Genomic DNA, 72,089 nt, shown 5'->3' on the forward strand with positions numbered 1-72,089 from the left:
GCCCAGCTCAGCTTAACTGAAATAACGAACTAAGCTTTTCCTGTGGTGCCCTAACAGAATTTTAGAAAAGCCTTTTAACAGAGAAGAAATAAACCGATTTTTCTCCATAAAACAGATTTATTTTTGTACTGATTTAAATCTTTTAAGAGCACTTTTGAAAGCTTTTCAAAAACCATTTAACCACATCATGTGCTTGATCTAGGCTTGGTTAGGCATCTAGGATAGATCATGTAGCAAAAGGCAACCTTACACAAATACAAGCCTACATACAAGATCATCTAAACCTGTTACAAACTTTACAACAAACTAGCTATTTTCTACATCAAAAACACACAACACTAGGTAGAGAAGAGGCTTCATCCATCTTCAACACACACAACCCGCTAGGGTCCACGAAGCCACCACAGAAAGAAAGAACCAAGACAGGAGGCGGGCCTACGAGACAAAGAGAACCCAGCCTAGGGGTCGATCAGAAGGAAGGAGAGAGGGAAATAGACCTCTAAGGCATAACTTTGTGGTGGAACTTAAAGACCTCATCGTTGTGCCCAACATAGCTGACAGGTTGAGGCCACCGGTGAAGTCTGACAAGGTACTGGGACCTCACAAGGAATCATGGTGCGAATTTCACGAAGCATTCAGACACCATATTAACAACTGCTTAGCGTTGGGCTATCAGTTGGATGAGCTTGTGAAGAATGGTTTCTTGAAAGATTATCTCGCTGGGTCCACTGCGATCACAGCCACGACGACACCAGAGGAAGGTCAAGCGCATGAAATCCCAACTCACGGAGAAGTGCACACCATCTCTGGCGGCTTTTCCGGAGGAGGACCCACTGCCTCTCAACGTAAGAAATATGTGAGGTCAGTAAGTTCGGTTCCAGAGGAATTTCCAGACAACCCGTGGGAGTCAGACCTCGTTTTCACAAGGGCTGACCTGCGGGATGTCGTCCCACACGATAATGACCCAGTGGTCATTTCAAGAGTCACAGCGGGAAGGAAGGTACATAGGGTCCTCGTCGATCAAGGCAGTTCTGCAGACGTCATGTTTTGGTCGACCTTCAATAAGCTACAGTTGTCCCCCGACCTTTTGAGACCCTATATTGGATGCTTGTATGGGTTTGCAGATAACCCAGTAGAGGTACGTGGCTACTTGGAACTGAGGACAACGTTCACTGATGGAGCGGCGTCGCGCACCGAGAGCATCCGGTACTTGGTGGTCAACGCCAACTCAACTTACAACATTTTGTTAGGCAAACCTGCCTTGAACAGATTAAGGGCGGTGTCCTCCACGCGCCACATGAAGATGAAGCTACCAGATCTTAGTGGCAAGGTGATCGTGATCAAGTCAGATCAAGAAGAGGCCCGTAAGTGCTATGAAAATAGCCTAAAGACAAAGAGAGGCGTGGTCATGGTGATTGAGCGACCATTCGTTTCAGATTCGCAAATGGAGTTAGAGTCATTAGAAGAGGCGACGCCCGCGAAGTCCACGCTGGTCGAAGCCACCTTAGAGGCGACGCCTATAGAAGATGCACATACAGAAGGAAGAAACGGCGATGCCTCGCCGATGGAAGGAGTACACGGAGAGGCCTCGCCCGCAGAAGAAGAGCCAGAGGAGGCGATGCCCGATGCACCCGTTGGGGCGACGCCTATGGAAGAGGACTCCACGAATGAGTCTCTTGCAAAGAATGTGCAGAATGAGCGACCCCGACCAGAAGATAACATAGTAGAAAGGCATATAGGGGGTAAGGTGTTCAAATTAGGACGCTTGCTGAGCCGAGGAGAACAAGAAGGTAGCCGCAGTAATCTCGCGCCACCTAGATACTTTCGCGTGGACTGCGGCGGACATGCCAGATATCGACCCAGACTTTTTGTGCCACCATCTTACCATGGACGCCAAGGTTCGCCCTGTGAGACAAAGAAGGAGGAAGTTCAACGAAGAACGATGCCTCGTCGTGAAGGAAGAGACGCAGAAGCTGCTCAGCGTTGGACACATCAGGGAGATACAATACCCTGAGTGGTTAGCCAACGTAGTTCTAGTGAAGAAGGCGAATGGGAAGTGGAGGATGTGCGTTGACTTCACAGATCTGAACAAGGCATGCCCCAAAAGATTCGTACCCACTGCCCAACATCGACGCATTAGTGGATAACGCCTCGGGTTGTAAGATGCTGAGTTTCTTGGATGCATTCTCAGGTTACAATTAGATCAAGATGCATCCCAGGGATGAGAGCAAAATGGCATTCATGATGGAGACGTGCAGTTATTGCTACAAGGTGATGCCGTTTGGGCTGAAGAATGCAGGCGCCACCTACCAGAGGCTGATGGACAAGATCCTTGCACCCATGCTGGGAAGGAAGGTGCAGGCCTACGTAGATCACATGGTCGTGACTTCAGAAGAGAGAGGGCAGCACGCAGCTGATCTGGAAGAGCTGTTTGCTACCATATCAAAGTATCGCCTCAAATTAAACCCAGAAAAGTGTGTTTTTGGCGTGGAAGCAGGGAAGTTCTTGGGGTTCATGCTCACTGAAAAGGGAATAGAGGCGAACCCCGATAAGTGTGCAGCTATTATAGCCATGAGGAGCCCTACATCAGTTAAAGAAGTTTAGCAATTGACTGGAAGGATGGCAGCTTTGTCTAGGTTTGCGTCTGCTGGAGGAGAGAAAGGTCACCCTTATTTCCAATGCTTAAAGAGGAATAGCCGTTTTGCATGGACGGATGAGTGCGAAGCAGCGTTCCTCAAGCTGAAAGAATACCTAGCGACGCCACCAGTGCTTTGCAAGCCACAGGTAGGCATTCCCCTCCGATTATACTTTGCGGTAACAGAATGGGCCATTAGTTCTGTGCTGGTCCAGGAACAAGACCAAGTGCAGAAGCTCATTTACTTCGTAAGTAAGGCCTTGCAAGGCCCATAATTGAGGTACCAGTCATTAGAGAAGGCAGCACTAACAGTGGTGTTCTCAGCCCAAAGGCTCCGCCACTATTTCCACAGCTTCACGGTGGTGGTGATGACAAACCTCCCCATCCAAAAGGTACTTCAAAAGCTAGATGTAGCAGGGAGGATGGTTCGCTGGGCGGTAGAGCTGTCAGAGTTTGATATCCAGTATGAAGCCAGGGGGTCCATCAAAGGGCAAGTCTACGCTGACTTCGTGGCAGAACTTTCACCAGGAGGAGACCCTCAAGAGGTGGAGTTAGGGTCACAGTGGATGCTCTCAGTGGATGGATCTTCCAACCAGCAAGGGAGTGGCGCTGGAATAATCTTAGAGGGGCCTAATGGAGTGCTAATCGAGCAAGCCTTACGCTTCGCCTTTAAAGCGAGCAACAACCAGGCGGAGTACGAGGCGTTGATTGCTGGGATGCTGTTGGCTAAAGAAATGGGTGCTCAGAGCCTCCTGGCGAAGAGTGACTCACAGTTGGTCACAGGGCAAGTGACAGGTGAGTATCAGGAAAAGGACCCACAGATGGCCGCCTACCTAAGGTACGTCGAGGTGTTGAAAAGAGCTTTCGCTGCGTTTGAGCTGGAGCAGAGTGCCAGAGCTGACCTGCTTGCCAAGCTGGCCAGCTCAGGCAAGGGGGGAAGGCAGAGGACTGTAATACAAGAGACCCTCAAAACGCCGTGAAAGTTTGTTGCAGACAACAGGGTGGACGTTCTTCACGTTAGTACAACAAGAGGAAAACCAAGGAGTCATCGCTCTTAGAGTCAAGATACGGCGAGGGCACCCTGCATCAGTACCTACACAACCTTGTCGGAAGAAGAGAAGGATGAACAGGTATGCGCCTTGGAGGAAGGCGACACTTGGATGACCCCTTATAGGCGATACCTTGCGGATGGGATCCTCCCAGCGGAACCAGAAGAAGGCAAGAAGGTCAAGAGGAACGCCGCAAGGTACACCTAAGTGGACGGGATACTATTCAGACATGGGTTTACGCACCCTATCCTGACATGCGTGAGTGGCGACGAATGCACTAGGATAATGGCTGAACTCCACGAAGGTATTTGTGGGAGCCACGTGGGAGGAAGATCCTTGGCATCCAAGGTAGTACGTGTGGGTTTTTACTGGCCAAGGGTAAGAGAAGACTGCGTTCGATACGCCCAGCGTTGCAAGCAGTGTCAGATGCACGCTGATTAGCACAAGGCGCCGCCAGAAGAGCTGAGATCCATACACAGCCCATGGCCTTTCCATACTTGGGGTATTGATATCCTAGGTCCGTTCCTATTGGCGATAAGGCAGATGAAGTATTTAATCGTTGCCATCGAATACTTCACCAAGTGGATAGAAGCTGAACCAGTGGCACAGATCACTGCGCACAAGGTACAACACTTTGTTTGGAAGAACAGATAATGACACCCAGTTCGCGAGCCAACAGTTGGGGAAGCTATGTACAGAAGTAGGAATCAAGCAGGTGTTCGCATCAGTTGAACACCCCCAGACGAACGGGCAGATCGAGTCAGCGAATAGAGTTTTGTTGAGAGGTTTGAAATGCAGATTAGAGAAAGCTAAAGAGGCGTGGGCAGAAGAAGTACCAAGGATCGTGTGGGCTTACCACACCACGCCTCAATCTTCTACCATGGAGACGCCTTTCAGCCTAGTGTATGGGTCGGATGCCATGATCCCAGTGGAGATCTAGAGAGCTCGCCCCGTTTCCTAAGTTTCGTGGCAGAAGAGTCCAACGAAGAAAGGAAGGTGAACCTAGATCTGATAGACGAAGCTAGAGAAGAGACAAAAATCAAAGCCGAGGCCGTGAAAAGAAGAGTGGAGCGTCAGTACAACTCTAAGGTGAAGCTGCGACAGTTCCAGGTTGGTGACCTGGTCATGAGGAAGGCTCACCCGTACGAGTTAGAAAACAAGTTGTCTCCCAAGTGGACTGGACCGTTCAGAGTAACCAAAGCTAAGGGGAATGGTTCGTATAAGTTAGAGACTCTAGAAGGAGGCCCCATCCCATGTAGTTGGAATGCGGCAAATTTAAAGTTTTATTTCAGTTGAAAAATTTTGTAAAGGGGACACTCTTTTTCCCTCCCAGGGGTTTTTTAACGAGGTCACCCGAATAAAGAAAAAGAAGTTTAAGATATTTTTGCCTTAGTTTTTCCCTTCATGTAAGATCAAAAAAACAAAGACAAAGATAAGGTGTCGCCAAGATGAGGTGTCACCAAAATAAGGTGTCGCCAAGGTGAGGCGTCGCCTATATAAGGTGTCGCCTACATAAGGTGTCACCAAGATAAGGCGTCACCAAGATGAGGCATCGTTGAGGTGAGGCGTCGCGAAGATGAGGCGTCGCCAAGATAACGTGTCGCCAGAAGTAGGCATCACCAGATAAAGAGGCGGAGGTCAAACACAAAGCAAGATAACAGGTATGTGGAGTATAAGTTAAAAACCCGAAGCCTAGTCCTTGAGCAGGGGTTAAGGGATTCCTTCGGGACGCCCCCTCCTCAAGTATGAATAGCTAGCCCCGGTACCAGATATCAGTGAAAGTTAAAAATCCGGGCGCCTAGTCTTTGAGCGGGGGTTAAAGGATTCCTTCGGGACGCCCCCTCCTCAAGTAAGAATAGCTAGCCCCGATTCCAGATGTCAGTATAAGTTAAAAATCCGGGTGCTTAGTCCTTGAGCAGGGGTTAAGGGATTCCTTCGGGACGCCCCCTCTTCGAGTATGAATAGCTAGCCCCGGTACCAGATGTCAGGGTAAGTTAAAACTCGGGTATCTAGCCCCTGAGCAGGGGTTAAGGGATTCCTTCGGGACGCCCCCTCCTCGAGTATGAATAGCTAGCCCCGGTGTCTGGTGTTTTAGACACCCTGAGGACGATACGGTGCTGCTGTAATAGGTCCCTCTTTAGGCGTGGACACCAAACGCAAAGAGACAAAGGTTGAGTTGCCCTGGTGTTTTAGACACTCCATGGATGATACGGTGCTATTATATAGGCCTCTCTATGGACGTGGGCACCATAGCGCGATTTTTCCCAAGCGCTTGGACACGCCGAGGACACCCAGAGCAGGTCCCTCCTCGAGCATGGACACCCAGTACAGATAAAGATAAGCCTTCCTCGCCCTTGAGCGATAGCAGGGCCAGGAAAGAGATGAGAGCGAGACCTTTGGTAGTAAGTGCCTAAGGACTCGAAACAGGTAAGGTAGAGAGCGAGCTGAAAACTTCCACAATCTCAAAAGTTCAGAGAAAATCAAAGAGCGAGGAGAAGAAGAAACGTGAAAGCACAAGTGCCAGAGGCCAGAAAATACATGAAGTTAATTCCCCCGTTGCCTTGTGGGGCAATAACGGGGCAAACGACGTCTTCATAAGGAAGGCTCCTCGCAGATACGAAGGCCAAGCGAGGTCTTGAACGAAAGGGCCAAGAGAAGGATGTACCTCACACCTTAAGAAGAAAAGAACAAGAGGGGGAGACACGTGCTACCTAAAGAGTTAAAGGCGAAGCGACAAAGAAAACGCCTCGAAGGCCAGTACCAGCTAAAGCCTTTGTTGAAGGAAAGAAAACAGAAACAAATAAAGCGCAAGCAGAATTAAAAGCAGATAACATTCGAGCAAGTTCAAAAGTTAATAATTACAAGCAAGGTTCGTGATAATTACAAGTTAAGCATAGAGTAGCTATCAAATAATGTTGTTAAGGCATGGAGTATAAGCTATTCATCGGGACCCTCCAAAGGTACAATTTCCCCATCAACCACCTCGTTCAGAGGGCTGCACTTGGAGACATCGATGCCTGGGTTGGCGCAAGCCGCTTGAACTAGAGCCTCTGCAAACCCTTCAGCGAAACTGGAGGCAGACTCCCCTATCAGTTTTTCCTCCGCAACCTTGAAGTTGGCGGCTTGAGTGGTCAATTCTTGGTCTTTGGAGGCCAAAGTAACTGTCAACTCTTGGACCTTGGCTTGGAGGGTGGCGTTCTCACTGACCAATCGGGAGCACTCACCAGTCTTTTCCTCGAGCGCAGCTTCAGTCTTCCCCAGTGTTTGCTCCCGATCAACACACTAGTTTTCAAGTTTTTTCTGCTGCGCGCGGAGGTCTTGGCCGCCTCTTCAAGATCAGCAATCTTCACTCGAAGAGGCACCACCTGGTTAAGGAGCTCAGCGTTGGCCTGAGACGCCTCGTGTAACCGTTTATTGGCCTCCTCCTTCGCCTTTTGTGCCACCCTCAGGGAGGTCTTGTATGCGTCCTCCTGACGCCCCCAATGGGTGGCCAGCCTCTCTTTCTCCTCCTTCAGGGAGGCGACTTCCTTTTCCAGTGCTTGAAAGGCGGAGGATTGGACAGCCTTAGCTCTGGCCTACATATGCCAGGAATGGGCGCAAGACATGAAGGTGCCCATATAGTAATATAGACTTTCCCTCTGGGGGCCTTCAGCTTGGTCACGGGGGACGCTCTGCCCAAGAAACCCCTCAATGAATCTTGCATGGGAAGAGGGAGTTCTGGGGCAGGTGGAGGAACGCCTGTGGGCTCAGTTTCAACTCCTCCCTCCAGATTCATTGGTTGAGGAGGAGAGGTGGCGCTCGGAGGGTCCTCCCTCAAAGACTCAGCCCCATGGGTGGAAGAGGTAGCAGAAGTGACTGTCTGAGGGGCATGTTGAGTTCTTTGTCGCTTGAAGACTTGCCCCTCAGCGGAGTCTTCATCATCAGAAACTACCTCCACTACCCTCTTTCCCTTGTCAAGGGGGGCTGAAGAAGCACCAGCCTCGGCCAGCGCAAGAGGCATGGCCGCAATAGGTGGTGGCGAGCTCGGAGGTGGATTGGTAGAAGGTTGGACTGAGGGGGTTGATGGTGTTGTGGCAGATTGAGTTTGAAGGTTGGGAGAAGATGCGAGGGGCAGCAGAAGTTGAGAGGGGGGACGCCGAAGCCCCGTCTTTGGACTTCAGCGCCTGAGCCAACCGCAACCTTCCTTGCCTATCCATCTTAGAATCTGTACCAAGAAGACAAATATAGTAAAGTTAGGCATAAGCTAAGTTACTACACAAAGAGGAACAATAAATCATGCATCAAGCAAGAGTCCAGCAGAAACAGAGAATGGGAGGTTATAAGGGGAAGCTTTCGTACTTATGTATGTTGCTAGAGCCTCAGCATTGTACTCTAGGCTTATCAAGGAGGCGGTGTCGAAGCCCCCTGCACTAGTCAGGATCTGACAAGCCTCTCAATCATTCGAGGGCAATTCGTCCAGCGATTTGGGCTTCACGGTCTTCACCTCTTTCACCCAGTACAGGGGAAAGCCGTCAAGGGCGGAGGGGACGAGATCGGAGCAACAAACCTTGAAGAATTTGCCTTTCCAACCCTTGAAGGATTGCTGGAATAGGGTTAGGAGGACCCTCCCAGGGATGTTGCTGAGACTCACCCAGAGGCTTTTCCCTTGTTTCTTCACTTCGAAGAAGTGAAGGAAGATATCTACAGAAGGTGTGCACCCAAAGAACCCGCACAGTATGTCGAAGGCCTTGACAAAGGCCCAGCCGTTGGGATGCAGCTGGGCTGGGGCAATGTTGATCTCTGTTAGCAATTCCCTCTCAAACCTAGAGAAGGGCAAGCGCACACCTATACGCTTGAAGAACACTTGATAGAAGTAGAAGAAGGGGACCCCGTTGTTGGCCCGCTCATCCCCGCACACAGGCTCCCCTAAGGTGCAAGGGAGCACTGCGATGTTGTCATCATGCCTTTTCGTGAAGGCACGATGGTCGTAGGTGCTTGGCTCTCCTACATGATCCCTCCAAACTTTTGTGGAGACCAAGCTCGAGTGCTCATCGAGCAGTTCGTCCGGAGCCCATGAGTAAAGGGCCCTATGGTTGACTCTGGGGGGTGGAGGGTTGGCCGTCATTTTGGTACGTGCCATTGACGAAGAAACTAAAGAATGAAGAAGAGAAAAGGGTTCAGCAAGTAAGGTCAGGAAGAAAAGGGGAGAGAAACCCTAAGAAAGCCCCTACCCACGTGAGAAGTTCAGGGAGGAAGGAACAGGGAAATGGAAAAGGGAATACAAGAGATGCAGAAACGTAAACAGACCCAGGCAGATACGAGATTAATGCAGTAATAGGCGAGAATAAGCAAGAGAGAAAAATCATACCTTTGAGTGTTTTAGTTGGTAAAAGGCGAGAATGCGTAGAGAGAAAGCAGAAATCGCAGAGGAAACTTTGAGAAAATGAACAGTGCAAAGAATACGAAGGGTGATGGAACAGTGCCTTGAGCGCGAAAATTCGAAGGGTTATAACGTTAACTTGGAAGCGCAAATGACGCTCGTCCTCAGCCGTTGGATCGCGCCACGTGTCAAAGGATTAAAGCGCAACTTAAGCTGTCACATCTTCAGCGCAGAAAACGTTGCGTCAGACTCTCAGAGAGTGTCAAGTCAACTGCTCAAAGGGAAAGTCACGTCAGCAAGAGTGCCACGTGGATGATAGGGTGAGGCCTTAGTCTTTTTACTGAAACAATTGTCAGCTCAAGACTGGGGGGCTTGTGTACCATCCCGTCCCCAGGCGTTGACCAAAAGTCAAAGTCAACGTATGGTGGGACCCCTCGAGGGGTCCAAGGAAGAAAGTCAACAGATTGACCACTTGAGGCATCGCCAAGTTAAGGCATCGCCAGTAGAAGGCGTCACCTAAGGAAGGCGTCGCCAGGTTAAGGCATCGCCAAACTAAGACATCACAAGGAGGCTTCGGGCCTCGACAGTTCAGAACAGTAACAAAGGAAGGAGGAAGGTGGCTTCAAGGCCATATGTTCTAGAACCAGTGGGGAGTAACCTGACTTGTGAAGTACCCACGCCACCTCTGGGAGACCCCTGGGACAGATACGACCTATGAGAGGGCCACGCCTAGGGGCGAACCATGTGCGTGGTACGAGAAGAAGGTAGATACACTCCCAGGGCGAGTGACTAGAAGTTGGGGTGCATGAGTTGGCACCCAGAAAATCACCCCCTTGTGCCAAATGCACTTCAAGAAAGGAGAGTTTGCACGATGGATTAACCCTAAGTTGGGTTACGGCGCTGTAGGGCCCTCCACAAAGAGTCGCGATCAAGTCAGAAGAACACGTGGCAATAAGCACTGAAAACATCAAGGCTTTCCTAAAAGTTCGCTAAGGTACGCGTTAATTCAGTTAAGATTTGAACGTTCCAAGGAATATTTTTATACGCTTTCAATGCGCTTTAACGCGTTTTAAATGCGAGAGGTGTATAAAAAAGGACCTTGGGACGATTGAAGGGGGATCCGAGTTTTGACCTAATTCTCGCATTTTTACACAGAGCACAAACCCTAGTTGTTTTCGCTACGCACCCACTGTGTGCACAAGACGATTAGGGCAACACAGTTTTAGTCACTCAGTTACTTCTGACCACCTTCAGAGCATTCGTTTACGGTGTTCCGATACGAAGGTGCGTCACCTTTGATGTTTCTCGCTAGCTGACTTGATCGTCGGAGTGCAAACGGCCGCGAGGGCGCCCCTTTGTTCACTTCTTTTCAGGTACTCACAGACGGAGCAGAACGAAGGTGCCCTAGCTCGTGAGGACAAGCCACACATAAAGACAACCCAGGTCAACCGGCGGAACAATAACTTAATACATCAATGACTAATTAATTAATAATTAATAATAAACAATAAAAAATATATACAATATATACAAAATCAAATTAATATATATATATATTGGTAATTCTTATAGCGTTGAGCATATTTAGAAATGCCAACACATTATTAATATGTCAGATAATAAATGAAAAATTAAAAGCAGTATGTATACATATTGCAAATTTTGGAAACAAACACTAAATGCAAAAAAATAAAATGAAATAATTAAACATAATCATAATAAAATAAAAATAAAGAGTAAACCAAATAAACTGTTTTTGTTTCCAACAAAGTGGAAACTTGATGCTTCCCAACAAAGGAACAAAACAATACTTGCAAAATAAAATAACTAAAAAAAAACTAATATAGTTCAAAATAATAAATGATTATCCTAAAAGCTTAAAAAATTTAATAATACACTAAATCTTTTGTAGTGACTCATCATCAGTAGTAGAACCCTGATATCAGAAGAGGGCTTCTTGTTATGACATTCAAATATAATATTTTCATCGTCACGGATAGAATGAAGACGACAAAATTGTTTCCACCCGCTACCAAGTGTAACACTTCTGGAAGGAAACCTGGACTTGAAAACGTTGCATTCCACATCTTGTAGTGATCCATGAAGAGTAACCTTCTTGAACTTCCCTCTACGAAGATATTCAACAAAAGGAGAATGCAAATCCTTCAACAATAACCAAATTATTAGTTAATAAAACAAATAGAAGGATTTTGAAAAACTTATAAATTTTATTTATTTATTTTTTTAAGTAGGAAATAAATAAAAGGACCAAGAATAGTAAGAAAATATAATGAGAGTATTGTCAGACAAAGAAACTATTCTCATTTTACAGATGAATAGATTGCAAAAAATATGAGAACGGAAGAAAACGAAAGCGAATATTTGCACAAACAAAGAAAATGTTAAATAATAGTAATAGTAATAATGGACATTTTATATGAATCAGAAAGGTAATTAATGATCTTGGAATTGTAAATTTTGAAAATATGAAAGAATAAATAAAAATAATTAATAAATAAATAATAATAAAAATAAAAATAAATAATAAAACGAAAGCTAATAATACACAAACACAATTACCTCTTAAACCTTTTCAAACTTGAATCAAAAGCACAAAATTGGATACCTACAGATGAACAAATTGCAAAAAATATGAGATGAACAGAAGAAAATGAAAGCGAAATATTTGCTCAAACAAAGAAAATGTTAAATAATAGTAATATTAATAGTAATAATGGACATTTTATATGAATTAGAAAGATAATTAATGATATTGAAATTGTAAATTTTGAAAATCTGAAAGAATAAATAAAAATAATTAATAATAAGAAATAATAATAAGAAGAAGAAATAATAATAATAATAATAATAATCATAATAATAAAACAAAAAGTCAATCATACACTAACACAATAATCTCTTAAAGCTTTTCAAACTTGAATCAAATGCTAAATAATAGTAATAATGGACATTTTATATGAATTAGAAAGGTAATTAATGATGTTGAAATTGTAAATTTTGAAAATCTGAAAAATTAAATATTTGAATAATAATAATAATAATAATAATATTGAAATTGAAAATAAGTGTGCAGCAGAAGTCAGAAAAAGAAGATATGAATCAGAAAGGTAATTAATGATCTTGGAATTGTAAATTTTGAAAATATGAAAGAATAAATAATAATAATTAATAATAATAAATAATATTTAATAATAATAACAATAATAAATAATAATAAAATGAAAGTTAATAATACACAAACACAATTACCTCTTAAACATTTTCAAACTTGAATCAAATGCTAAATAATAGTAATAATGAACATTTTATATGAATCAGAAAGGTAATTAATGATCTTGAATTGTAAATTTTGAATATTAATATTAATATTAATATTAATATTAATATGGATACATTATAAAATATTAATATTAATAATATAGAATCATAATAACCATTCCCAAATTTTAAAGACAAAATTGAATTTGAAATTTGAAATATAATATAATGCGAATAATATTAACGTAAAAGTTTTTATGGAGAATACATAATTGAAGAATAACATTTTATGAAGTTTAAATAAAATTATAATGCGAATAATAAAATTAAATACATTAAATATAATTATAAACACTAAATTGAAGAATAACTTTTTATGAAGTTTAATTTGTTTATGCCAACACATTATTATAAAAAAAATAACACACATTTCATGTCTCTTTTCAAAGTAAACTATAAAGTAACAGATTGAAATAAAAAATACAAAATAACATTCCATAATAATATTTAATATGAAATTACATAACTATACCATGTATGTAAACAAAACTTGATAATTAAACTAAAGTAAACAGAATTAATTTTTTCTAGTGAACATTACAACAATTTGAAAATTACATAACTCTATAATACAAATTGAATCTCTATAATCAGAACATTGTCGTTTGCAAATTAAATTCAGAAGAACATTGACTTTTCACAGCACTAACAACACCATCATATGAATTGGGGTTACTCCACTATCAAAGATCAATTTGTCGCATTCACAAAATGCATGGATCTGACAAAATTCCCTCCATCCAGAACCAAATTTAACAGAAGCTTTCAGAAATTTTGCAATTTACTTCACTATTACGTCGATGAAGGACAATATACTTTAATCTGCTTTCCTAAATGTAATTGGCAAAAGCAAAAGGAAGATCCTAAAAGCAAATAAACACATGTATAAATACATAATGAAGTAATATGAAGTAAGAAAAAAAATTCAAAATTATGCAATTAAAAATTACCAGATGAATGGAATGATACAAATAATGTGATAGTACTATAGTGAAATGAACATAAGAACCCTCAATGAGAGGACCACGATTTTGGAGATGATCATAAAATTTGTCTACGGATGAAGAAGTCGATTCTGCCTTAAACAAAGTAAACTTAAAAGAGTTATTTCTAACATAATCAAAAATATTGGACATAATAAAATAGATAAAATAATAACAACTTGAAAATGTGATGCCATTTTACTGAGCCCTGAGAGTGTTTTTTCAAAAGAAAGAATTGAAACAAAAGACAAATGTCTCAGAAAACGTATAAAGAAAAGCATTAAGGATGAAAAGCAAACATCTTTAAGAAAAGAACTTGAACATTCACTTCAGATTAAAAAATAGAAGTGTAAAAAATAACTACGTTAAAAACGTATAAAAACAAACATTAAGCATGAAAAGCAAACATATTTAACAAAAGAACTTCAACATATGTATTGGAATGAAAAATAGGTGGAAAAAGGTGAAAAAAAAGTTTAAAAAGAAAGTTTAACAAAAAGGAGATGTCTTTGAGAGGAAGTCCAAACCCTAAGTACCGAAAAAAATTATCTTCATTAAAAGCAAACATCTTTAACAAAACAACTTCACCATTGGTTTCAGAATGAAATATAGATGGAAAAAAAGGTGTATAAAAGTTTAAAAAGAAAATTTAACAACAAAAAGGAGATGTCTTTGAGAGGAAGTCCAAACCCTAAGTAGCCAAAAAAAAAAGTCTCCATTAACGATTAAACCAACAAAAAAATCAATAATGAAAACAACCATGCGGACAGATGAAGGAAAAAATTTCACCTTGGTGCTTGAACATACGATGGATATGAAGGAGAATCCATTCCACTACCGGTTGTTGCACAGACTGAAATATAGATGGAAAAAAGGTGTAAAAAAGTTTAAAAAGAAAGTTTAACAATAAAAAGGAGATGTCTTTGAGTGGAAGTCCAAACCCTAAGTAGCCAAAAAAAATTCTCCATTAACGATTAAATCAGCAAAAAAATCAATAATGAAAACAACCATGCAGACAGAAGAAGAAAAATATTTCACCTTGGTGCTTGAACATACGATGGATATGAAGGAAATCCATTCCACTACCGGTTGTTGCACAGAAAAAAGAAAAAGGCGAAATGTGAGAAAAAGCATAGAGCAAATCCAGAGAAGAAGAAATCCAAGAAAGGGCGAAATGTGCCCAGAGAAGAAGAAACCCAAGAAATGAAAATACTTGAGAGAAACGAATAGGCAACGAAATAAAGGCAGAATAGAAAAGAGAGAGTAAAAGAGAGGAGAGAATGAGAGAAACCAAAATAAAAGAAAGAGAAAGGCGTAAATGAGAGGAAAGAGGGAAATGTGGGTGATAATAAAATGAGAGTTTTGTTACACGTGTAAGTTCTACAACGTACCACTTGTCACTCCTAGAATGAGTTTGAGATTTCTATTTTTAGTTAAAATTTGAAATCTTTTCTTTTTGAAATTTGTTTAGAACTTACCCTGGAAGTGCCTTCTATTTGTATTATAGATTTATATGACCTTAAACAAAAGAGGGAGTGAATTGTTTATGAAAGATTTTCGCAAACTTTGAAGGTATAATGAAGTTCAATACAGAATCACAGATATAGAAATCCATAAAGCAATCAATCAAAAAAAATTTAAGTTGATTATCAGAAAATCAACCGGTTGTTTTTACGATTCAACCGATTGTTTTTATCAACAGAGTTAAAAACAACTTAAAAGCATAATTTAAATGAGTTCAGGGTAAGAGAAAAACACACAAGCAATTTATGTTGGTTCACTTTTATCCCAAAAGCTACATCTAGTCCTCAGAAACCACTGGTATCTACTATGCAATCAAAATCCAGAAGTGACCTTGAACACCTCAAGTCACACACTTCCTTTGGCACACAAACACCACAGAAATCAAAACACCCTCTGATTCTGCACTTACACACCAATATTCAAAAATACAAGAGATACAGAAAGGATTACACCTGATGAAGATCAAATCAAAAGATTATAGCAATCTTATTCCACTTCTTTGAGAAAGCCCAAAAGCTTGAATGCAAATCTTTGAAAACTCAAATATGTTTTCACACTTTCAAAAATGTCTCAAAACTGTTATCAAAATTTTAGAGTGTATAACAACCTTTTTAAATACTCCTAAAGTTTCACTGCCTCACCATGGACCCCAAGGTCAGGCCCGTCCGCCAGAGAAGAAGGAAGTTCAACGAAGAGAGGCGGTAGGTCATCAAGGGAGAAACAAAGAAGTTGTTAAGTGTCGACCACATCAGAGAGATTCAATACCCAGAATGGTTGGCAAATGTGGTCTTGGTAAAGAAGGCCAACGGGAAGTGGAGGATGTGTGTGGACTTCACCGACCTCAACAAGGCATGCCCGAAGGACTCGTACCCCTTGCCAAGCATCGACGCCTTGGTGGACAGTGCCTCGGGCTGCAGGATGTTTAGCTTCTTAGACGCTTTCTCTGGGTACAACCAGATTAAGATGCACCCAGGGACGAGTGCAAGACAACATTCATGACCGAGCTATCTTGTTACTACTACACGGTGATGCCCTTTGGGCTGAAGAATGCGAGCGCCACCTACCAGAGGTTGATGAGTAGGGTCCTTGCACCCATGATAGGTCGGAATGTGTAGGGCTATGTGGATGATATGGTGATGACCTCGCAGGTGAGGGATCAGCATGTGACTGACCTAGAAGAGCTATTTGCAACAATAGCCAAGTACCGGTTGAAGCTGAACCCTGAGAAGTGCGAGTTTGGGGTGGAAGCGGGTAAGTTCTTGGGTTTCCTACTCACCGAGCGTGGGATAGAGGCGAACCTGGAGAAGTGTGCAACAATCCTTGCCATGAGGAGCCCGATCTCGGTGAAGGAGGTGCAGCAGTTGACAAGGCGGATGGGTGCCCTGTCCAGGTTTGTATCAGTTGGAGGGGACAAGGGTCACCCCTACTTCCAGTGTTTAAGGAGGAATAGCTAGTTCGTGTGGACCAAGTACAGAAACCAATATACTTTGTGAGCAAAGTATTGCAAGGGCCGGAGGTGAGATACCAAGCCCTAGAGAAGGCGGCCCGGCGGCCCTGGCCGTGGTGTTCTCGGCTAGGAGGCTTCATCATTACTTCCAAAGTTTCACAGTGGTGGTGATGACGGACTTACCTATCCGAAAGGTGCTGCAGAAGCCGAACGTGGCAGGAAGGATGGTACGTTGGGCAGTGGAGCTCTCGGAGTTCGACATTCAGTACGAACCCCGAGGCCCCATCAAAGGCTAGGTGTATGCAGATTTTGTGCTAGAGCTCTCCCCGACAGATGCACAACAAGAGGAGGAGGCCAGCTTCAGATGGCTGCTCTCAGTGGATAGGTCATCCAAGCAGCAAGGCGACAAAGCTGGCGTGATCTTGGAAGGACCGAACGGGTTGTTGATTGAGCAGGCCCTAAGGTTCGCTTTCAAGGCCAGCAACAATCAGGCGGAGTATGAAGCCCTCATAGCCGGGATGCTCTTAGCTAAAGAGATGGGAGCGCATAACTTATTGGCAAAGAGCGATTCCCTTTTAGTCACAAGTCAGGTGACCGGGGAATATCAAGCCAAAGATCCACATATGGTCGCGTACTTGGGGTACGTCCAGATTTTGAAGGGCTCGTTCGCAGTGTTTGAGCTAGTGCACGTCCCAAGAGAGCAGAATGTCTGAGCTGACTTGCTGGCCAAGCTCGCCAATTCGGGCAAGGGGGGAAGGCAGAGGACGGTCATACAGGAAACCCTCAAGGCACCGCAAACTTTTGTTGTTGATAATAGGGTGGGTGTTCATCATATCAGTACGGCTAGTGGAAGGACGAGGAGTCATCGGTCGTTGACTCAAGAGACGTTGGGAACGCCAGTGTAGGCGCTTACCCGGCCTTGGAGGGGGAGCCAATGCAGATATGCATAGTTGAGGAGGGGAACACATGGATGACACCCTATAGGCGCTATCTAGCTGATGGGGTGCTTCCATTGGAGCTCGCTGAAGCCAAAAAGATAAAGAGGAACTCCGCCAAATACACCTTTATTGATGGGAAGCTGTTCAGACATGGGTTCACCCACCCGATTCTGGTGTGTGTGAGTGGAGACCAGTGTACACGAATAATGGCAGAACTCCACGAGGGGATTTGTGGTAGCCATGTTGGAGGTCAGTCCTTGGCATCGAAGGTTGTTCATGCAGGCTATTACTGGCCAATAATGAGAAAAGATTGCACAAGGTACGCCCTGCAGTGCAAACAGTGTCAACAGCACGCCGACTGGCACAAGACGCCGCCAGAAGAGCTGAGGTCGATTTACAGCCCGTGGTCGTTTCACATGTGAGGAATCGACATTTTGGGGCCCTTTCCTTTGGCGGTAAGACAGATGAAGTACCTTGTGGTAGCCATAGAGTACTTCACGAAGTGGATAGAGGTTGAGCCAGTAGCACAAATCACAGCTCACAAGATCCAACACTTCGTGTGGAAGAATATAGTGTTCCATTTTAGCGTACCGAGGCGTCTAGTTTCTGACAATGGCACACAGTTCGCGAGCCAACAACTGGGCAAGCTATGCACATAGGTTGTAATAAAGCAGGTGTTCGCATCAGTTGAGCACCCCCAGACAAATAGGCAGGTCGAGTATGCCAACAGAGTCCTACTCAGAGTTCTGAAGAGAAGGCTTGAGAAGGCCAAAGGGACTTGGGCAGAGGAGGTTCATAGAATAGTGTGGGCTTACCATACCACGCCTCAGTCCACCACCAGAGAGACACCCTTCAGCTTGGTGTACGGGTCAGAAGCAATAATTCTGGTAGAGATCCAGGAGAGCTCGCCACGATTTCAGAACTTCGTAGCTGAGGAGTCCAACGAAGAGAGAAAGGTGAACCTGGATCTACTGGATGAGGTCAGAGAGGATGCAAGAATTAAAGCTGAAGGGTTAAAGAGAAGGGTGGAGTACAAGCACAGCTCAAAAATAAGGCCTCAGTAGTTCCAGATCGCTGACCTAGTAATGCGCAAAGCCCACCCATATTAGCTAGAAAACAAGTTGTCCCCCAAGTGGACTGGCCCTTTCAGGGTGACGGAGCTCCAGGGAAACGGGGTGTACAGACTCGAGACTTTGGAGGGAGGCGCAATTCCTCGTACATGGAATGCGGCCAATCCCAAGTTTTATTTCAATTGAACTCTAGCATTGTACACAGTTTCAAGGGGACACTCTTTTTCCCTTTTAAGGGTTTTTTAACGAGGTCACCAATAAAATTACGATTGAAGTATACGCATTCTCGTATTTTTTGTGCAATACAGGGACGAACCTGTCGTTTTGGTGTTTAGACACCTCGAGAGGGAGTGGCAGTTTCCTTTAGGACGCCTCCCCCTCGAGTGTGGGCGCCAAGTGCGAACAGCAGGGTTCAGTCAGAAATGAACCTGTCGTTTTGGTGTTTAGACACCTCGAGAGGGAGTGGCAGCTTCATTTAGGATGCGTCCCCCTCGAGCGTGGGCGCCAAATGCGAACAGCAAGGTTCAGTCAATAACAAACCTGTCGTCTTGGTGTTTAGACACCTCGAGAGGGAGTGGCAGCTTCCTTTGGGACGCCTCCCCCTCGAGTGTGGGCGCCAAGTATGAACAACAAGGTTCGACCAGTTTGAGTCCTCCTTTGCCTCTGAGCAAAGACGGGGCCAGATGAACGCCTTGGGGCTAGAAACCTTGAGAAGGAGTGGCCCCACCCGCGTAGAACGCCTCCTCTCAAGAATGAATGTCAAGGCTAAGTGAAAGGACTCCCAGTTAAGTCCTCTGTTTCCTTAGGGGCAAAGATGAGGACAGTCAATATATCTTCCCTAACCTTAAAAGCAGGGTAAGGATCAGTAAAAGAGTTTCCCTTGTCTAAACAAAGTTAAGGCAATGCCAGTTAAAGGTTCATGCATGCTCGCCTCCAACACAGGTGGTCAAGCAATCAAAGCAAAGAGAAAGGAATGGGGAGGGAGCGTGTTACCTAAGGTTCAGAATCTTTCAAGGTCATCGTATGTTAAAGTTACTAGCGTTGAAGTGTTGTTAGTAAGTTAACAGTTAAAGGCAGAATGAGACAACAAAACAAGTAAGAGAAGTACAAGTTGTATTAAATTACAAGTTTTGGAGGACATAGTTCAAAGCCAAAGTTACAAGCTCCTTTTAAGGGCACCTAGACACGATCTGCCCATCAACGACGTGGTTCGACGTTGCAAAGGGGGAGACATCCATCTCAGGATGCTTGCAAGCAACCTGAGCAAGGGCGTCCTCGAACCCCGCTGCGTATGCGTCAGCTGCATCGCCGATGAGCTCCGCCTTGGCTCTCCCGAAGGCTTCAGCTTGGGTAGTCAGTTCTGCCTTGGCCCTCTCAAGGGCTTCAGTTTGTGCGGTGAGCTCAGCCTCCACCTTCCCCAGCTTCACCTCCTGCTCCGTGGCCCGTTCTTCGAGTTTGACCATCCTAGCTTTGTTGGCCACGACTTCCTCCTCGAGTCCCACCACCTGGGTACGTAGTGGCACAACCCGGGACAACAGGGTGGTGTACTCTTGGCTCTTGCCAAAAAGCTTCTTGTTGGTCTCTAGCTCAGTCTGGCGAAGGGCACTTATTTCCTGATTCAGCGCGATCTCACGGTTAAGGAAGACCTGAGCCTGTTGGGCCAGTTGTTCCTTCACCAGAGCCAGTTCTTCAGCCAAATCTAGCTGCTCCTTTGCTTTTGACTCCGCCTCATGGGAGAAGCCGTCAGCTTGGGCAAAGAATTCGCCAAGGCTGAGAGTTAGGCTCTCCTGCACAGCCTTTTCGTTGGAACTTCCCATGGCCCCTTTCTGGTAGCCTTTGAGGATTTGTTGAAGGACTAGGGGAAGCTCAGGGGCAAGGGCAGGCTCAGGGACGCTCTCACCACCACCCTCGAGCGTGAAAAGGCGTTGGGTGGGTGATCCCTGAGCGAGGCAGGGCGCCTAGTAGAGGAAGAGTGTGAAGTGACCGCTACCGCCACTCTGCGCCTTTTGAAGACAAAGCCGTTTGTAGTGTCTGCGTCGTCATCAGACACAATCTCCACCATCCTCTTGCCTTTCTCAAGGGGGGCTGGAGTAGGAGAAGCCCCAACGGCAGCCAGAGGCACAACGTCAAGAGGAGTCGAGAAGGGGGTAGGGAAAGGAGTGGCTGGTGCGATGTTTGGAACAGAAAGGGCTGGGGCACCAACACCAGTGATCGCCTCTTCACAAAGAGCTAAGACCTCAGCTAGCCTTGCTCGCTTCTCTTCGTTCAGCACCATGCCTACACCCAGAACAAGGAGAGGTGAGAACTTGGCAAGACAAAGTTAAGTAAGAAATCAACAGGCATAAGTAAGAGTAAAGCAGAGTAGAGTTAAGAGAAGGGTCATAAACAAGTTTCTATACCGATGTAGCCAGCAAGTCCTGATGGGCTATACTCATTCTTGATAAGCTCAGTGGTGTTGAAGACTGCTCCAAGGCTAGCCAGCACTTGGCATACCTCACGATCAGCAAAGGATAGCTCATTGAGATTTTTAGCCTTCTTGAGGGTCAATTTCCCCACCTAGTACAAGGGGAACCCATCCAGGCAGGTGCGGTCGTGCTCAAAGCAGCACACCCTGAAGAATTTCCCCTTGAAACCCTTGTAAGATTGCTGAAACAGGGTGATGATGACTCTTCCTGTCACCCCGCTGAAGCTTACCCAGAGGTTCTTCCCAGGGTTCTTGGTTTCGAAGAAATGAAGAAAGACATCTACAGTGGGTGGATGGCCAAAATGGTTACAAAGGATGGAGAAGGCCCTCACAAAGGCCCAGCTATTGGGATGCAGCTAGGCAGGGGCAACGTTCACTTCAGTTAGCAGCTCCCTCTCGAAGCTGGTAAAAGGGAGGCGTTGCCTAATGCGCTTAAAGACCGTTTGGTAAAAGAAGAAGAAAGGTTCTCCCTCGTTGGCGCGGTTGTCTACGCACACAGGTTCGCCCTTTGCGCAGGGACGAACCGAGATATAAGCATCGCTCTCTATCCCAAATGCCCTACCCAGGAACTCGGGCTTGCTGTCTAGGTGTGCCCTCCAGTCCGCAATGGAGGTGAGGGAGGAGGTTTTGGCAAGGAGTTCAGCAGACACCCAGGGATACATGCTCTTGTAGTTGACGCTGGGGGGAGGGTTGGAAGTGATTTTCGTTGCCATGATGAAGGAAGCTAGGAAAAAAGCAAGGAAAAGAAGAAAGCAAAGGTTCAACATGGGAGGCTATGGTGTAAAACTCAAGGATGGAAAAACCCATAAACCTTATGATCATAAGAAAACCAGAAAAATAGAGGAACGAAGAACAGATGTAGAGGAAACCCAAAGTGCGTTAGTTTAAACAGACCCAAGAAGTTATCAATGCATGAAATAAAAAATAAAGAGCAATCAATAGAGAAAAATCATACCTTTGAGTGATTGATGAGCGAAAGTTTTGATTTTTGCAAAAGACGAAACGGGAGAACTCGAAGAAGAAGATGAAGGGTGCAAGAGGAGTTTCAAGTGATGGAACAGTACCTAAAGCACGCGTTTTTGAAACACTTAACATAAACTTGGAAAGCGCAAGTGACGTTAAGTCCCAACCATTTGATTAAGACACGTGTGCGCTGATTAAGGCAAGAACAGGAAAGCATCACTTCGGTGCACTGTGCACGTCCTGTCACATGCAGCCACTTAGGTCGGCAGGGCGAGACCATAGTCTCTTCGCTGAACAAGTTAACAGCTCGAGACTGGAGGGCTTGTGTACTGACCAATCCTCAGACTTGGGCGTTGACCAAAGTCATGATGGGCCCTAAAGGCTGGGTCCACTGGGAGGCTGGCAGGACGGGCCAGAGTCTCAGGAAGCTCGCGGGTAAGGGTAGCCGAGGAGGGGGCAGCATCAAGGCGCGGGGCGTGGAGGCCTCGGACCTCGGTAACCCAAACAGTAAAGCTGAGCCGAAAAAGGGTGGTTTCCAAGCCACATTCCAGCACTCAGTAAGGGAGAAGTCAAGGTCACAGAAGGTCCATGCATGGGGTGTGGACGAGGTGGTAGGGCACGCCACAATCAAAGAGCCCCTGGGAAAGAGACGATTGGGAAGGGTCACGTCCCAGGGGTGATCTGCATGCATGACACATGAATAAGATAGGGCACTCCCAGGGCGGATGACCCAGAGATTGGGTGCATGAGTTGACACCCAAGTGGTCATCCCGCGGAGCTTACACTCCAGTAAGGGGGTCTTGCACACTAAATGGCCCTAAGAGTGGGTGATAGTGACGCTAAGACGCACCAACAGTAAGCCTAAGTCACAGTTAGCGAAAGAAGCAGAAACACTAAAGAGTATATAAAGGGTAACAACCAACATAATAAGGTACGTAATTTTAATGCGAAAACACACACAAAGCTCTCAGAGTTTAGAGTTTTTTGGTGTTTCATTGCCCGGAGTTTAACTTGAGCGTCGGAGTGCAAACGGCCGCGAGGGCGCCCTTTGTCTCTTGTTTTTCAGGTGATCCACTGGGAGGAAAGCACTGTGAGAGTGGAGGGAGTCCTGGACGCAAAGGTTGTTGTGAGTGCACGAAGATGTTTGGGCTAACCGACGGGAACAAATACCAATTGTTAAAATATATAGCCTTAAACAAGAGGGTTGATTTTCGCAAACTTTGAAGGTATAATGAAGTTTAATACAGAATCACAGATATAGAAATCCATAAAGCAATCAATCAAAAACTGTTTAAGTTGATTATCAGAAAATCAACCGGTTATTTTTGCGATTCAACCGGTTGTTTTTATCAATAGAGTTAAAAACAACTTAAAAGCATAATTTAAATGAGTTCAGGGTAAGAGAAAAGCACACAAGCAATTTATATTGGTTCACTCTTATCCCAAGAGCTACATCCAGTCCCCAGAAACCACTGGGTATCTACTATGCAATCAAAATTCAGATTACAAACATACCACCAAATAAGTGACCTTGAACACCTCAAGTCACACACTTCCTTTGCCACACAAACACCACAAAAATCAGAACACCCTCTGATTCTGCACTTACACACCAGTATTCACAAATACAAGAGATATAGAAAGGATTACACCTGATGAATATCAAGTCAAAATATTACAGCAATCCTATTCCACTTCTTTGAGAAAACCCAAAAGCTTGAATGCAAATATTTGAAAACTCAAATCTGTTTTCACACTTTCACAAATGTCTCAAAACTGTTATCAAACTTTAAGAGTGTATAACAACCTTTTTAAATACTCCAAAAGTTTGTTAAAACATTTAAAGCTGGTTTGCAAACATAACATAAATTATGTTATGGATTTTCAACAAACAATTGGCTAAATTCATGAAACAACCGATTGAATTGGTTTGACAGCAAAGTCAACCAAGTCAAACAGCTTCAAACCCTTTTCAAAAACCTCTAAGTGTCAAACAACCTATTGAAACGATAAAACAACAGGTTGTTTTTTCACTTCTTTATAAAATAATTTTTTTCAAAAAGGTTTTGATTTCAAACTGTTTTAGATTCAAACAAAGAGTAGATTACACATCATTCTACCTAGATCCCACCCACACAAGCAACAACTTCAGTCTTCCATCAAACACCATGGATTTGGAGACATCAAAGCTTCAAAATCATTCTTCATCAACACTTATCTCCTTTAATATATTCTTTTCATTTTTATTTCTAAATTAAACTTCAGTATTTTATTAAGAGAAATTATCAATGCTTAAAAATAATTTGAGTGTTTTTTTTGAGTCTTGACATTCCATGAAATTATGAATGATTAAAATAATTTATCCTTACATGATTTTCGAATTAAGCAGAAGGTAAAATGTAAGAAGTATATCAGTACTTCACTGCTACTACATCAGGGAAGAGAATATTTTTAAGCTTAGAAGCACTCATAAAGTTGTCCCTAACAAGATTCCAACAGACAAAACTAACTACAAAATCTGTTCCAATGAGTTAAAATGAAAATGTCATGACTATTGTTTATATTCCCAGAATAATTTATCCATGTCACATACGCTGCACTTCACCATTATTAATTTATTCATTTTGTCTCTAACCAAATTTATATAATAACTTATAGGTTGATACTTTGAAACATACGCTGAAAGTTTTGAACCCTGGTGTTTGTTTCTTGTGAACCCATGATTTTCTAATTCTCTTTAAATTATGTTTTGAATGAGTATCATGTCAGTTAAAAAAACTACTTCCTCAATGTGAGGATGTTTCAAACTCAAATAAATTTATATTAAGCATAAGTTTATAACTAACACGTTTCATCTTAGTTATTCCACCACATATTGTTTAAAAAGTAAACCATTTTGTGTTAACTCATCCAAATAAAAAAAAAATTTAATATTATTTTTTAATGTAAAATTCTTTATACATGTCTCTTTGTTTTTAGTTCATATATATATTTAAACCAATCCAACTAATAAAAAAAAGGCTAAACACATTAAAAAAAAAAGCACACATTATATATAATATTAAAAAATAATATATATATATATATATATATATATATATATATATTATCACGGTGCAATTTGATATTTCAGCTATGCTGACACCTCAAATAAAAATAATCATTTATCATAAAAATAAATATTATTAAAAATAAAAAAAATTATGAAAAATTAGACCAAAACTTATATGTTAACAAAAACGGTACATATGTATAATTTATGTAATTAAGACAAATATATTATTGAAATCATGGTTAAATATGTTTTTTCGAAATTAATTTTTGTCCATAGTTCAAACTTTAGACTTTTTTGACTACTTGTAGTAAGAGAATTATTGGAATGAATCTTTACTATGTTTTTTTAGGTAACAAACGAATTTTCAGGATGAGTTGTATTATAATATTATAACATTTACGTCTACAATGAGTTATCATGAAATATTTTAACATCTTATTCCATACTAGAAATAAATAAAAAAAATTGACAATAACTATTTCAATTATTTTTTTAATAAAGTCTCCGAAACCTAAAATTTAAATTAAGAACAAAATTAACTTTAATTATAAAAAAAATTAATCCTAAAAAAATTAACATTCATATAATTTTTTATCAAATAATCAGAGACTTGCGTATTATCTCGTAATTATAAAAAAAGGTTTGAAGATGTTTTCTTTTTCTTGTATGACTTTACTGTATCTATGGCTGTTTAGTGGATCAAAGGAGTATTTGCAGGCACCTATAGCTTCCAAGTAAAACAATGGCTTTTGCCTTTCGGGAATCCTCCATTATCATTGTTTTTTTGTGATCAAGGACCAATGTTACACCCAATGAACTAAGAAAGCAGGTTTTAACCAAAGAAATAATATGTGTATGTAACTAGTTAATGGTAAAAATTTGTTGAGCTTTTCCCAAGATAAATTATCTTTATAAGAAAAGCATAATACTACTTTTATCTTAGAATATTAAAATGAAGTCAAATTTTTCTCTTTATATATTATTTTTTGTTATTCATTTTTAACTAATATGAGAATTAAACTCCTACTTAATTCCAACAAAGAAATTGCATTTACATCTACATAATTTTATTAATTAATTGATTAAACCAATGCTAACACATAGTATTTGCTACCTACCACTGGGATGAGAGTCCTCTTCTATACAGAGCTAAAATTTATAAAAAAAATGACTGCATTTTTCTTAACTCTTTTCAGTGTTATTATCTAATTAAAACTATTTTATTTTATTTATTACATTATGCTAAATTACAATTTTTACTCTTCTTTAACTTAATTTTCTATTTTGGTCATCCTAAATTTTCACTGTTTTAAAATAAAAACTACAATTTTAATTCAATAAAATATTGCATCTTTTATTTTTGATATTTTAATTAAAAAGGTTAATGGTATCTTAAGTGAACATGTTTAACCTATAGTTTAATTAGATCAAAATAAAAGAAATAATGTAAAACTAAAAAATAGAACCAAAATTATAAATTTTTAAATCGAACTAAAATGACGAAAAAAAACGAGAACTGAAATCACGGACTAAGAATTAAGAAAGTCAAAACTTTTATTTCACATGTAAGTTACTAAATATAAAATAATTTCATTTAAAAACTATCTAAATTATATCCTTTTCCTAATTTTTAGCATTAGTTATAATAGAAAAAAAAAGATAATTAAAAGTATTAAAAAATGTAAGTTTTGCTAAAATAATTAAAATAAAAAATTATATCATTATATCAAATTATATTTTAAAAGGATAATATATAGTCATACACCGATTGGTAGAAAAAGAACTATAAAGTCACTTATATATTCACGTGTATTTAAAATTAAAAGTGATTTTGACAATGTAGGGCAAATGCTAGACAAGAAGCATGATCCTTGTCTTTAGTTCCTAATCTGGGAAATTTTTTCCATTGTCTTCATCTCATAAATAAATTAATTAAGGTATGCTTTGGAAAAAAAATCTTCATAAACACAGAAAACAAATTCATATATAAATTGAAATTAAAAATTTAGAGAAACTATATATTGAATGGGTTTTACAAATTAACTTGTACATAAACTAATTTTAATCATTATTAAAAATATTTAATTTTTTCTTTTTATTTCTTTACTAAAACAATTTCATTCCCTAAATTCATAAAGGTTTAAGTTTAAAATACACCAACTCCCTAAATTCATGAAGTTGAAAGTTTAAAATACACCAACAAAAGTTTAAAATGAAAGTGGAGAGAGTATGATTGTTGGGAGTGAATACATATGAATAAACCATCTTATTTTGTATCTTGTTGAATAAATCCAAACTCAAGCAAGTTTATTCTTTTACTTTCTATTGGGATACCATTCTAAAATGAGATTAATTTAATAATTAGTTGACTCATCATAATGTTCCTTTCGTCTTAAGCATTGTAGTGGATGCACCCAAAACAAAATTATTACATGGGTGATTAAATTAATCAACATAATAGATAAAAAAATATATTTGTAAATAACAAGATAGTAGTATTAAGATGTGTGATCTATTAATGTCGGGTGGATCTTTAGTTGATAGGGTGTTAGAAAACTTGTTTTAGGTGTTTTGTATAAAGGTTGAGACACCCCTAAAGTGTTTTATTTAATTTTATTTATTCTTTGTTGATAAAAAAAGTCTTCGAATTACATTTCTTTTTAAACCTCAACACAATAGCTTTTAGTTAAAAAATATTTGTAAGATAGGTTTTCACTTAGAAATTTAGCAATTGGCTAATTTATGGTGTTTATTTTATTTTCAATAGTTAAAATTATTCCATTTGTATAGTTTAGAGATTTATATATGAGTGCAATGGATACTATCCATTCGTGTGATTGGATTAGTATTTTAACCTAAATTCTAATAATAATTAGTTGGTGGGTTGATTAACCCAAAATAACAAAAAAAATACAAAAGTAAAAAATGTAGACATTTGTTGAGTATTATTAAATAGTTCAAACAAAAACTAAATGCGACAATTAAACAGCATAACTATATTATTTGCATTCACAAATACATTCTTAATTTATCACCAACAATAAATAGTAGTCTTCTGTTTTTAAGGCCAAAATAGTAGTTTTAATTTCTTAAACCTCTTTATAAAACCAAAAATAAATAAAACTATCTTTATTTGTTTTAAATTAAGAATATAATATGTTTCATTAAAACGAAAGGAGGTTTACATGTATATCCAATGGGATCTACCTTAACTTATTGTTTGGGTTTAATGAAATAAGTGAAAATAATCATAGTAATTAATTCAAGTACCATTTTACATATGATAACATATTATATTAGAGTAATTTAAATAAAGACATTTATAATATATAAATAAAGACATTTATAATATATAAATAAAGACATTTATAATATATAGTGAACGCAAATCTCTTTTAAAAGTTAATTTAGTAATGTTTAATTAGATTTAAAATACTTTTATGTGTTAACTTCATTAAACTATATTATAAATTTATTAATGAGAAAGTACTACTTTATTTACATATATGTATATTGTCTCATATCTTACTCCATTAACATCACCTTGCACGTGAATAAAAGATATGAAACAACTACGTCTTCTTTAATCATCAACATCTAACTTTTTTAGGATTAAATCTTCGGCTCTTATTAAGATTCACCAATATTTAACATTACATCTAATTTTTTTTCTAAATGAATTTGTTTACATAATTAATATATATATATATATAATGAGATTAAATTATTCTAAAAAGACATTATATTATTTCAATTTTTCTTATTTTCCACGATGATTATATAATAAATTCCTCACATTTGATTATTAAGTTAAAAATAAAAATATTATGAGAAGTATATTTTTATCCTTAAAATAAGTTTTGTACAAATATACATTTATGTGAAGAACTATTAGGTTTTTTAAGAAACCTCAAAAATCCGTTCCGGTGTTACATTACATGACCTTGTACGATGAATCAATGTAAACAGCTTTCAGAGTCCATCGTTTTTTGGCTTCACTATATTGGGGTTTTGTGTTGACATCTGATGAATACAATAGTTAATTTGGTACAGAATGTGATCCATTACAACTTCGTACCACTTGATGAGATTTAAGATACATTAATCTATATTAACATAACATTTAGTGACGTACTATTTTGAAGATTCTGATTAACAATTCTCTGTTTAAAGAGACCCAAGAAAGTGACTTTATACCAGTCTCTTTTGGTAACCGCGATAGAGACTTTCAGATAAGGTCAGAACAAAACAAGGAGAATGAAACTAGAATCTAATTAAACACCAAAACAGAGTTAATTTTAGGTCAAACTACTCCATTGGAATATTCAATCTATTTTAAGTAAGTCTCTGAATTAAATATATAACAGTTTTTTCATCATTTGTTTAATTGAGTCCTGGGATTTTTAAATCTGTCAAACTATTATTTTTGCATGCCTCAAGCTGCAATCATTTCAAAAAGTACCTTTTTTTCATCTGAAGAACTGATTCATCTTCTTATAGTTCAGATACTTAATTGAAAAATTCTAAATATTTTAGGACCAACTAAGAAATATAGCCTTAATTTCACGAGGATGACCAACACAGATGAAAAGGCTCTAACAAGATGGAAGAGTTCATGGGAATTTTTCTGTGAATATATCAATAAATACACTGGAGTGGTAGGAAATTCCTAGATTCTCTACTATGAAACATCAGATCAATAAATACATACATGCATGAAGACAGTGATTTACTAACCTCACGCTTCTGTCTTGTTCTGAACTTTGCTTTTAAGTGAAATTACCCTTTCATACTAATCTTGAATGTAATGATCCTTATCCAATTAAGACATGCTGTGGTAGAATTTGTGGTCAACACAACGAAGAAGGAGGAGCTAGCTTGGAACTGTACAAATGCTTTGTTCTTTGATGATTTAGATATTTTGTATCATCATGTGTATGGCCAATCAATGAACATGGCATATGCAAAAACCCAGCTTGGTTCAATCACTGAATATTTAGCACCGATTGAGACCATGATGCATATTGATTATACTGCAAATCAATCAATAAAAGGATGCAAAATGCAGATACATATAGCAGCAGTGCATGCATATAGATATACGTAACAATATACAAAACAAGAATAATATAGCTAACTAGTTCTTGAATCTTGACACAAATAATAATTCTAGTTAAGACAAGAAAATTATTACATTGATTATCTCAACATCCTCAAAACCTTAAACTGGGCTTGTCTCAGACACAATATTCTGCAAACTAATTGTACTGAAGTTTTGATTAGCTTAATGGTTGTTCTAGCTTGAGGGAAATACTTGATCAGAATTCATTATCCTTATCTTTTGAGGGGCTATTTCCTCTCTCTTGGATGGCTGATCTATCTACTTCTACTTCTCTATATCTGTGCAAATACCTTCTCAATGGCTCTGCATAGTCATCAAAACCAAGCGACCCTAAGGCCCAGCATATATCATCTCCGTTCACAGTCTTCCTCCTCTCCTTCCTGCACTTCTCTGATGCCTCACTCGTCACAAAGCTTATAAACTCTGATACACACTCTTGCATTGTTTCCTTTGATTCCTTTGAGATTTTTGCGTTAGGAGGCAGAATCTGCTTCATGATCCTCCCAACATTGGCTATTGGCAACAAACAGTCTTGTTCCCTGATGCCACTGTTTTCAGGATTAGAGGAACTGCCTCCAACATTGTCCACCATCTTGGGAAGGAATGAATTCAACTCCAACAGTTGAACTACTCTCTTTATTGACCAAGACAGCATGTGAAGGTTATGTCTGTGTGTGTGTACATATAAAGTGAAAGATAATATAAGAATGTGATTATCTCGGATTGAAGTACTGGAAAAAAAACACATGACTGAACAAAAAAATATAGGTAAGTGCACATGCAAGCAAGCCTAGTCACACTCACACATGAACATTAATGTTGTGACTTAGTTAATTCAATGTGACATGCGAATGATGCCAAGACGGTCGGCTAAGATTGTGGGGTCTGATGCCGCCACTGGTTAATGAATTGGAGTTCAGAGTCATTTTTTTGTTGCAAAGTTTAGACAAAGTCCACCCAATAGATCCATGAATTCCATTGGCTTCATCACTGCTAATGGATGCTGAGGAGGCTTTTCAGGCAGTTGAAAAGAGTGAAGATCAATCACAGTATCCGTTGGAAAGCTCTAAGGCACAACTAATTTATTCATGCATATAGATCATGAATCATGATTCACCAAAGATATTATTTATAATATTCTTTTTTTCCCTTTATGTTCTTCACCATATCACTGTTATAGTATGACACTTTTTTTTTATACTAAAAAATAATAATAAATTATTTCATTCCTTTAGTTACATTTTTCTCTCTTTGTGTTTCCATTCTTCTCTTTACACGTATAGTGTTAATCTCTTTCAATCCTGAGATAAGTATTAAAAATTATGTATATAACTAATACAAAACTGTTTTTTTTAAAGTATTGAACAAACCTTGAGTAACTACTACATATATGATAATTAGTAACATAAAAAAAAATGTTACTAAATCAAGGAAAATGTTACTAATAAGATTTAGTAACATTTTATCAAATGTAGCGGATATCCTATGTAACTAAAGAATTTTAGTAACATTTTCACATTTCAATAGATACATTTATAAAAATGTCACTAAATATTTTTAGTAACATTTATTTAATAAAAAGATAACATTTTAAAAATATTACTAAATCTTTTTAGTAATGTTTATTTAATAAAAAGTAACAATATAAAAATGTTACTACAAATCTTTAGCAACTTTTTTTAATATAGAGGTGACATTTTAAAAATGTTACTAAATCATGTTAGTAATATTTTTTCTGAAAAAAATAACATTACAAAAATGTTACTAATTATTTTTAGTAACATTTTTTAATAAAAATGTGACATTTTAAAAATGTGACATTTTAAAAATGTTACTAAATTCTTTTAGTGATGTTTTTTAATAAAACAGTAACATTATAAAAATGTTACTAAAAAATTTTAGTAACTTTTTTTAATAAATAAGTAACACTTTAAAAATGTTACTAAATATTTTTAGTTATATTTTTTAGAAAAAGAGTAACATTATAAAAATGTTACTAAAAATCTTTAGTAACTTTTTTTAATAAAGAAGTGACATTTAAAAAATGTTACTAAATTTTTTTAGTAATATTTTTTAATAAAAAAGTAACATTATAAAAATGTTACAAAAATCTTTAGTAAATTGTTTGATTAGAAAATTATACAAATTACTTAGATTTGGATTGTAAAATATGAATTTAATAATTTATGTTTAGATACTTTTATTCTATAAGCAAACAAGTAATAAAAATCTGTCAACACAAACACCAATAGTATTTCAATGGATTTTTAATGTTTAAAAGTGAATTTAGACATGTCTTGTCAATATAGTGTCACTTTTGTTTACCACACATAAGATTCCTAGCATTTACTACAACTACATTCTCACAATCAGTTCATGTATCATGGGAATGACACTGGTAGTTATTCACTGTAAAGTGTACATTACAGTTATTCAACATCAAAACCCTTCTCCTTTAGTTCAGCTGCAACCTCATTCTTCAGCCTTAACCACTACTTCTAAGCTTCCTCATCCTTCCCATGCCAATGAAATCCTTCAATGATTCTTCGTACTCCTTGAGCCTTGACTTCATGAGCATAAGAAAAGCCTAAAACACACTTTAATCATACTTGTAGTGCTTACGACAAGGAAAAACTGATAGTATAACAAAAACAGGTTCACCGCTATCACCCACAATGTTTAATCATTGACAAGAGACTTACCTACTGGATCAAATGGGAAGAGTTGCTTCCAATTGGACCAGAATATATCTGCTCCCCTCCCAATTTTAGAAGTACCAGCTGCAAAGGTTGGTATTGAAGTACTTAATTATTATTTCATATATGTAAGCATGGTAATAACCTTGGAAGAATCACATCAGGAAAGATAACTACAATAGTTGAGAGTCTCAGACCTCATAGACTTCATTCACACTAAAATCTCATGCTTTTTAATGTAGGACTTAAGTTGTATTATAGAGTATATTGCTGGCCTTTTTTATACTTTTAAATAGGTTAAACTAAGTATTTGATCCAATAAATGACACTTGGGAATTAGTCTATCTATGAAAAAAAAGAGTTGAGTTTTAGTCCTCATACAACCTTACTAATACTGGTAAAGATAGGTATGTGCTGTTACTATGCTTCTTAAGTTTAATCTCAAAAAGTTGAGTTTCATTCTTTAGACTCCCTTACAGGAACTAAAACTTAATTTGTTTTACACATTCCTAAATGAGTGTTACCTACAAAGGCTAAATGAATAATTTAACCTTTTAAATGTGACTAATTACGCATAAACAGAAAGGTTAATTGAAATATATATTAAACATAGGTATATGTGGCATGTCTACAAAATATCTTATCTCATCAAAAGTGAGGAATAGAGGTTGAAAAGGAAGAACCATGCCTCTCCTTCCACTATCACTAGCTTTGTTGTTTTTATCAACTTGTCCAGAAGAGGGTCTGGATGATGGACTTGCTTCTTTGTCCATCTTTGTATATGTTTATCATCATGTTATGTTATTTATGGCTTAGAACTTCAAGTTATAAGCACAAAATCTATAGCTTAGAACTTAAGTACTCACCAGAAGAATTTTTTCTTGTTGGTAACAGAATGAACTCTTCAGCCATTGAAGCATTTCTCTCGAGCAAATTCTCTTCGGATAGCCCTGCTTGATCTTTTCTGAATACTAAGCAACATATTCAATTATCAGAATGCATTTGTGTTTAGAAATGAAGTTCAACTAAAGATCACAGCTTAAAGATGGCACTTACGACTGAGATATTGCAAAGCCAGGGAGAACAAAAAGTTGAAGAGAAAAACATAACCAATCAAAGCTCCTATTCCAATCCAATACCAATACGCTTGTGGGAAAAATCCACGAGATTTCAGTATCAATACTTCCAATGTTTCTTTGGAATTGGGACTAACCTGAAAAATATCTCAGCCAATTTTCTTATATAAATATCATTTTCCTTAGCTCATTCTTCTTCATAGAACTTTTTCACCATTAAAAACAAATTGATTACCTTTCTCCAACTATGCCCAAGAAACTCATTCACAACTATAGCATTTTGTCCATACATCATTGGTGAGGACCAGTAACCCCACATAAACCATTTGTGCACATCCTCTAATGCGAAAAATGAAAGTTTTCAAATTAGAAAGGTTCACTAGATTAGCCACCTTTGAAGTTACACTACCATTTTCTCACCTCTTGAAATCACAAATCCTCCCAGAACTGTAACTGCAAGCAGTGCAAATGTGCCAGCAGTGTTTGCCACGACAATATCCCTTCCTATTGCAGCCATCAACCGAAACAGTGCTGGTGCCATCTGCTTAATGCAAAAAATTACCAAGCACTGTTTTACAAACTTGCCAATAAGATTTCTCATTAGATTCCAAAAGTAAGTGAGTAATAGCATAGTTGAGGAATGAGTACAAATGATTTAGGCCTTACTTGTTCATTGTTTTCAAAAACAGTTTTCTAGTGTTGCTGCCTGCAATGAACAAGTAATGAAACAATGCAACTTCTTCAAAATTCAGTGTGTTCTCCATTTCAAACATAAATATTCAAGGCTTCCTTTTCGATCTTAATATATGCATCCACATTAGGATCTGGTTCAATGTTTGCTTCCTTCTCTCTTTTAAGTAGGCCAGTCAACATCTCCATAAAGTAGTAAATTTCAAAATTCTGATTAAGAACACTATCTTGTTTTAGATAAATTTAAAAGGTTTATGCATTCTTTTGTTCACAATTACCATAATTGTGTCCAATCCCTTGACATCTTGCTGAGAAAGCCAGTGTTTCTCTCACAGTCATTTCTCCAATGTGATTATCATGTTGACTTATGTAAGCTGATATCCTTTGTGGCACAAACTTCTCAAGCCCATGTCCATTGTATGTTACTCTTCCAGAATGCTGAGGCTTCATCTCCAATGATATTAATTACTATAATTCAGGAAGTACTCAACTAAAACTATTGTTACTATAGTTAGAGAAATATAACAGTTATTCTCTCAATTTATTACTAAAATTGGTTTCCTTACCTTCAAATCTTTACCAAGTCTTCCAGCCAATGCCAACAGCAACGTGGTCTTTCCAGATCCTGGTGGCCCTTGAAGCAAGGCCATTCTGCAAAAAGCTCAACATCAGAACAAGAAAATATCTAGATGCTCCTTTATTGTTGTTGGGTTCTTCGAGTGGAGGTATTCGATAGAGTTGGTACCTAACCTAAGAGACATGGATCCAATAAGTCTCGAGTCATGAGTCAACCTATAACAAAAAATATTGATACCACCTTTAATCCAAAACCTACATTAGATTTGTAGGCCTTTCTTCTTATATATTGTTCGTCTCACTCATCTTTAGTGTGGGACTCTAGACTTCACACTTGAATTTCTCACTTTTACAATGAGTTTTTTCAAACAAAAGAAAATTCAAGAGTCCCTAAACAAAGAAAGACCGAAAAAATAAATAGATCAAAACCATTATATGAATAAAGGAACCGTATGTGAGATTTGAATTACCTCAAGCACATTCACAAAGAAGTTGAGTAAGGTAGGCAATGCTCTGCTTCCAACATAAACTTGTGCTTCAACATTTATATGCTCAAATCAACCTTTAATTGTTGGAATTTCAAGCCCAACTCTGAGTTTAGTTTAACATAGCAAATAAAAATGAAGCGAAAATGAAAACGAAAATCAAGTAAAAAAAAAAACCTTACCTAATTGTAGAAACAACTTGAAGCCTGCGATGGAGATTAGATTCAAGTACCTGCGTTTGAGCATCGTCAACAATGCAAATTACAAGCAGGAGATAAAAACCGATTCGAACGAAGAATGCTAGCGAGCATGCTCTATTAAAATATTCTGACTCAAGATAGGCCTAATACTACATTCCTAACTCAATTTAAAGCAATGAATCTGAGTAATTTTCACTTATTTGGTACTTGAAAACTCATTATTATGAATGCAGGACTTTATAACTCGTGAATTCCAGTATTCTTTCCCCCCAGTTTGACTTACCATTATTATGCTCCCCATCCAACAGAAGCTATTTGAGTATTCCCAAGATTACGAAGTCTTTGGCCAATGCTTTTTCAATACGCTTGAGCACCAACCAATGTCTCTAAATGCCTCGATCTAGCTAAACCATTAGCTCTAAATGTCGCTGGAATCCAACAACAAAATCTGAAGGAAATACAAGAATGTTGTATATTAATATCTTAACAGTGCCCTAATCAATAATAGTTTGGGCTGCTACTACTACATATACATATACATCAATTAAAACTTATTAGAATCCTAAATAACTTAAGAAGTGTGGCAAGAGAAATCACAACTACTCGGAGTGTACGTAATAAAAAAAAATCACAACATCCTAATGGTAAAGAAAAACCTATTAGTAATTACTTAACATATAGTTTAAGAATTGTTCACACTAATTCTACGTGTCAGCGTATCAACCCTTGCATCATGGTTTCACCTTCTTTTACCTTATATTTTATTCCTACTCAAGTTAGCTCTGATGTTGAGAAGAAACAGAGACCATTCAACTTTCCTTCAATTCAATTTATTAATAAAAGACTTATATACATAACAAAATCAATCATGGAGGCATTTCATAGAAGCTTAGGTGCATGGAAAACGGTAGCTGAAAGCTCCAAATGATGCAGAGAGAAATGAAATTAATTATTCTAGTATTCTTATCAGAAGAATTTTTGCAGTTCTACTCAGTTATACTCAGAAGACTACTTCAATTATACTAAAGATGCAACTGCACATATATAAGCACAAATAGAAATAATTAATATTATCATAACACTCTAGTTTTGTACCAAATCAGAATCAAGACGTTATGTAAAAATCAGGGAGATAATCACTCAATAATCACTCAAACAAAATTATCAGCATTTTAATACAGGAATCAAACACAAATTAATCATAAGAAATGAAACAACAATATTCACCTGCTTAAAAAAACACTAATCCAAGGGATCAAATGTGAGAGAGACTCACTACGATACACACCGATTAAAAACCATATAAAAACACAATGAAAATTAAAATGAAAACCAAATAAAATCAAAGACAAAAAAATCATACCCAATTTGTAAGAACAAATTGAAGTCTGTGAGAGCACAGAGATGAAATTCAAATACCTGCGTTTGAACTGACAATAATGCGAGACGCAAGCACGAGATAGAGAGCGTATGAGAGAGCGTGAAAAGCTTAGCTGCGTTTGACCGTGAACGATGAGAATGACAGTGACACACAGAGAACGAGAAAGACGGAGGCTAAGAGCGCGAACAAGAGAGTGAAACGAGAGTGAGAGAATGAGGAAGAGGAAGAGACTGGGAGAATAAGAAAAATGAAACGAGAATGAGATTTTGAAAGTAAAGAGAGTAACCATAGCGGGAGATTCATAGAGCAAGGAGAATCAGTGAGTTAGAGAAAAGGGATAGATTCAGACAATAAAAGGAAATGAGCGTGAGAGAGTGACTTGTAACTGAGAAATTCATGTTTTTTTTTTAATTTTATTAGTAACATTTATAAAAATATACAAATTTAAATTTATTTATTGTAACATTTATTTATAAAATGTTACAATATTATGTTTATTATGCTTCTAGTGACATTTATTTAAAAAAATGTTTCTATAGTAATTAAAAATTAAAATTTATTTAGAGTAACATTTTAAATAAATGTAACTATAAAAATGTTACTATAGGTAATTAATGGTGTATCCAAAACTACACTTTCTATTCCTTACATATTAATGTGGAACTTTTTTAATATGTATATATTTATCTTCCTCATATACTTCTCTTTTTTCCATTTTTATAGTTATTGTTTCTAAATAATCTCACCCGTTTATGTAGACAGGAACTCTTGGTAAAGTTACATCATTAAATTAAACTTAGACTTTATTAATTTTACAATCAATAAATTTTATATTTAAATCAAATTTTTGATATATGATACTTTATAGATAATTATTTTGGGAAATAGATTACAATAATGCTAGAAACTTAAGATGAGCAGCAAGTCTCATGGTAGAGGTAAGTAAGACGAAGAATAGAGAATATAAGCATAAAAATCCACAAAATTATTATCTTGAGATTTTGAGTTGAAGGTGGTGTCTTGCTCTCTTATATAGATTTGTTCACAATTTATTAGGATAGAATATTTCTAGTTTTGTGTAAAAATCTAATAATGTTATGAGAGTTAATAGTTTATTTTGGTAACTAGCTCATTTAAGTATGATATAAAATAAGTAAAAATACATAAAATTTAAAGATAGATTGTATCAAAAGCTTTTTATTTTAGGAAAACGTGTCTTGCTATAGAACATCGGTATAAAAAAAGGGTTACCATTAAAACATTTGTTTTCGTTTGAGAATGAGGTAGTCCAATGTGAAATAAAGTTACACTTGAAAGAGAAATTGTTAGGAGTTCAATATAAGTTGAAAACACCACATTAGATAAATATGAGTAAGATGAATAATGTATAAAAGTAGAAAGACTCACAAACTTATTACTTTAAGGTTTTGGATTCACCGTTGTGTCTTAATATCTTATAGAGATTAATTTACAATTTATTGGTGTCTAATGTTCTTAGTTTGTCACTTTGAATAGCCTAACAAATAATAGTTAAGATGAATAGAGTTTTTAAGACAAATAATGCTCAAGATGAATAGAGTTCTTAAGTAAGTGGTATCTCCCCTCTTATAACCTAACAAAATGTATCTCATTTTAATATAATTGAGAAAATAAAAGTATGTAATTAAAAAATTAATTATTAAAATAGAAAAATAATTAATAAATTTATATTAAAATTATAAAAAATTGTATAAACATAGAAAACGTGTACACTAAGACATCTTATCTTCTTTGGATATAGTTAAGATAATAAAAATAAGTAATTAAAAAATTATTTTTTATAATAATTATTCAAATAGAAAATAAGTTATTAAATTTATATTGAAATCATAAAAAAAATGTATATATAAAAAGTTATATTTTATTAATTTTATAATATTATAATTATATAATAAGAGCAGCTGTAATATTATTCATGTAATATATTTATATAACCTATTTGAATTAAATATATAATTTATTTTAATCTAAAAATATTATTTATTATCTTAAATAAAATTTCCTTACTTTAAACTAACTATAATTAATAATAAAATTTTAAGTTAAAAAAATATCAGGAATTAAAGTAACAATATTCTTACGAGAATTATAATCAACTAAGAATTAAAAATATAATTAAACCCTAAAATTATTCTATAGAATAAATGTCATTCATCTTTGAAAGTAGTTATGAAGTGTTTAGTGTATTAAAGATCCAAATATAAGTACTTTTTTCCAAATACCCATCTACTGAACATGGAGAGATACAATATGGGCCCATTTTATGAAATTTGTGACCAACAAAAATTCGTTATCAGATGGCCTTTCAAATAAATAACTTTTCTTCCTTTTCTCTTTACGATTTTTTTACGATTTTTTTGTCTCTCACTGATAATTTGGGTTTGGTTACTGATATGTTGACTTCGGATTATATTTTGGTTATATGAAGATGGATCATTCTTAGTTACAGGACATGGGCTCATTCTTGGTTACGGGATTTGGGCTCATTCTTGGCCGTTGGATTTGAGCTCACTTCTAATTGGGTGAATGTACCTGCAAGGTGTTCCGATGATAAAGTCAAAATCAGTTTGATTAAGTTATAAAAAACACTTTATACACATGTTGTCACCTATTTATTGTGCTCATTATTGGATTTTATTAATTTAATTGGACTTTTACTTTTCACACCTTACGCCTACTAAATATATTTTTAATATTTTGAACTTATTTATTGAAACTTAGTGTTAACTTATTTTATTAATTTTTTATATTATTTTAGTTTCATTCATTTTTTATACGCTAATGACCTCTTAACCTCTCGATCCACAGTCAGTACACCAATTATTTAAATAAAAAAAAACAGTTTGTAAATAGAAATATTTAATTAAAATAAAACTACATTATAGAAATAATCAATTATTTTTTAAATAATCTATAAAATAAAAAGTTTATTTTAGAAGAAAAAAATTAATTAATAGATTCCGTGATAAACATTATATAAAGCTAGATTGTAGCTATCAAAACCCTCTTTCGTCCTTATCATTCTTCTCTTGGGTGTATATCTATGCATAGAAAAAGTGTCTTATATGAACTAAACAAAACTGTGTGTTTTGGAGTGTTAAAAATTTTCACATTATTTTAAAGTTAAAATATCATAATTTATAAATACTCTTATTCTTTATTTAAAAAACAGTATTTTTTTAATAAAATGTTGACAAAATCATTTAACATCATAACGAAATACAATAATTCTTCTAATTTTAAGATAATATATGTTGTAAAACAGAATCTGTATTTGTAAAACAAAACCTGTAATATTGCAAAACAGAAAACCAAAAACCAGAGTATGTGCAGAAATGGAAAACTGAGTGCGCACACAAATCTCTGAAACCCTCGTTCGTAAAGGACCAATGTTCGAAACCCTCGTTTCATAGAGGTTGAACGTTGGATAGAGTCCCAACGTTCCGCAACCTAAGGGGACCTCCAGTAACAGTTCCTACCTTGAATGGGTCACTCAGAACATGCGTGCTCTCAACAGATCCAGATCTGCTCCGCACTCTCCAGGAAGACGCAGTCTTCCTCCCCGCAACAGCTCGGAACGACCTTGACCGTGAGAAGCAAAGTTGCTCATGTAGTGGGATGAGGTTACTTTCTTCATCTATAAAAGCCGCAACCCTTTGCTTCAGAAAACACACAACTCTCACTCACCTTCTTCATCTTCTTCAACCAACACCACCGTGATACCCTTCTTCTTCCTATCACCTTTAAATTTTTAATTTTTTCTCTCATCATTTATTATTATTATATTTCTGGGTTCTATTGGGTATTACTCTTTTAAGAATAACTTGCTAGTTCTGATCCTCGGAAATTACCAAGAAGTTCTGGTTGTATCCTGGGGACTTGCGCAATACACAGCAGATAAGTCCTTACGGATAGTGATTACTCACGCCTCAGGAAACCTTTTTTTTTGTTCGTTTTAAAGCCTCATTTACTAGAATCGTAAGGACTTATGACTGAAAATACGGACAACAACAACAACGTTGCTCCGGGAACATCAAATGTTGTTTCCGCAATGCAAACCATTTTTTGCGAAACCATTTATAGATGTCTCGAAAATTGAAGTCTTCACCGGTCAGAATTTCCGACGTTAGCAAGAATGCGTGTCCATCCTATTGGACATGTACGGAGTTGCTCTTGCACTTACAACTTCCAAACCCGACTCAACCACGGCTGCGAAACAAGTTGATGATTGGATCCATGGAAATAAGGTATGTTGTCACACTTTACTCAGTGTGTTATCTAACAATCTGTTCGATGTCTATGCTTCTTATAAGAATGCAAAAGATATTTGGGATTCTCTTATCCTCAAATATATTGCTGAAGACATCGTCAGAGAAAGGTTCGTAATTGCAAACTACTACCGTTGGGAGATGATCGAAGGCAAAGACATCAAAATCCAGATAAGCGAATATCACAAGCTGATTGAAGATATCAAAACTGAAAGCATAACCTTGCCGAATGAATTCGTGTCTGAACTCTTGATCGAAAAGCTTTCGCAATCTTGGACAAATTACAAACAACAACTGAAGCACAGACACAAACAAATGTCACTATCAGATCTGATCACCCACATCATCATCGAAGACACAAACAGGAAGGAGTGCGCTGCTGCAAAGGCCAAAACTTTGTTTGCCAAAGCAAACGTGGTAGAAGACAAACTAGCTCCTAAAAGGTACGAGAAAAAATTTGATAATAAAAAGAAATATAATAAATTCTCTCGTCCCAGTGGAACTAACCCCGCTTTCAAGAAAAAGGGTAATTGCTTTGTCTGTGGAAAGCCAGGTCATCATGCACCTCAGTGCAGACATAAGGCTAAAATCGACTATCCTCAAAGGCAAATCTAGCTGAAGGGGAAGATACTATTGTGGTAGTCGTTTCACAAATAAACCTTGTGACAAATGTGAGCAAATGGGTGGTAGACTCTAGGGCTACAAGACACATCTGTGCAAACAGAAATGTGTTTACCTCCTACACAAGTGTGGGGGATGGAGAAGAACAAGTATACCTCGGTGACTGTAGGACAACTCCTCTCCTAGGAAAAGGAAAAGTTCTTCTGAAGCTCACATCTGGTAAAACTCTGGCTTTGAGTGATGTGCTATATGTGCCATCAATTAGAGTTAATTTGATCTTTGTGGCATTGTTAAGCAAAGTTGGGGTTAAAGTGTCATTGGAATCTGACAAGATTGTTATGACAAAAAAAAATGTTTTTGTGGGAAAGGGATTGTTCCCGCCGGCTGACCAGATTATGCTTTGTGCGTAGCTAAGACTCGCGTATCAAGGACTCCTTCGTCTTTGCTCCAAATCTCCACCCTTCACCGCCGTGAGTACCTGAAAGAAGTGAACAAAGGGGCGCCCTCGCGGCCGTTTGCACTCCGACGATCAAGTCAGCAAGCGAGAAACACCAAAGACGCACCTCCGTATCGGAGCACCGTGAATGGATGCTCTGAAGGTGGTCTAATGATTGAGTAACTGATTTCTCCCTAAATGCCTGTGCGTACAGTGGGTTCGCGAGCAAGCAACTAGAGTGTGTGTAAAAACTGAGTCTGGCCCTGTCTCAAACGTCTAAAGCCTTTTTAAACGTCTAAAGCATTTAAAGCACTTAGAAACGTTCAACGTGTTTAAAACGTTCAAAGCATTTAAAGTATTTTAAAGTTCTTTAAAGCGTTCAAAACGTAAACTAGATAAAAACGTACCTTAGCAAACTTTCAGGGAAACTTATATACCTTGATGTTTCAATGCTTACTGTCATGTGTTCTTCTGACTTGATCGCTATTGATGGAGATCAAGCTCAAGAGGACATGGAGGCCAATCAACAAGATCAAGACGAGGTGGAGGCACAAATAGAAGACGCCCATGGAGGTCAAAGTCCACCTCAAAGGATTACAAGAAGCATGTTCAAAGCTTTGGGAGCTAGAGGACATTTATTTTCTCTTTTTGTAATTTCTTTAGTTAAAGGTGCTTAGAGGGAAACATTAGAAACCTCTTTTGTTTTAGCATCTTGTAGGCTTTAGTTAGGAGCTTTAGGGGGGTGTATTAGTAGGTAGGTGAAGAAGTAGAATAGGAGGTGCCAAAGTAGAAGTAGAATAGGCGCTGGTTTCTAGAATAGTTTAGGAGGGAATTTTGAATTGTTTTAGCTTACTTTTTCAGCACCTTAGGCTATAAATAGAGGTGCTCTCTTTGTAAAATTCAGATTGGAATTAATCTAAGAAAACTCTACTCAAATTTTGAGTGACCTTTGGAGAGCTTTTGGAGCCTTCTTCTCTAGTCTTATCTTGATGGATCATTGGAGTCCTCAAGTGGCGGCATCACTCTCATCTAGGAGCATTCCACACTTCTAGTGGCGAGATCATCCAACATTCTTCCATCTTCATGAGCACTCTCTTCTCCTTCCTTTCTTCTTTTTCAATTGTTCATGTTGCCTTGTGTTCTTGAGTTGTTTTGGTTCGGTTTTTCTATTTTCCAGCACCTATGTTCTGTTTTTGTTTCTAATTTCTATTTTGATCGGTTCATATGAATACTTGTTCAATTCTGTTCGGTCAATTCAGTTTTTAATCTCTTTGTTGATTCAATTTGACAATATTTGGTTCATCCAAATGAGTTTGGGATTTGGTACTAGTTTTTGGTGAGTTCTTGTCTTAGAACAATGATCCAACTCTAAGAAAAGTGCCTCTATAATGTCCAGCTCAAGGTGATTCCTAAGAATGTCAAGAATCATTCTCTATGTGGCTATTGGAATCACATAAGCTATTCTACGTGGAGGGCCTTACAGCGCCGTAACCCAATTTAGGGATATTCCATCGTGTAAGTCCTCCTTCCTCGAAGTGCATCTGGCGCAAGGGGTGACTTTCTGGATGCCAACTCATGCGCCCCAACCTCTAGTCACTCGCCCTGGAAGTGTATCTACCTTCCTCTCGTACCACGCACATGGTTCGCCCCTGGGCGTGGCCCTCTCATTGGTTGTATCTGTCCCAGGGGTCTCCTAGAGGTGGCGTGGGTACTTCACGAGTCAGGTTACCCCCTACTGGTACTAGAACTATGGCCTTGAAGCCACCTTTCTCTTACTGCTCTGAGGTTCTGAGGCCCCTTGTGATGTCGCCCCCTCCACGGTCTTTCCTACCTGTGGGTATCGGGGGGTGACACCGTCGATGCCTTATCCTGGCGACACCTCATCCTGGTGACGCCTTGACCTGGCGACGCCTCATCCTGACGACGTCTTAACCTGGCGACACCTCATCTTGGGGACGCCTTAACCTGGCGACGCCCACACCTGGCGACGCCTCATCCTAGCGACGCCTTAAGCGGTCAACTTGTTGACTTTCCTCCCTGGGCTCCCTGGATGGGTCCCACCATATGTTTGACTTTGACTTTGACTTTGACTTTGGTTAACGCCCGGGGACGGGACGGTACAGGGATATTGTGATCAAGGTCTTTTTGCATTGAACATTTTTTAAGTTATGAATGAATCTGAATCTTCTGCTTATATTGTTGACTTGTATGATATATGGCATGCTAGATTAGGACATGTGAATTCTTCGTTTGTTATGAAATTGCAACGACTAGGATTAATCAACATGCATGACAAACAAAATAGTAAATGTGATGTATGCGTAGAATCTAAAATAACGAAGAAAACATGTCACTCTATAGAACGTCAAACTGAAATTCTTGGTTTAATTCATATCGACCTTGCTGATTTAAAACAAACCATGTCTAGAGGTGGTAAAAATTATTTTGTAACTTTTATAGATGATTTTTCTAGATACACCAAAGTGTATTTAATTAAACATAAGGATGAAGCTTTTAACATGTTCTTAACTTACAAAGCAAAAGTAGAAAGTCAACTGAATAAGAAAATTAAAAGAATTAGATCAGATAAAGGTGGTGAATATGTTTTATTTAATGATTATTGTGTAAAAGAAGGTATTATTCATGAAGTAACCCCACCGTATTCACCTGAGTCTAATGGAGTAGCTGAAAGGAAAAATAGGACTCTTAAAGAAATTATGAATGTCATGCTTATTAGTTTTAATGCTCTTGATATATATGCTTACTGCGTGTTTTTTTGCAAAATAGGATACCACATAGGAAAACTGGTAAAACATCCTATGAGTTGTGGAAAGGTTATCAACCTAATATGAAATACCTAAGAGTGTGGGGGTGTTTAGCTAAGGTGATGTTACCTGATCCTAAGAAAAGGAAAATAGGCTCTAAAACATCTGATTGCATATTCTTAGGATATGCAGAACATAGTGTTGCCTATAGGTTTTTAGTTCTTCATAGTGATATAATTGAACGTAACACTATAATAGAGACAAAAAACGTTGAGTTCTTTGAACACATCTTTTCTCTAAAGAGTAGTTGTACATCTGAACAACCTATAAATAATACTAGTGATGCCTTGAGTGAGGATCTTAGGAGAAGTAAAAGACAGAGAAAAGAAACTTCATTTGGAGATGACTTTTACACTTATCTAGTTGAAAATGATCCAATAAGTTTTTTAGAAGCTACTAGTGCTCCTGATGCTAAACATTGGGATAAAGCCATTAAATTTGAGTTTGATTCAATTAAGAAAAATAATACGTGGACCTTAGTAGATCTGCCTAAAGGAGCAAAACCCATTGGTTGTAAGTGGATCTTTAAGAAGAAGTATTATCCTGATGGATCCATAGAGAAATACAAGGCAAGATTAGTAGCTAAAGGTTTTACTCAAAAACATAACATAGATTACTTTGATACTTTTGCAACTGTTACTAGGATTTCCTCTATCCGTGTGTTGCTAGCCTTAACATTTATCCATAAGTTAGTAATTCATCAAATGGGTGTTAAAACAACTTTTTTGAATGGTGAATTAGAAGAGGAAATTGATATGACTCAACTTGAAGGATGTGTAGTTCCAGGTCAAAAGGAAAAGGTATGCAAACTCTTAAAATCTTTGTATGGTTTGAAACAAGCACCAAAACTATGGCATGAAAAACTTGATAATGTTTTACTTTGTGAAGGTTTTTCTACCAATGATGCTGATAAATGTGTGTATTCTAGATCTGAAAATGGTGAATATGTCATTATATGTTTGTATGTGAATGACATGCTAATTTTTGGTACATGCAATGATATAGTTTTTCAAACAAAATTGTTTCTTGGATCTAAGTTTGAGATGAAAGACAAGGGTGAAGCAAGTGTGATTCTAGGAGTTAAAATCATAAGGAAGGGAGATAGTATATTACTATCCCAAGAAAAATACACTGAGAAACTTCTTAAGAAGTTTGGTTACTATGACTTTAAGTCAGTGAGTACCCCTTATCATGCTAACTCTAAATTAAAGAAGAACAAAGGAGAATCTATTTCTCAAACTCAGTATGCCAGATAATTGGGAGCTTATTGCATTTAATGAGCTTTTCTAGACCAGATATTGCTTATGCAGTAGGTAGATTGAGTAGATACACTCAATGTCCTAGTCAGGATCATTGGGAAGCACTTGTAAGACTCATGAAATACTTGAGAGGTACAATGGATTATGCCATTGAATATAGTGGATTTCCCGTTGTGCTAGAAGGGTACAGTGATGCTAACTGGATCTCTGATTCAGATGAGACAAAATCCACTAGTGGTTATGTATTTACACTTGTGGGTGGTGCAGTTACATGGAGGTCAGCCAGACAAACTATTATTGCAAGATCAACAATGGAATCTGAGTTTGTTGCTCTAGAAATGGCTAGTAGTGAAGCTGAGTGGTTGAAAAACTTCTTAGCAAACATTCCGTTAGGAATGAAACCAACCCCATATGTATCAATGCATTGTGATTGCCAATCGACAATAACTATAACTAAAAATAAAAGCTACAATGGAAAGAATAAACATATACAATTGAGACATAATTTGGTGAAACAGCTGTTAAAGAGTGAAACAATTTCTATTGACTATGTCAAGTCAGAACAGAATCTGACAGATCCTCTAACAAAACCCCTAGGGAGAAAAATGATTTTAGAAACATCGATGGGAATGGAACTTAAGCCACTTGCAAACAAACAAGTTTTTGGAAACCCAACCTTTGTGATTGGAGATCCCATGAATAAGATTCATATGGGTAAAAACAAATCACTTGTTAGTTCTGCTAGCATTAATATTGATTTTAAATCAATTTTGTCTATTCTTATGGTGTGTGTAAAAGTGCTAGATACTGCATTATCGAGAGGATAAACTTTGTGGTTAAAATCCTGAGGTAAAAGAGTTTTAACAATTTACAAAGTTTTTAATGATTTTCATATCCCTTATAGGTGGTGTATGATTTGCAGTATACGCTTGATGAAAACACCTATATGAGTGTAAAGTGGGGTCGCTTGCATGAGATCTTGGCAAGATCTTTATAGCACTCATGAATACCGGGCACGCGCATGACCTAGTAGCGCAACACAATGATAACAACAAGTAATGTGGGGGGTGTATTGTGATTGATAAACCTCTAACACATACTAAGTGTCTTGGTTCATATAGCTTGCTATACCAACTACACTGTGTTAAGTTCATCAATCTAAGACTGGTTCATATAGCTTGCTATACCAGCTCTAATGCATTACATCTTAGATGAACCCAAAATATTTTTCTTTCTTTAACTCTATGTTTTATCTTTTGCAATATGTGGGGGATTGTTGTAAAAAAGAATCTGTATTTGCAAAACATAACCTGTAATATTGCAAAACAGAAAACCAAAAAATAGAGTATGTGCAAAAACAGAAAACTGAGTGCGTGCACAAATCTCCGAAACCCTCGTTCGTAGATGACCAACGTTCGAAACCCTCGTTTCACAAAGGTTGAACGTGGCATATGTTAGGTTTGATGGCTACAACAAGAAGGGGGGATGGTGAATTGTTTTCAAACTATTTTCAAAAATACTTTCCTTAGAATGAAGCTTTAACAAACAACTCAAAAGCAGTTCATAAAACCAATTCAATAGCCAAACAGAAACTGGAATCAGAAATTTAATTGGTTAAAGTTTCGATTTAACTGGTTGTTTATGACAACGGAAAATACAAACAATTTAATGAGAGATGAGATAGAGAGAATTACACACAAAGGTTATACTGGTTCACTCAATCACAAAGCTACATCCAGTCCTCAGTCAAACCACTGAGTTTTCACTATACAATCAATCACAGATTACACAAACACCACACACAAGAAGATGACTTTGAATCCCACAAAGCCTACTCACCCTTCTTGCACACAACAACCACCTCAAGTCAGAATCCCACTAACTTTACAGGATTTTACACAGATATACAAAAATGTTATATGAACAATTACAAGAACTTGAACAGGATTAGAAAACAGCTGGTAAAAAAACTTGCTAAAAAACACCTGGTAAGATCCAATACACCAACACCCTATTGATAAGTTCTTTCAAAGACAACAAAACACAAAGCAATCTTGCTAAAAAACTTGGTTGAAACCTTTTCACAAACAATTTTGGTAATCTCTCAAATCTGTCTCAATTCATAGTATCAAAAGGTTTTTGTTTCATCAATCTTAATCACTCTCATCATCTTTTAAACGTTTGAACCAAACACATATTTATAATACTTGAAATGCTAACGTTGGAGCAAATCAGTTAAAAACAAATTTTCAAAAAACTGTTACAAGTACACACATAATCGGTTAAAACCATGAATTAACCGGTTGAATGCTCTTGTCAATTATAAAACAATTTTAAAACCTTCTTTGCCAGCTTAGTTACAAACAACCGATTATCTCGACATTTTAATCAGTTGTTTTTCCCTTTGGATGGAAAAACACTTTAATCTTTAAAATTGATTGAAATGAGCTTTGTCTGAGATTCAAAACTGATCTTACAAAGATTTTAAACCCCAACCCAAAACCTAAACCTAAAACATCACCCAGTTTCAGGCTGCACTTGGATTTGGCACATCAAAGCTTCCCATCTTCAACAATCTCCCCCTATTTGATGGAGACAATCCCTGGGAGCTTTTGGAAATGTTCTTTGTTTAAAATCTGCTGAATCCTGCAAGCACTGAACAAACACAAAATAGTCTTGTCCAAACAGAAGATATACACTTTATATCAGTTTTCAAAATAAGCAGAACCATACAAGAACAATCGGTTATAATACAGAGATAACCGGTTGAAATTATGCTAAAAACCAGAAAACACAGTTAAACAATAAACCAGATACAACAGTTTATAAAGGTAAGTAATAAAGCAATGTTCAAAAGCAATAAAGAATATTAAGAACATTACAAATCCCAATACTTCTCCCCCTATTTGTCTCATCAAATAGACAAAAAGGTAGGATTAAAAAACAACATAAAAGAAAAACTTTTGAACTAAAAAGAAAGGTTATCCTCCCTTTGAAATTGTAGTTCCAAAATCTGCCTCTGAACTTCTTCAATCTGTTCATCCAGAGTAGAGAACCTTGTGTCCATGTTTGTAAACCTTGATTCGCACATCTCATAAAGGTTCCTTTGATTATCGGCAAAGGTGTCCATTCTATTCAGCATTTGCATTTCAAAGGATGACATGCTTGGCATCCTTTCCTCCATGTTGATATCATGATGCATTCCTTCTTGAGTTCCAGCAGCAAGATCATCTTGCATTGCTGCCTCTTCAGCTTCTTTTCCTTCATTGGTTCCACTTGGGCCAACATAATCACCATTTTTGCTTACCCATCTTCCACCAATCTTAGTAAACCCCATCTTGCTTAGGGATCCACTATTGATTTCACTGGAGGGCTTGATAACTTCTGCTAGCTCTCCTTCTATATAAACTTCAAAATAGTGAAGCAACTTAGAAATCAAAATAGCATAAGGATAATGAAAATCACAAAACCTCATGGCTTTTTGCATATGCTCTTTGATAATGTGAATCCAATTGATCTTCACTTTATTCATGATGCAGTAGATCATGAGGAGATCTTCTTCAGAAAGAGTTGAATGGTTGCTCCCCCTAGGTGTGAGAATCCATGAAACTATGAAGGCCACAAGCCTTTCATCAAGCTTCAATCCTCCAATAGAAAAATTCCTCACTTTGGAGTGGGGATTCTTGAGACAACTCTTGCAAAACTGGATTTTTTTTTAATCTTCCACAATTCCAAGGTTTCCCCTATTGATTCTTAGACCAGAAGACTTCAGCCCGGTCACAACAGACCATACCTCATTTGTAATAATCATATCTACACCTTTGACATGAGAAACAAGTGAGTTATCATCTAAAGTAAGGTTAGTGTAGAATACCTTTACAAGATCATGATAAATGTTCCCTGTGATTTCCAGAAATCTTTTCAACTTTTGTTCTTTGAGAACACTCCTTACAGAATCTAACTTCTGTTGTTTCATCCAAGAGAAGGAAACAACCTTTGGAGTATTCACATTTTTTCTACTAGTCTCTAATAGGAATTTGTTGATGAGATTGTTATCCCCTGCAAACCAACCTTCAAGCTTTCCATAACTTTTGACACCCCTGGACTTCATTCTTTTTGCAGATGGAGGAGTTCCAACCATTGCTTGGATCAGAAAAAGTTTCTGCAAAGAAAACTGTTGAAGAGAGAAATAATAGTTCTAGTTTAACCAGTTATATATGAGTGGAAACTGCAACTAAATGCATTGGGTTTTATAGCAGAGAACCTCTGGTTAAAGCAGATTGTATTCAACATAAAAACAAATAAAATCTTAGCAATAAAGTAAGATCAGAAAGTACAGATTCACATGTGATATTTGACCAAGCATTTAAGACAAATTTGATTTTTGAGATAGGTAGAGATCTGATCTATTAAAAGCTAATGTACCAGAGTTAAATTGTATTCAAACATCAATTAAAGCAAGTTTGACCATACATGTCACTAGGTTTAACAAAATCACAAAACTCAGAATTAAAAATCTAAAACAGATTCATCTAGAGCTTACCTGACAGAAATAATCGGTTGTTTCGAGGAAACAATCAGTTAAATTTTTGTTATGAAAAAAAACATTGTTTTAAACCAAAAACACATGTTGCATGTAATTATTAGATTTTCACATAATTGCAAGCTATAAACATATGCAGAGAAGATGGAGCACATAGAAATCATTCATAGAAACACAAAGAAGCATATTGAATTGAATTTTGTACATTGATAACTCTTAACAAAGAATAAGAGTTTAAATCCCTAGATTACTGATTTTCTAATTACAGAAGCTCAAGGAAACCAGCACAAGATCTTGATATGTTGACAAGTACATAACATCCAGTCCTAGCTGAACCTTTCAAAAGAAATCAGAAATCTACAAAATAGAACTTTTGTCAAATCTTAAGATTTGATCCCTTGAAGAATTTGGGACCTTCAGTGTTAGATTTATCTTTTGTATTGACAATACATCTTGGAATCCACTTATAGATGCCTTTAGGTACAAGAGATTTATGAAACCTGCAATACCTAATAGAATGACCTTTCTTCATGCAATAGAAGTATGTAACAACCGATTGAAACGATTTTTTAACCGATTGTTTTTTTGAAAATTTTTAAAAAGGTTTTGCAATTCTTTTCTCTTTGCTTTGGGGATAAAATCCCAAACCTACTTTTCCAAAAACACATTTTTGTGAGGCTAAAACATCTTCAAAGTTGGACCTTCCAGTTGTAAGCTTGTCCAAGGTTTTCAAAAGATAACAAATCTTCTTTTCAAGAAGTTCACAATTTTCACAATTCATTTTTTCATAACTAGAAGAAGAATTCTTGTAGATTAAATCCAGATGTTCTAAATCTTCTTTGGTGTTGTACAGTTCTTTCTCAAGATCCTTAACCTTATTTTCTAACCAGTTGCTTAATCATTTCAACCGGTTGAGAGAAAGGGCCAATCGGTTGGCTTCATCATGAGTTTCATAAAAAAACATTAAGCAATTGATCATAGGTGGTACCTTTACTTGTTGAAGTAGAATCCACACTACTTGTTATTGATGCTAGAAGACACATATTTGCTTCCTCATCATCTGAAGAGCTTGAGGATGAGACATCATTGTCTTCCCATGCTATATAAGCTTTCTTTGCTTTTCCATTCTTCTCCCTTTAGAAGTCTCCCTTTTCTTTGACTTCATTATTTGGACATTCAGACTTAATATGTCCCTGTTCACCACAACCATAACAGGTATACTTGTTAGAATTGAATTCACTGGGTTTCTTTGAGTCACACCTTTTAAAAGCTTGTTTCTTTCTCAAGAACTTGCTGAATTTTCTTGATAGCAAACATATGTTCTCCTCTTCACTTTCACTAGAAACATGTTGTTGTTTGCTAGCTTTGAGTGTTATGCTTTTGTTATGCTTGTCTTTACTCTCTTGAACAACAAGCCTCTGAATCTCCATTTCATGCTCTCTTAGTTTTCCAAAAAGAGATGCCATAGTCAATGAGGTGAGATCCTTTGATTCTGAAATGGCAGTCACCTTTGGTTGTCATGTTCTATCCAGACACTTCAACACCTTGATGTTGAGTTCCTCTTCATCAAACTTCTTGCCAAGACTTATGAGGTGATTCACAATATGAGAGTACCTCTTTTGCACATCACATATTGATTCTCCCTTTTGCATTCTGAAAAGTTCATACTCTTGGATTAGAGCATGCTCCCTAGCTCTCTTTACATCATTTGTGCCTTCATGTGTGACCTCCAAGATGTCCCACATTTCTTTGGCCGAGCTACATTGCGAAACCCTGAAAAATTCATCACTACTCAAAGCATATGTTATAATGTTCTTAGCTATCCAATCAAATTTAGCTTACTTAGATTCTGCCTCTGTCTAGTCAGATGAAGGTTTATCAACTAAAACATCATTTTTCTTAACTTGAGGTACAAAAGGACCATTTTCAATTGATTCCCAAATGCCTTTGTCAGTTGAATGTATAAAAATGTTCTTTCTAACTTTCCAGAATTGGTAATTAACTCCACAAAACAAAGGTGACATGTTTATTAGACTCCTTCCCCAAAGGGCATTTTATCAGCCATCAAAAGATTTTCAAAAACCAGAAATCAAAAACTTGAATAACTTTCAAGAACCTGCTCTTGATGTCAATTGTTAGGTTTGATGGCTACAACAAGAGGGGGGGGGGGGATGAATTGTTTTCAAACTATTTTCACAAATACTTTCCTTAGAATGAAGCTTTAACAAACAACTCAAAAAAGCAGTTCAAAAAACCAATTCAATAGCCAAACAAAAACTGGAATCACAAATTTAATCGGTTAAAGTTTCAATTTAACCGGTTGTTTATGACAACCGAAAATACAAACAGTTTAATGAGAGATGAGATAGAGAGAATTACACACAGATTATATTGGTTCACTCAATCATAGAGCTACATCCAGTCCTCAGTCAAACCACTGAGTTTTCACTATGCAATCAATCACAGATTACACAAACACCACACACAAGAAGGTGAATTTGAATCCCACAAAGTCTACTCACCCTTCTTGCACACAAAAACCACCTCAAGTCAGAATCCCACTGACTTTACAAGATTTTACACATATATACAGAAATGTTATATGAACAATTACAAGAACTTTAACAGGATTAGAAAACACCTGGTAAAAAACTTGCTAAAAAACACCAGCACCCTATTGATAAGTTCTTTCAAAGACAGCAAAGCACAAAACAATCTTGCTAAAAAACTTGGTTGAAACCTTTTCACAAACAGTTTGGGTAATCTCTCAAATCAGTCTCAACTCAGAGTATCAAAATGATTTCTGCCTTTGTCAGTTGAATGTATAAAAATGTTCTTTCTAACTTTCCAGAATTGGTAATTAACTCCACAAAACAAAGGTGACATGTTTATTAGACTCCTTCCCCAAAGGGCATTTTATCAGCCATCAAAAGATTTTCAAAAACCAGAAATCAAAAACTTGAATAACTTTCAAGAACCTGCTCTTGATGTCAATTGTTAGGTTTGATGGCTACAACAAGAGGGGGGGGGGGATGAATTGTTTTCAAACTATTTTCACAAATACTTTCCTTAGAATGAAGCTTTAACAAACAACTCAAAAAAGCAGTTCAAAAAACCAATTCAATAGCCAAACAAAAACTGGAATCAGAAATTTAATCGGTTAAAGTTTCAATTTAACCGGTTGTTTATGACAACCGAAAATACAAACAGTTTAATGAGAGATGAGATAGAGAGAATTACACACAGATTATATTGGTTCACTCAATCATAGAGCTACATCCAGTCCTCAGTCAAACCACTGAGTTTTCACTATGCAATCAATCACAGATTACACAAACACCACACACAAGAAGGTGAATTTGAATCCCACAAAGTCTACTCACCCTTCTTGCACACAAAAACCACCTCAAGTCAGAATCCCACTGACTTTACAAGATTTTACACATATATACAGAAATGTTATATGAACAATTACAAGAACTTTAACAGGATTAGAAAACACCTGGTAAAAAACTTGCTAAAAAACACCAGCACCCTATTGATAAGTTCTTTCAAAGACAGCAAAGCACAAAACAATCTTGCTAAAAAACTTGGTTGAAACCTTTTCACAAACAGTTTGGGTAATCTCTCAAATCAGTCTCAACTCAGAGTATCAAAATGATTTCTGCCTTTGTCAGTTGAATGTATAAAAATGTTCTTTCTAACTTTCCAGAATTGGTAATTAACTCCACAAAACAAAGGTGACATGTTTATTAGACTCCTTCCCCAAAGGGCATTTTATCAGCCATCAAAAGATTTTCAAAAACCAGAAATCAAAAACTTGAATAACTTTCAAGAACCTGCTCTTGATGTCAATTGTTAGGTTTGATGGCTACAACAAGAGGGGGGGGGGGATGAATTGTTTTCAAACTATTTTCACAAATACTTTCCTTAGAATGAAGCTTTAACAAACAACTCAAAAAAGCAGTTCAAAAAACCAATTCAATAGCCAAACAAAAACTGGAATCAGAAATTTAATCGGTTAAAGTTTCAATTTAACCGGTTGTTTATGACAACCGAAAATACAAACAGTTTAATGAGAGATGAGATAGAGAGAATTACACACAGATTATATTGGTTCACTCAATCATAGAGCTACATCCAGTCCTCAGTCAAACCACTGAGTTTTCACTATGCAATCAATCACAGATTACACAAACACCACACACAAGAAGGTGAATTTGAATCCCACAAAGTCTACTCACCCTTCTTGCACACAAAAACCACCTCAAGTCAGAATCCCACTGACTTTACAAGATTTTACACATATATACAGAAATGTTATATGAACAATTACAAGAACTTTAACAGGATTAGAAAACACCTGGTAAAAAACTTGCTAAAAAACACCAGCACCCTATTGATAAGTTCTTTCAAAGACAGCAAAGCACAAAACAATCTTGCTAAAAAACTTGGTTGAAACCTTTTCACAAACAGTTTGGGTAATCTCTCAAATCAGTCTCAACTCAGAGTATCAAAATGATTTCTGCCTTTGTCAGTTGAATGTATAAAAATGTTCTTTCTAACTTTCCAGAATTGGTAATTAACTCCACAAAACAAAGGTGACATGTTTATTAGACTCCTTCCCCAAAGGGCATTTTATCAGCCATCAAAAGATTTTCAAAAACCAGAAATCAAAAACTTGAATAACTTTCAAGAACCTGCTCTTGATGTCAATTGTTAGGTTTGATGGCTACAACAAGAGGGGGGGGGGGGGATGAATTGTTTTCAAACTATTTTCACAAATACTTTCCTTAGAATGAAGCTTTAACAAACAACTCAAAAAAGCAGTTCAAAAAACCAATTCAATAGCCAAACAAAAACTGGAATCAGAAATTTAATCGGTTAAAGTTTCAATTTAACCGGTTGTTTATGACAACCGAAAATACAAACAGTTTAATGAGAGATGAGATAGAGAGAATTACACACAGATTATATTGGTTCACTCAATCATAGAGCTACATCCAGTCCTCAGTCAAACCACTGAGTTTTCACTATGCAATCAATCACAGATTACACAAACACCACACACAAGAAGGTGAATTTGAATCCCACAAAGTCTACTCACCCTTCTTGCACACAAAAACCACCTCAAGTCAGAATCCCACTGACTTTACAAGATTTTACACATATATACAGAAATGTTATATGAACAATTACAAGAACTTTAACAGGATTAGAAAACACCTGGTAAAAAACTTGCTAAAAAACACCAGCACCCTATTGATAAGTTCTTTCAAAGACAGCAAAGCACAAAACAATCTTGCTAAAAAACTTGGTTGAAACCTTTTCACAAACAGTTTGGGTAATCTCTCAAATCAGTCTCAACTCAGAGTATCAAAAGGTTTTTGTTTCATCAATCTTAATCACTCTCATCATCTCTTAAACGTTTGAACCAAACACATATTTATAATACTTGAAATGCTAACGTTGGAGCAAATCAGTTAAAAATATATTTTCAAAAAAATGTTACAAGTACACACATTTAATCGGTTAAAACCACGAATTAACCGGTTGAATGCTCTTGTCAGTTATAAAACAATTTTAAAACCTTATTTGCCAGCTAAGTTACAAACAACCGATTATCTCGACATTTTAATCAGTTGTTTTTCCCTTTGCATGGAAAAACACTTTAATCTTTAAAACTGATTGAAATGAGCTTTGTCTGAGATTCAAAACTGATCTTACAAAGATTCTAAACCCCAAACCAAAAACATCACCCAGCTTCAGGCTTCACTTGGATTTGGCACATCAAAGCTTCCCCTCTTCAACAGGATAGAGTCCCAACATTCTGCAACCTAAGGGGACCTCTAGTAACAGTTCCTACCTTGAATGGGTCTCTCAGAACGTGCGTGCTCTCGATAGATCCAGATCTGCTCCGTACTCTCCGGGAAGACGCAGTCTTCCGCTTCGCAACAGCAAGGAATCGCTTTGAACGTAGGAAGCAGAGTTGCTCATGTAGTAGGATGCAGTTACTTTCTTCATCTATAAAAGCCGCAACCCTATGCTTCAGAAAACACACAACTCTCACTCACCTTCTTCATCTTCTTCACCCAACACCACCGTGAAACCCTTCTTCTTCCTATCACCTTTAAATTTTTGGTTTTCTCTCTCATCATTTATTATTATTATATTTTTGGGTTCTATTGGGTATTACTCTTTTAAGAGTAACTTGCTAGTTCCGATCCTCGTAAATTACCGGGAAGTTCTTGTTGTATCCTGGGGAACTTGCGCAATACACCGCGGATAAATCCTTACGGACTGTGATTACTCATGCCTCGTGAATCCTTTTTTTGTTCATTTTAAAGCCTCATTTACTACACTATAAGCATTCCTTATACAAAGAAAAAAAGAAAAATAATTTTCCCTTAAATGATTCAAACAACTCTAACTGGCAGATGAAGATCATATACAATCACTTTATAATTACTTTCCTAACAAGCATGCCATCTTGATCTAAAATGCACTGAAAATTTTATAATATATTTCAAATAGATTGTTGAATTACTATGTCATCATATGTTTATTGTGATGACAATGTACATCACAATTAATAGACATGAAATTAATATAAAACTATGCATTTTCAATGTGAAATAACAGAGACCCCGGTTAAAATAAGTTGTTGGTAATAATACCTATTTTCATAATATTTACAACAACAGATAAATAAGCTACTATCTATAACATTTCATCACAAATTACAAATAAATAATTCCTTATATAATATAAGAATAATAACAATAATATGTATATGTTGTGAATCTTTTATTAATTAATGGAGACCATGATTACTCAATTTTGGTAATTGATCCATTAAATATATATCTTTCTTGAAGGCTATAAAATTCAATCTATAAAGTTGAAGATAGTCTTTTCAATATATCTTGAAAATGTGATAAACATTAATTTAATTATCCATGATCTCTTTATGAAAGAAGTTTTTCTCTCATTCTCTATATAAAGGAAACTTGTGAGAAAGAGAAGAGCAAACAAGTGAAAATGCAACATAGAATCAATGAGAGAATTGATAAATGAGATGAGATTAGATAATATAATGAGAGGTTAAAGAGACATTGTATTTCATCCTTGTTTAATAACATTAAGTGTTACTCTCATAGAGTGAGAAAAACAAATATTGTAATCTTACTCTAATAGTGGAAACATTTCCTGGACTAGGTACCGTCACGATTGTGAGTTTTTACTTTTCAAGTTGATGAGGTTTTTCCACATTAAAATTTTTTGATGTTATTATTTTATTTTGCTCTATTTTCTTTTGTGTGATTATTGATTTTGCAAGTATCCATTTTGTATCTACACAAATGCGGAAGAATTAGTTCTTATATTTCTAACAATAACACTTGGATTGAATCATTTTTAAAGTGATTATTGAAATTAAAGAAATAACTAATTATAATTTAGATTACTATAATCTATATAGTAAAAATTGTATTTATTTTTGTCTGTAAAAATTCACTGGATAAATGAATTTTAGAATATTATAAATAAAATTAATCTCTACTCCGGTTAATTGAGAAAATCATTTACTGAAGAAAAAAATTATTAAAGAAATATTTTAGAGACATTAAACCAGAAAAATAGAAATCATTAAGAATACAAGAACCAGTTCATCAAACCCAGAAGGGAGGATGCAATGCAACTCATGAAAATGTGATATTTTATTGTGTGAGAGAAAGTTTTTACCATTTTCTATAATTTTATAGTGGAAAATTTAAGTTTATAAGGTAATATGCCCTTTAGATGAGGGATAATATAAGAGGTATTATGTGAACTACTTTATTGATTTGAAAAAGTATGAGTTGATTGAATATTCAAGTCTATTAGTTTGCATTTACTTGTTTAGTGAGATTTTTTTTTATCTTGTATATTGTAAATATAAATTTTTTATTTTATTTTATATAAAAAATAATTTTTAAATTGTATAATTTATAAGTTATTTTTTACTTTTAAATTATATAATTCAGAATTTTTTTAATTATAAATTTAAAATTTACTTTTTATGAAAAGTAGTTTTCATATTATACAATTCAAAAATTATTTTATATTTTTAAATTTATTTACTTTTAGATTATATAAAATAAAAGTTAATTATTTTTATAAAAAAAGAGTTCACAAATTATATAACCCAAGTCAATCCATGATATAACATAGATAAGGAGACAGGGATGAGAATCCATGACAACTTTATCTTCTACCCAACCTCATGAGGGTAGACATAAAAACTAGAGGATAAAAAAATAGTCACATTCTAATCTTAACTCACTTGAGTTAAAATGTAGGTTAATTTATCCCACTTTAGAACTCGCATTAATTTACTTTAACATTATATGATAGTGTAATTTTTTTTTAATTTTTTATAAATTTTAAAGTAACTAAATATTTTTATTTATTATTTTATTAATATTGTATTTTTTCAAATATTTTATTTTATAATATCCATGCCAGTGGTTTTAAAAGTTTTTAAAAGATATTTATAATTTTTATTTGGATAAAAATTTATTTAATATTTATTGATATGTTTTCACACGTGTACGCAAGAAGTGCTAAATAATATGAAGTTTTATGTCTTTCAATCCTTTTTATTTGTGTTATAATTTGTTTTTAAACTAATACTATTTGATTATTGGGAACGTTTGTGCAATGTAGGAACTGACAGCGAGACTCCAGAACTTGACAAAATTTTAGTTGTTGGAGAAATGGTCAGAAATCACAATTATAAATTTGTGAATAAAAATAATATAAACATTATAAGGGGTCATTATCCATAATAAATTGATGAGAGAAATGTTTTGAGTGAGGAAAATATTTCTTTACCAAAGAATAAAATAAATAAAATGAAATATTTATGTTTTATCTGATATAGTGTTTGAAGCTCTTCAGTCCCTTTTCCTACAAATAAAAATAACTCATGAACTTCCGAAACAAAAATAATTAATGTTTATCCAATAAATACTGGTTAAAAATTATTTTAAAATTCATTTTTTTTGAACTTTTTGATTTATCCAAACAGTAATTATTTTTAATTTTTCTCTTCCAGTTTTGTGTTCTATTTCTTTAATCTCTCAATCATTTATAATCTAATAAATACATTTAAAAAACTTACACACAAGAAGTTGCAATCTACATAAAATTGTGATAAAATATAAGATATTTAAAATATCACGCAAAAACAATTTAAAAATATGTTTATAAATATTTTATAAGATTTTACAAAAACAAATATATTTTTATGCCAAGATATTGAAATTAAACATATTTTATATAAGAATGACCTCCTTGGGCCTTCTTGAAAATAACACTTGTGCAAAAACTATATAAAGTAGGCCTAATAATGGACCACATAAACTTCTGCACTATCATATTTCTTGTATTAGGATTATAGGTCTATTTTTTTTTGGCAAATTCTCCCAACAACATATCAACTTCAACATTCACCAATGAAAGGAGCGTATGATAAAAAAATATTTTCAAAAATTTCTTTTTCATATTTATTTTTTCGATTTGAATTTCTGAAACATTTTTCAATTCTAGAATCTTTTTTTCATAATTTTCATAATGTATTTTCAAATTTTAAATTTTGAATTAAAATTTTTGGAATAATTTTTTAATTCTAGAAATTATTTTCTGGAATGTATTTTCAGAGTTTATGTTCTAGAAAAATCCAAAGCACTTTTTGAATTCCATAATTTTTTTTAAATACATTTTCAGATTTTACGTTTTGAATTTTCTTTCACAAAATGTGTTTTTTTTTATTTATTTCGAATTTCTTTTTTAAAATAAGATTTTGACTTTTAAATTATATTTTTTAAATTTCAGATTTTTATATCCAGAATAATAGATAATTTATAAAAAAAATATTAAAAGACAATATTGATATAATGCAGATTTTTTTTTTACATCTCTGCAATTTTCATGTTAAGTAGTTAAAAGAATTAAATTATCTTCCTTACCACTATCATTCTTATTGTCACTGCCACACTCTCATGCTGTCCGTCACTACTTTTGTTCTAAGAAATAACTTTTTTTTAAATTGTATAATTTAAACAATATATTTTTATTAAAAAAATTTCAAATTAGGTGATGCAAAATAAATTATAAATTCAAAATTTAAATTGTATAATTCTAAAATAAAAAATAGCTTTTAAATTATATTAAATAAAACATTCATCTCATTTATATTTTTAATAAGAAATACTTACATTTTAGATCATTCTTTAGATCATTCTTAAGTAAGTATAAATAGTCTTCATCCTTTTCTATAAATAACGACTTATCTTATTTTATTTATAAAAATTATATTTTTATAATTTATTGTTTTTAAAAATTTCTTAACTTTTTAGTCAAACTTTAATCAATACAATGTTTTTAAATAAAATAAAAGAAATAAGTACACTTTATGTGATTATCTATTTAAAAACGAAATGAGGTGTAAAGGCGTTTTTACTAATCACATAAAAAGAACAACAAATGTTTATTTTAAATAAAAAAATTATACGAATGTCATTTAGTATAATTTTGGAGAAGTTAAAGAGTGATTTTTTTATTTTTTTTTCTTTAATGAACACCTATTAAACATTTTTTTTTCTATTTTCTCTTCTTATTACATAATTGTTGTTCCTGTCGGTTGACCCGAAACACCTTCGTGTGCCTACGTCACTCTTTCGTCCAGAATCCTTGCGTTTGTACATGCCTTTCCTATGATGAATGCTTGAAAACACAAAGACAAAGGGCACCCTAGAGGCCGTTTGCACTCCGACGCTTAAGTCAGAATTAGGGTTAGGAAACACCAAACTGTATAACTATCACTATGTGTGTTAAGCGGCGCAAGGGAATAACGTACCTTGCCAAATTTGTTACCTTACTATTTATAGACTGAAACTAGGGTTTCCTCTTTACCCGAAATGGGCTTTTCTGATGGGGCGGGCCCAACAATGTTGTTACCCTACTTTTAGGACAACCTAGCGCGTGGGTTCCCTTACTGGAGTGCAACCTCTGGCGGGGTGACCAACTGGGTGCCTCCTCGTGCACCTGACCTCTGGGGTCACCCGCCTCTGGGAGTACCCTAGCTGTTTCACGTGCCATGCGTGCAGCTCACCCCTGGAATGCGACCCTCACAGGTCATGTCTTTCCAGTGGCTCTACACTTTGTGTTACGCCTGAACGCGTCATCCACTCTGCACGCATGGACCCTCGTGATCTAGGCTTCTCCCTTACTAATAACTGGTGTGTGGTCTGGGATCCACCTCTCGTGGCCCAACTCTATTGTTTGGGTTCTTGATGTCCGATCTCTCCACATTGTCTAGTGGCACGTCGGTACATCCTGATGATCGATGTCTGACCACTCTTTGGATCCTTGGCGCACGTGCTTTGCAAGATACTGGCTCACGACCCACTTACGTGGCACTAACATTACGAGTGGTCAACAACACCCAAGGACTGGTCGGTACACAAGCCCCCCAGTCTCGAGTTGTAACTTGTTCAGCAAAGAGGCTAAGTCCTTGCCCTGGGTGACCTACGTGGCTCTGTGTGACAGGACGTGAATACTGCGCCAAAGTGACGTCTTTCTGGGCCTGTCTTATCTGTGCACACGTGTTTTGATCAACGGCTAGGGCTTAACGTCGCTTTCGCTTCTTTGATTGCTTTAAACTTTCAAAAACGCGCGCGTCCCATCACTGTTCCATCATTCTCTGAAACTCTTGATTGCTTCGTCTTCTTCCTCAAGCATTCTCGTGTTTCCTCTACACCTTCTAGCATCTTCTTGCTATCTGATTAAAGGTACGAACTTTGACTATTGTTCACACTCGTTTATTGATTCTGATGTTGGATAATTGCCTGTGCTGTTTAATCTTTGCATCAATCGCCCTCTGTTTTTGGGTTTCCTTCGAGTTAAGGTTCAAGAAACCCGAAAGTCTGGGGGAGCTGATTCTTGTTATCGTAATGTCGTGTTTGCGCATTCTACCCCCGTGCATCCACACGTTTTATTGTTGTGTTTCCTATTCTTTCATATTCTGAAATTTGCACGCATGTATGGTTCTGAGTGAAGAGAAACGGGCCAAACTAGCTGATATCCTCGCTCGCCTCCGAGGGATGTCTGGGGGTGTGGGTACTTCTAGCCACCACGCCCTTGCTTCCGCTGTTGCCGCGCCCTCACCTACTTCTTCCACTCCTGGAGTCGCGGTCCCTCTCGCCGCCGCCCAATTGTCTCCCACTCCTCCTGCCCTTGAGTTGCCTCTTGTCCTTCTGCATGCCCTTAAGGGCTTCCAACTAGGGGTGACTGTGGACTCAGATGAGGCCGCTGCAAGGGAAAGACTGGGTTTCAATTTTAGGGCTTTTCTTGCTCAGTCCAACGCTCTCCTAACCAGGCCTGAACCGAGGGTAGTAGAGGCCAAGACTAAAGAAGAAACGTCCCTGCTGGCTTCGTTTGCTGCCTGCGAGGCTGCATTGGAACAGGAGTTGGCTTGCCTTCGTCATTCTGAGAAAGATCTTTCCAAACAACTTCGCGCCAAATGCCGAGAGGTTTCCGGGCTGGAGGCAAGAATCCTGCCCTTGCGAATCCGAGTCTTCGAACTAGAAGAGGCTGCTGAGGTCTCTAAGTCCAAGATTGTGGGGCTCGAAAGAAGGTCTATCAATCGAGAAATGCAAGTGGCACAAGTGGAGGTCGAACTCCTTCAACAAGCTAAGAGGTTTGAAGAAACTGAGGCTGAGCTGACCGGAGATGTTCTTGATGCCTATGACGCGGGATTTAGGGATTCCCTCGCTCAAGTTGCTTGCGCACATCCTGGGATGGATACTACGCCTTTCACAGTATCAAACTGTGTCGCAAACGGGCAAATCGTTCCCAGGGTCCTTCTTTAACTTGTATTTGGTTGTCAGACAAACAATTTATTATCTGCTCAAAACTTTTCTTTCTCGAACATATAGTTGCTTTCATTTCCTTAAATCAAAAACTGCTCTTTAACTTGCTTAACTACTAACTCATGGTGCCCGACACCAAGACGCTTCTTCTAGCGTTCTGTGATATGCTCCCCTCGTTGTGAGGAGGGGGTTTTAACTGTGAACTAGATCGTTGCTCAAAAGGAGAGGTGTTCTTTACGAACCTACTTCTCTACTTTCAAAGCCTCTAATCGCAAGGGGAACAAACCCTCAACTGACCTCGGATTCGCTCAAGGGCGCGGAGGATTTATCTGGTGAATTGTTTTGTTCAACCTTGGCATTTTCACTTGAGAGGGGAGGTTCTCTCGCGAACCTACCTCTCCACTCTCAAGGCTTCTAACGCAAGGATGCTCTTTAACTGACCTCGACTTCACTCAAAGGCGCGCATGATTTATCTCGCGTACTATTTCGTTTAACCCTGACGTTTTCACTCAAGAGGGGAGGTGTTCTCTTGCGAACCTACCTCTCCGCCCATAAGACTTCTAACGCAGGGAAAACAAATTTTGAACTGACCTCGGCTTCGCTCAAAGGCGAGGAGGATTTATCTCATGAACTATTTCGCTTAACCTTAGCGCTTTCACTCGAGAGGGGAGGTGTTCTCTCACAAACCTACCTCTTCGCTCCTAAGACTTCTAACGCAAGGAAACAAGTTCTTAACTGATCTCGGCTTCGCTCAAAGGTGCGGAGGATTTATCTCGCGAACTATTTCGTTTAACCTTGGCGCTTTCATTCGAGAATGGATGTGTTCTCTCACGAACCTACCTCTCCGCTCCTAAGACTTCTAACGCAAGGAAACAAGTTCTTAACTGAATTGTACATAACTCGAGAAAATATTTCAATCGAAATTTATTTGGTGACCTCGTTAAAAAACCCTTTTAAGGGAAAAAGAGTGTCCCCTAATACCATGTACAACGTTCCTGCTTAACTGAAATAAAACTTGAAGTCGGCCACATTCCACGTGCGAGGAATCGAGCCCTGCTTCAGCGCCTCAAGTCTGCATGCTTCGTCCCTGAGGACCTCTGTTCCTATGAAAGAAACGGCCCATACGGGGGAGACTTGACGTGAAACCAATGGGGCTGCCTTTTCCGGTACCTGGTGTCTTTCTTCAGGTCCTTGGCATACTCTGCTCTCCATGTGTATGAGTTTTTGAAACTGATCCTGTTTTTGCACAAGGACTGAACTGATCGCCTGATCGATCATCACTGGGTACCAACTAAACGATGTGCTTGGCTGTGGTTTGCAAAGGATTGGAGGGCTGGCTAAGTACTCCTTCAACCTGATGAACGCCTCTTTACACTCTTGGTAAGGGAGGCCGCCCCCTCCTCCATGTGGTGCAAATCCAGACAAGACAGACATGCGCCTTTCGGGGTTTGTCTCCATACCACACTACATGAATAAGGAACCCAGAAACTTCTCTGATTCTATCCCGAACACGCATTTCTCAGGGTCCGGTTTTAGCTTATACTCAACTATCCTTTCGACCAGACTTTGTGCCGTTTGACCGGGGGTGTCGTTAAGCTTGGAGTCCTTCCCTCCAATCTCTCTTTCCCCAGGGTTGCCAAACGAATCAGATCTGATCTCCTAGGCTATCTTCCCGCGGGCAATTTCTGCTATGGTCCTGACGGGTTCGGCGCGATTGACCTCAGGCAGGGGGATTCCCTCTGTGTACGGTGGTCTAGTAGTGACCATAGATACCCCTCTCCTTGTTTTGAGGTTGTTCTCGTAACACCTCTTGGCCTCCTTCTGATCTGACTTGATGGTAATCACCTTTCCTGTCAAGTCCGGTAGCTTCATCTTCATGTGCCTTGTCGACGGCACCGCCCCTAACCTATTCAGCGTTGGTCTACCCAACAACATGTTATAAGTGTTGAAGATGGTTGCTGCCCCCTTCAAGATTGTGTTTGATGAAGACTTGTATGCTGTGTTTGATGAAGACATTTATGTACTTTCCATGTATTTTGTGCTTTGCTTTAAGTGTGTCTTAGTTAGTGCTTAGAGGTTGTCTAAGAGTAGCTTTTTGCTGAGTATCTCACCTCATAATCACTGGCCATGTGTTAAGAACAAGCATGAGTTTTCTTAAACTGTTTTTCACATGTTTTACACAAAAACACGTTTTACTGCATAAAAATAAATCTGTTCTTTTCTAAATAAACAGATTCATTTTCTTCACTGATGCCTTGGCTAAAGTCTTATAAAAATTTGATTTTGTGCATCAGGTATTTTGACTAAGTCTTCTTCTTTTCAAACCGATTGAGTTTCAAATAGTTAAACTTCCTCTGTTTTCGTTTTGAAAAATAAATCTGTTCATCTGTAAATGAATAGATTCTTTTTTGCCTCTGGTGCCATATCATACTTAAACGTTTTTCAGTTTTATCTCAGCACCAGAATGGTTGACTAAGTCTCCTCACTTAACAGATTCTCTAACTGCTTTTGAAAATAAATCAGTTTATTTTATTTTCAATCTGTTCATTTTATAACAGCTTTAACTGTTTTTTAAAATTCTGTTATAAGCTGGCTTTCTATAAAATGCAAACTTGTTTTCTGAGTTTAACAACGATTCAAACAGTTTATACATTTGCAAAAAACAAGTTTTGACAGCAGAGAGTTAAGCGTTTTCAAGGATTAGCATTTGTTCTTCAAAGATTTCAAAGATCAAAAAGTGCTTGTTCTTGGTTTGGTTCCAAAAGCTTGGTGTGAGGTGCAGCTACTGTTCTAGCAATCTTGCCTACTGGTTTAAGGCAGATCTTTGTTACCTCAATCAGGTGTAGTCGTTTCACTTCTTATTACTTGTAATAGTTTGGTTGAATCCTCTTCTTGATAGGTGTTCTTGGAGAGTGGATGTGTGTGTATGAGTGCTGAAATAGGTTTTTTCAGCAAGAGTACCTAAGTTCTTGTAGGTTTCAAGAACAGTGGGAAGTGTACTTGATTGTACTGTGTGTTAGTGAATTCCACCTGTTGTTGGTGAAGACTGGATGTAGCTCAGGTTGAGTGAACCAGTATAATTGTTTGTGTTCATTCTCTCTCTCTCTCTGCAATTTCGTTTCTGCATAATTGATAAAACAGCAAAGAAATAAATCTGTTCAATTGAAAATAAATCTGTTCTTTCTGGGCACAGTGCATACTGTTCTTGATTTCTGAAAAAGCTGTTGTAATCTGATAAGAACATATAAATTCTGCTAAAAGCCACTGGAACAGATTGACTGTGATAGGTTGCTCAAGAAAACTGTCAACGTCATTAATTGAACCTTAAACAATTGCTTAAAATTGAAGCTTGCTGTTCTGTGATTAAGTGTTCTTAATTTCTGGAAAATTGCTTAACATCAAGAAGAACATTCATAGTCTGTTAAAAAGCCACTGGAACAGTGTGTGTGCAAAGATCACTCAATTAATTAGCATGCTATCAATTGAACCTTAATCACTTGCTTGAAATTGAAGCTTGCAGTTTTGTGTTTCACTGTTTTTCAAATCTGATATTTGTGTGTGTGCTGCTGAAAATTTTCACTGCATAATCTTGTGATTAATCTTGCTGAATTAAAAGCTTTTCAAACAAAAACAGTGCTGAAATAAATCTGTTCATTTTTACATAAGTCGATTTATTTTCTGTAAAACTGTGTTAAACACTGTTTCTGCGAGAAAGTTTTAAAAGGTCAATTCACCCCCCCTCTTGAACTTTGGCACTATTAAACCCAACAATAAGTAGAGAAGGCATTGATGATAAGGTACCTGATGTTCTCCGTACGAGACGCGGTACCATCCGTGAAGGTGGTCCTCAACTCTAAGTATCCGCGCACCTCTACCTGGTCTCCTGCGAAACCGTACAGACGGCCACCATAGGGCCTCAGCATGTCCGGGGATAGTTGTAGTTTGTTGAAAGTCGTCCAGAACATTACGTCGGCGGAGCTTCCTTGATCTACTAGCACACGTTGCACCTTCCTTCCTGCGGTTACCACTGAGATCACCACCGGATCATTGTCATGGGGAACAACATCCTGAAGGTTGGCCTTAGTGAAGACCAGGTCGACGTCGAAGGCGTCGCCGGTCCTTTGTGCTTCTACCGACATCACTGCCCTAGCGTATTTCCTCCGCTGAGAAGCGGTTAACCTTCTCCCGAGAACCCTTCTGTGATGGTGTGGACCTCACCATGCACGGAAACTTTGTGCCCTGGGCCACCCCCTGTCACCGCCACGAACTCGACCCCCTGCATTTCTTGCAAGTAATCCCTCAGGAGACCGTTCTTCACCAACTCATCTAGCTGGTGTCCCAGTGCTAAGCAATTGCGTATGGGATGGCCGAATGCTTGGTGGAACTTGCACCAAGCGTTCTTTTTGGGCCCAAGCCTCTTGTCGGTCTAGGGAGGTACCTTCAGCTCCTCCGCTACGTTTGGGATAGCGATGAAGTCCTTTAATTCTACCACGAAGTCGTGCCTTGGTGGCATGTTCTCCCTCTCGCGTCCCCCGGCGTGAGGCTTCCTTGGTTGATAGGGTTGCTGCTTCATGGGGGTCTTCTCTGTCGTCGCCTCATGCACCCATAGGGTTTGATGGCGACCTGTCGCCCGTGGTTGCTTGGGAACCACGCACGTGCATTTCTCATTAACTTCTTCCTTCGCTGCAATATGAGCCACCACACGGCGCCTTATCTTGGCGAAGGTCTTAGGGTGGTTTCAGATGAGTGCCTCGCTGAAGGGGCCGGGTACGATGCCCTTCCTGAACGCGTGCACCATCATCCTTTCGTCCTTGAGGTTCAACCTCACTACCTGTGCTCCAAAGCGGTGGAGGAACTCCTTCGATGTCTCTCCTTGATATTGTCTTACGTCAAAGAGATCATAAGAGATGGACGGGGGAGCCCGATTCGCGATGTATTGTGCTCTGAACAACTTTGTGAGTTGCGGAAACGACGTTACATGGCCATTAGGGAGGCTGATGAACCAGTCCATTGTTGTTCCCGTCAGGGTGCTCATGAACAACTTGCATCTTACCGCATTAGAGCCCCCCACCAACATCATCTGCGTGTGGAAAGCCGTAAGATGAACCTTCGGGTCTCCTGTACAAGTGAAGGTCACCTTGGGTCCTACGAGCGTTGCTGGTATTGCAGCTTCCACGATTTCTTGCGAGAACAGCGTCGGGAACTCCCTAGGCGGTGTCACAAGCTCTTGATCCACACCCTCACGCTCACCCGTACGGGTTTGCAGATCTCTGCGCAGTTCCTCGTTCGAACGACGTAGTTCTTCGCTCGTTGCTGCGATGCTACCAAGTCAGCTTGGATGCGTTCTTGGTTCGCTCTCGACGTGGCCATCTCTTCCTGAAGGGCACGCATCGTCTCCATAACCTGTTGCAGGGTGAGGCTGTCACCCTTATTTGGTGCGACAGGTCCCTTCCTCGTACTTCTCATCTTCTGGATCTTCCTGGTTCTTGCTGGTGGGACAGTGTTTTGTATCGTGCCCCACGGTGGGCGCCAAAATGTTCCTGCCGGTTGACCCGAAACGCCTTTGTGCGCCTACGTCACTCTTTCGTCCAGAATCCTTGCATTTGTACATGCCGTGATGAATGCTTGAAAACACAAAGACAAAGGGCGCCCTAGAGGTCGTTTGCACTCCGACGTTCAAGTCAATACCAGGGCTAGGAAAGACCAAACTGTATAACTGTCACTGTGTGTTAAGCGGCGCAAGGGAATAACGTACCTTGCCAAGTTTGTTACCTTACTATTTATAGACTGAAACTAGGGTTTCCTCTCTACCCGAAATGGGCTTTTCGGATGGGGCGGGCCCAACACTATTGTTACCCTACTTTCAGGACAACCTAGTGCGTGGGTTCCCTTACTAGAGTGCAACCTTTGGCGGGGTGACCACCTGGGTGCCTCCTCGTGCACCTGACCTTTGAGGTCACCCGCCTCTGGGAGTGCCCTAGATGTTTCACGTGCCATGCGTGCAGCTCACCCCTGGAACGCGACCCTCACAGGTCATGTCTTTCCAGTGGCTCTACACTTTATGTTACGCCTGAACGCGTCATCCACTCTGCACGCATGGACCCTCGTGATCTAGGCTTCTCCCTTATTGATAACTGGTGTGTGGTCTGGGATCCACCTCTTGTGGCCCAACTCTATTATTTGGGTTCTCGATGTCAGATCTCTCCACACTGTCTAGTGGCACGTCGGTACATCCTGATGACCGATGTTTGACCACTCTTTGGCTCCTTGGCGCACGTGCTTTGCGAGATACTGGCTCACGACCCACTTACATGGCACCAACATTACGAGTGGTCAACAACGCCCAAGGACTGGTCGGTACAATTGTTATTCTAAAAAAGTGTATCTCCTCTTCTTCATATTTTTCAGAAAGCTTATTCGTTAATTTTGTTTAAGCCAAAACTTTTTTTTATTAATACTATTTATTTATTGTATTGTTAAATTGTTAGAATTTCAAGTGTGAGTTTGATCTCACATAGAGTAGGAATGGATAATATATAAAAAATAAGACTCATATCCCAATAGTCTTAAGATTTTGGGTTGGAAGTGGTTTTTGATTTTCTTGTATGAAATGTTCATAGCACATTGATTTTGACTTATCCGACGTTTTTTCATTAAAAAAACTCAACAAACGGGTGCGGTAAGTGGATTGAACACGTGGGTGATTGAATCCTGTATAGTTAGGATTATTTGTTAGAAAGTATGGCTTTAAACTAGAGGGGGATGAATGGTTTAAAGAGGGTTTTCGCAAACTTTTAAGTCTAGAATGAAATTACTTCGAGAAATGACTTGAATCAGAAATCAGTTTGCCAAAACACAAAGCAAATAAGCACAACACCAGAAAAACAATCGGTTGTTTCGTAGAAACAATCGGTTGTTTATACCAGTTCACAAATATAAAACTGAAATTAAAGAGTTAAAGGATAGAGAGAATGCATACAGAGGTTTATACTGGTTCACTCTTAACCAAGAGCTACATCCAGTCTTCCCAGAAACCACTGGGGAATCCACTAAGCAATCAACCCTAGATTATTTACAACACCACCAAAGAAGTGACCTTGATCCCCTCAAGACACACACTTCCTTTGGCTTCAGCACAACACCACTAAGAATGCTGATCTTGACAACCTCAAGAACACACAACAATTCTCAGCTATACACACATAGTTTCTTTCAAAGTACAGAGGATTACACTTGTTACAGAACAAATCTGAAATCAATACAATATGAAAATCCTATCTCACACTTGATCCAGCAATCTCAAAGCAATCTCTAAGTCTTTCAAAAGCTAAATAAGTGAAAAACTCAAATCTGTTTTTCTTTGATTAAAACAAAGTTGTTTGTTACAAAATCTTAACAAACTATTTATTGCTTTCAAAGACTGGTCAAAGCATTTAAAACTAGAGCGTATTCAGTTATAAAATCATTTAATAATCAGTCAAAGCACAAAACAGTTTTTTGTTATGGTCCCAAAACAAACAATCGGTTGTTTCCACGAATCAATCGGTTGTTTTGGTTTGACAGCAAGTCAACCATTAAAAACAGTTTTCAACCTTTCTAAAAACACGTAAGTATAAAACAATCGGTTGTTTTGACAAAACAACAGGTTGTTTTTCACTTAGTTTGAAAAACACATTTCAATTAAAAGGTTTGAGAGTGCTTATGCTTTGGATTCAATCAGGAGTGGATTTACACATAAATTCTACCCCAGATCCTATCTAAAGACAGCTCAGCAACAACAAGCACATCCTGCCTTTCATCAACCTTCAAAGGGTTTGGATTCTTCAAAGCTTGAACACACTTGATTCAACATTATTTACATCGAAAGTGCTTTTGACAAGGGGTTTCAAGTAAACGTATCCCGCTATGATAAAAACTGCAGAGGTTTCTGTTGGAGATGGATGAAGCTCATCTCAACCTTGCATTGGTGTGTTTGATGTAGTCTTTAGCTAGGTTGCTTTGGAGGTTGCTATGTGTCTTAGATAATTCTGTTGTTTAGGCTTGTGTGTAGTCAAGGTTGCCTTTTGCTGCATGACCCATCCTAGATGCCAAATCAAGGTAGTAAGATCAAGCTCATGATGTGGTTAAATGGT

At 37.6% G+C, this 72,089-nt stretch overlaps 2 protein-coding genes across 20 annotated transcripts; both read right to left on the minus strand.

Annotated features, from left to right (window-relative positions):
- Positions 1–29,993: 29,993 nt before the first annotated feature.
- LOC137839392 (nuclear transcription factor Y subunit B-1) lies at positions 29,994–30,979 on the minus strand. The gene has a single exon (XM_068648509.2). It carries the CDS (start codon positions 30,694–30,696, stop codon positions 30,145–30,147), a length of 552 nt encoding a protein of 183 aa, XP_068504610.2. The 5' UTR covers positions 30,697–30,979; the 3' UTR covers positions 29,994–30,144.
- A 1,202-nt stretch (positions 30,980–32,181) lies between these two features.
- LOC137806900 (pleiotropic drug resistance protein 1) lies at positions 32,182–37,439 on the minus strand. Of its 19 annotated transcripts, XM_090300600.1 has the most exons (14): positions 37,339–37,409; positions 37,091–37,225; positions 35,955–36,119; positions 35,654–35,703; positions 35,457–35,548; positions 35,246–35,376; positions 34,977–35,155; positions 34,689–34,854; positions 34,141–34,261; positions 33,956–34,059; positions 33,701–33,857; positions 33,511–33,615; positions 32,651–32,728; positions 32,182–32,535 (listed from the first exon to the last, which is right to left on the minus strand). In XM_090300600.1, exons 8-14 carry the CDS (start codon positions 34,689–34,691, stop codon positions 32,447–32,449), a joined length of 657 nt encoding a protein of 218 aa, XP_090156726.1. In that variant the 5' UTR covers positions 34,692–34,854; positions 34,977–35,155; positions 35,246–35,376; positions 35,457–35,548; positions 35,654–35,703; positions 35,955–36,119; positions 37,091–37,225; positions 37,339–37,409; the 3' UTR covers positions 32,182–32,446. The 19 variants fall into 19 exon arrangements, with proteins under 19 accessions (XP_090156726.1, XP_090156719.1, XP_090156716.1 ...); XM_090300593.1 differs by lacking the exon at positions 34,689–34,854; XM_090300590.1 differs by lacking the exons at positions 34,689–34,854; positions 35,246–35,376 and having other exon boundaries at positions 34,977–35,061.
- Positions 37,440–72,089: the final 34,650 nt, after the last annotated feature.

This window comes from Phaseolus vulgaris, chromosome 3, assembly GCF_051622355.1.
Source record: "Phaseolus vulgaris cultivar YP4 chromosome 3, ASM5162235v1, whole genome shotgun sequence".
Taxonomy (NCBI): domain Eukaryota; kingdom Viridiplantae; phylum Streptophyta; class Magnoliopsida; order Fabales; family Fabaceae; genus Phaseolus; species Phaseolus vulgaris.

Excerpts from the sequence above, each read along its gene's own strand:
- LOC137839392 (XM_068648509.2), bottom strand. The coding sequence starts at position 30,696 with ATGTGTTTTTTTTCCAGTACTTCAATCCGAGATAATCACATTCTTATA.
- LOC137806900 (XM_068607269.1), bottom strand. Across the intron at positions 34,060-34,140 it reads AGGATTTGTGATTTCAAGAG|AGGATGTGCACAAATGGTTT; the intron begins GTGAGAAAATGG and ends TTTTCGCATTAG. Across the intron at positions 33,616-33,700 it reads GGCTTTGCAATATCTCAGTC|TATTCAGAAAAGATCAAGCA; the intron begins GTAAGTGCCATC and ends TATGTTGCTTAG.